Here is a 61,243-nt window from a genome sequence, read left to right as displayed (position 1 = left end):
TTCGTATTCGTTTTGCACATTATTTGCCTGTGAAACTAACTAAAAGTAAAACCTAAGCATTTCACATTTAGCGAATTAAATGATCAAATGTATGTAAAGGTTTGAACAGAACCTTTAATGCTTTGTACTGGTGTTCTGACATTTTGACCCCCTCCAGCAAATAGAGCTGTGTTTTTGCAGAGCGGAAACCACGAGGATAAACTGAGGTAAGAAAGTAAGTTATCTTATCAAATAGTTATCTAAATTAAGGCGGGGAATAAGTGGGCATATTTGATTAGAAATTAGATTTGACTGTTTGAAATTCTACATAATTCAGTCACTGATGTAAAATCAGGTGACTACTGCAATATATTTATATATTAGTTGGGTTTGCAAATGCCCAGCTAATGTGTTTCACGTGCATGCATGAACTTACCAAACATTATGTCATGAAGGGCAGTATCTTTGAAAGCCCTCTTGTGGCCTTTACCAGCCCAATTCAGCTGACTTGCCAAACCATTAAAAAGGGCATGGGTCAGCATCCGTCTCATAACCATTTCTTGTGTGTGTCCACCCATGATGGAAAGGTAAGACACCTAAGAAGACAGCATTGATGAGACTTAACAAAAAACTATGTAATAACAAAGGCAGCTTTAACAATGACATGTAAGTAATGATAAGGCAGTCAAAAAGTTTCTATTATATGCCTTACTAACTGGTATACTAATAAGAGATGTTTTTATTTTCAGCACTGTGCATACTGAGGAGAGGATGGAAGAGGTGAGTTATTGGTTCTAATTTATTAGAATTTATTAGATATTAATGCCTGGGTTTGAGAAGGTATCCTGGTAGCCAAGTTCTTGCCCCTTAACCAAAAAACCAGCAGCTTTCTCATAACTCCAAGACAACACAGGTGCATATAATCAATTGGAAACTGGGAGACCATTTTTACAATGCCTGTCAAAGGGCTGAGTTTCTGCTCCAAATGGTGTTCTTCATCAACCATAGCACAAAAATCCATGTCTGTTCTAAGCTTGGCTTTAGTTTCAGGGAATGTCATTTTGTTGTGCCATTCACCTACTTGCACACATTTGTCACAGCCAGAATAACCATTATGTCCCTTTATGTGCTTAACAAATGCTCTGGCTGGTGCATCACACACAAAAGCGGACACCAACACCTGTAGCTGCTTGCCATTATAAACAATGCCATGGTGTAACACATTAGTCAGGTCCTTCACAAATTCTTTAAGATACTCATAAACACTGACAGGCTTGCTTACTCCACAATATAAACCTACAATGAAAGGAGACTTGGAGTAATCACAGTCTATTAAACAAAGAATTGGCCAAAGTTGAGTTCTGGAACTTTTGAAAAGTGAGTGACCGTCAATGTTAAACTGTAATTTGAGTCTTTTGAGACTAGTTCGGAGGTTAAGACAGCTCAGTTTTTGTTGTATTGCATGCTCCAGCCCAAAATGGTAGTACTCGCCATTTCCCATTTTTTGTGTGGCTACTCGTGATTGGGTACCAAGTAATGTCCTTCCATCTCTGGGAAGTGTCGAATGACACACACGCAGAATGCTCAGCAGTGCATTTAGTCCAACCAAGGAAATGGAGAAAGTAGTAGCCCAGTCTTTTAACTGATGAAGGAGCATGAGATCATCTGATTCGTTGAACCTACAATCATTTAAGTCTGAACTGTCCGAACTGACATTACCAGGAGACGTATGTTCAAAAGATGGAATTTTGACATTTGGTTCTTTACAGTCACTCAAGACTAGACCTCCAGGACCAGTGCTACAAGAAGGTTGCACATCTGAAATATGAGTTGGTTCATATACATCATGCAGACTAACATTTGCTCCCTGTCTCTCTCTGACTCTCTGGTTTTCAATAAACTGCTGAGCTATATCTATCTCTGTGTTGTGCACAAGTTTCTGAATTCTACGTCTCCTTGCCCAGAAAGATGACATATTTAGACTTCAAGTATTCTAATCAGAATAGCTTGTTTACCTTCTGTTTACTATCCGTCAGTATTCAAAGTACTTGCAGAAACAAAAGAAAGTGGAGTTTGTAAATGTCAAATTAGTACATTAGCAGTTCTTTTAACACACCTAACTCCCATGTTTTGAGTTTATACCAGTCTGACACTGAGCTATCCGAAGCAATTTATATTTGTTGATATAAAGGCATTCCGTAAAAATAAAAGCTGATTATAATAAGTATTTCTATTTTCATAAACTCACATTTCATGCACCTGATAATAAATACCTAACACTATATGGTTTCCCACATATTTTGATTAAATTTACTTGCAACCTAATACATCAGACACTTGTGTGCAGAAGTGTACATTGCATTGATTATTGCATGCAAGCTCAGGCTCTCTGTACACATAGAAGTCATAAGTGGATGTATGAATGTGCTGGTCATAACCGATAGGGCGGATAAAAAGGCAGGATGCAAATTAATTTTAGAGAAGGATTGGCTAATAGCGGGATTTATAGTTGGAGTTACCCTGCCTACGTATCCCAGTTCTGAGCCAGTTTACATAGGTCAAGTGTAGCAGATCCGGGAGCAAGATCGTGAAGTTTGGCATGGGTGAGCTTTTACCGTGTTTATTTATTAACAACTAACTAGTTAGAATGCATTGATTATAAACGTGACTAGTTTCCGAGCTAGATGTGAGTATTTTTTTTACTATAGGTGCCTTTTCGAACCTGAAATTAGACTTTACTGATGTTGTGAGATTAAACTAACCTTTATTTCCCCCTTCAGGCTAAGTCTAACCCTATGCTTCATGTATGTTTGGAGTTCATGGTATGTCCCACTGTGTTTAATGAGTTATCTAGTTAGCTAATGAGCTAACCATATAATTAACCAAGAGACCTGTTGTCGTTATAGCTACTGTAACTAATTAACTAGCTACCATTAATTTCCAAGCTACCATTAATAGCTTTGTCTTGTGTGTGTTTTTATATATTTCTGTATAATGTTTATCTGTGCTAAAACTGCTAAAACTCCTCGGTTAGCGTTTCTCGTTTCTACAGCCCATTGGTTAGGCTGAAGCAGAGCCGTTGTAGTTGCCGTTTTGCGCTACACTAGCTAGCTACTGGCTCTGTTTCTATGGCGACAGCACAGCTGCTTGTATCTCAGTAGCCAGCGTTAGCTAATTAGCTAGGTAGCTATCTTGGCTGATTTATTCGAAATATTTAACAGCGAGATTTGGTAAGACATTCGTCGTGAATTAATCGTAGAAATTAAGTTGATCGCTGCCATAGCGATAATTAGCTAACGTTATCGTTTGACGTTGGCTGTAACCTTTAGCTTGTAGATTAATTAACATGTCAACTCAAATTATTATTCTTATTATATTATATTATATTATATTATATTATAATATATTTTCTTATACTTAAATTAACGTTTTCAAATTAATTTGTTTGTAGACATTTGGAAATTTGATCTCAACATATTGTTCAACCCACCTTGAAACTAGAAGTAATAAACCAAAAAGAATAACGTTTATTTTATGACGCCGATTTACTGCACGAGAAGAGGCTGCTCGTGCGTTCTTTCCTGCTCCTTCCCCAGACCCACTGACTGGGCAAACAGACATCACACTTTAACTGCTTTTACCACTCGTGGGTATTAAGTGAGGATGAGGAGCAGGACTGCAGCAAGACTGTACATGACTGGGTTAAAGTTGCTTAAGTAACAGCTCATTTGCAATCTTTGGCTGAGTTGCCCCTCTGAAGGGGAAAAATTACTTGTATCGACACTTGTATTTTCTTTTTCAGTCCTTATTGACGATGTTTGCAGTTCCTGATCTGCTGCGTGCACATCCTATAACCTCTGTGGATACTTCTTACCAGGGCCGGAGTGGGCCCCTTTTTCAGCCCGGGAGTTTCATGCCCAAATCCGGCCCACTTTTTCCATGGAGGAGGAATTTGAATAAATGAAACAGCAGCTAGCTCTTACAATGCCTTTTTATTGCGTATAAGTTCAAGTATATGTTGGTAAGTTAACAGAACACCCTTCACTTAAACATGTTTAATTAAAATTTAAATCAGATAAAATTTAAAAGTTTAAAAATGTGATAAAGCTGAAAACGTATTTACATTTGTACAGGATGAAAATAATTTCAAATTAAAATTGCATTTTTTCCCCAACAGAGAGGTGCTCTATTGTTAGATTTACGCTAAACTAGCTTCACTACATGCATGTGTACCCTACAGCATCAAAAGCCTCCTAAGCAGTGCACTGGTTTCGGCAACTTTATTAATAATGGTGTCATTGTCTATAGACATGAGAATTTCCTTCTCTGTGTACATTAACATGAATGCCTCCAAGAGTTCCTGAGACAGTGAGCTTCGTAGCCTATTTTTCACACATTTTAATGCAGAAAAGCTACGCTCGCATGCAACCTGAGTGTTTGAAAGGGTCAACAGAAACTTATATGCCAGCCCAATTACATGGTAAGCATCTGTAAGGAGGTTATACTGTGAGAGGATCAGATAAACACAGATGGCACAGTTTTTGCAAGAAGAGCAGGTCTTACTCTCAAGTTCAGACTCTGGCTCCATATATGACAGCCCACTATCCTCCTTAATTGTCTGTGTCACCTCTCTTCCTGTCCTGACAATGTAATCCTCCAAAGGGGACTTTTTCAATCTCTCCCACTGCGATGCCAGGCTATTCAGCTCTCCATGTAATGTACTAACAGTTGCTCTGTCATCAAACCTCAATAGACACTTGCTAATCTCTTGGAGTGCTGTATTAGGGAGTCCATTTGCCCTTATCTCTGGAAATTGTTTAGGGTCAAGGCAAGCAAATTCTGAGGCAAGCTTTGCATTGGCTGAAAACCTCCTATCTATGCTGCCAACAACAGTGTCCAGAATTACATTATGGACCTTAACCTCAAATGCAGTATCAGGTGAGGTCACTGGATCATTCCATCAGCTCTCCTGGCATTCTTTTCTTTTTTCGAACACGTTTTTGTGGAAGTGCAATCTCCACAACAAGCTCACTGTCTTCCTCTTCCAGTTTCTCATTGGCCCAACTCACAAACACATCAGCTGCTCCTTTAACTCCCTCAAAGTCCCTGACATATTTATTGAGACTATTCTCTGTCCCCTCAACCAAACGCTGAGCTGCCAAAATATCCATCCCATGTGTCTGTAGATACTTGGATAGAGGGGAGGTGTGTTCGAAAATGCGGAGGAAAATCTGAGCAGTGAGGATAACCTCATATTTCATAAGGGTTTCCATGTGTCCCTTTGCTTTCGCCCTAACCACTGACTTCATAGTGTCATCCCCTTCGATTGCGACTAGGGTCAACAGAAGGTCAACATAGAGGGCATCCCTAGGATCACCAAAGCACCCAAACACTTTTGTTAGGGCCTGATCCTTAGCCCACCACCTTGTCGCCCCTATAGGGGCCAGTTTTCTATGTCTTCTGTCATCACTCATCTCCTCCCACTTCTGCATGCGTTTCCATGACTCCCTCAGAAACACTGCCACATCGTTTAGTACTGAAAAAAGTGATGCACATTCAACCACACTGCATGTTGTGTCTGCCAGGACTAGATTTAAAATATGGCCATAACACCAGACATGGATCTGTGTAGGAGACTGCTCGGAGAGAAATGCAGAGAACCCCTGATACAGTCCTTGCATATTGGCAGCACCATCAGTGGAGTTGCCCACACATGTGCCAATATCAATGCTGAGCTCATCTAAAGTCTGTTTCAATGCCTCTGTGAAATACTTGCCTGTGGACTTTTCACAGTCCACCACAGCAACCAGCCGCTCATGAATGACATCTGTAACATATCTTAAGATGATAGCACACTGTTCTGTTGATGAAACATCTTGAGTAGTATCTATTTGAACTGAAAACATGCCTGCCTCTCTAACCTCATCAGCAATCGTGCTCTTTATCACATTTTTGAGAGCATTCACAACTTTGTTGACTATGTCCTTTGATGTAAGGGTCACAAGAGAACCCCTACCTTTTGCCCCGCTGTCATGATGTGTCTTGCTTTGCTCAATACAACTGCTAATGTGCTGCTGAAGGCACAGATCATACCGGCTCAAAAGAATTAACAACTCTAAAAAGTTGCCATGATTGACTGCAGTGTTTTCTAGAGAATAAGCACTCTCTTCATTCCCTCTGTAACTAAGACCACATTTTCCTATGACCTTAACCACATCTATTATGCGTTCCATTACCTGACGCTTCTTTTTCACCTGCTCATGATGTAAAGACATTTGTTTGCCTGCCAGAAGGCTTTTTAAATCTGCCCCTTTAGCCATCAGAAAGTAAGCATCAGCACTATCCCTGTGGATCTTACTTTTCTCATGCTCTCCAATGCGCTGATGAATATGTTTCCATGCTTTCATACCCTTTATGAAAGGATTATCAGTTGCAGCGCGTGCAAATGCCAAACAGACAGAACAATACAGTGATTGTGTTTTTTCACTATATGTCAACCATTTGCGGTTGGTGCCTTGCTTGTTGTAAAACACTTTAGCCACTATAGGGAGTGTTGTGGGCTGCTGTGGATGGTAACTGAAAAACATTTGTAGATCCTGTCTTTGAGGATGAACAAAATAATCAAAATCAGTCTCTTCATCTACACTAGCAGCTGCCTGAGTTTGTGGGATCTCCTGCTGCACTGCTGCTGTCTCAATGGACTCTGTCTCTTCCCTCTCAGCATCTGACTCATCTGTATTATATAGCATTAAAATAGAAGGGTATACACTGTGAAGTCATGGAGTTATAATTATTGATTAAACAATGTTACCTATTTCATTTGTTCTGCATTTTAATTCATTTGTCCTTTAATTTAATTTGTTCTCATTTGAATGCATTTTCAGCATTCTGAATATCTGGGTATCATATAGAATCTATCCATCACATCTGTTCTGTGTGCAACTTGTTAAATAAAATAGGTTTTTTAGTTAATTTTTATCCTCTCTACCTGTCGACTCTGTAGGCCTGGCCTCTCCATGCCTACTCTGTTCACCAGCAGGATCAGAGTGGCTTATCTGCTGCTTTGAGGCTACAAAAACATTTCATTAAGGGTTAACCTATTTTGGTGAATGATATAACATGGTTGAAGTTTTATTAGATTTTACATTACAGATATCTTAGTTTAAATAACTCTGTTAGACTATCCTCTACCTGTCCCTTCGGTGGTCATTGCCTCCTCGGGATCATCAGTAGCGTCAGAAGGGGTTTGCTGCTCAGACGCTAAAAAAACATTCCATTAATGAGTTCGGTTATTAATATATTACACTTCTAAATTATGTTATTTTCAGCTTGAAACTGGACATGTATGATTAATGGTGTGTATTGGGCTCTACAAAATAAACTACGCTAAGTCGACATTGCAAACGTTCCGCAATAGCTGACAATTCAAGATTAATTCTATATCTCTGATTACCGGCTGCAGCTGGAATGTGTCCTCTGAAAAACAAGTTTGTTAATTTTGCACATTTTGCAGCTTCTTCTTCCATCTTCTTTCTTTTTTTTAATCTGGCCTTTTCTGCTCCACCTGGCCTCTTTTTACCCTCCATCACCTCCGACTGATGCTTCGCGCTGTTCTGTTGCTTTATTTAATTTTACCGCTCCAGAAAAGACGACTCCTGGTCGAGACCAACTTAAACATTTGAGAGGGGAGAATTCCCTCATATGGTAGAACCCACCCAATCTACTGTGACGTAGGGGCTGTGCTGTTAGTTGGATATAGAATAAATACGTAGTTGAATGGAGAATGAATGCAAGATGAAGTTTAGATAAGAGACAGATAAGTGTAAAAAAAATGTCCTTCCTAATCGGCCCAAACTAGAGAGTGACATGAGCCGGCCCATCGGGAATTCTCCCGAATCTCCCGATTAGCCACTCCGGCTCTGCTTCTTACCACCTGTGTGGACATTACTCCACAATCTACAGGGATGTTCGACTTCTCTTTTGATGTTTTTTGGTTTAGATGGTCCCACATCTAAAATGCTGTTTGTGGAAAATGTGCTCTGTTTAGCTTTGCTTAGCTGTAAATGGAATGTTAACTATCTTCTTCTTTTTAACTTATTGTTTATTGAGGATCAAGTAATATTCATAATTTCACAGTCAGGGCTTAAATTTAACAAATGATTAAGCACCAATTTCCATTGGCAATCACATACACTTCATTCAGATTAGGAAGGAAAGAGAAAAAAACTTTGTTTATTTATTTATTTTTAAATATATATGCATATACATACACATCTCAAAGCATTATCTCCATTGGGACTCCATTGCTCCATTTGTCCTTCTGTAGTCTCAGGCTGTATGTTATAACCTGAGATTGTGTTAGAGCAGAGAGGGTAGTAGAGGGACTGTTTTAAATACTTTCCTCCTTAAATATATCTTATAAATATTTTATTTCATGACCATACCTAAACTCAATGACTCATCAGAAACTCCTGTTTGTGCTATGTAATCATTTACCCCCTGTGACACTGGGAGCGCAGCGAAGGACGAGACACGGATCCCTCTTGTGGCGACAGACGTCACTTTTATTTAGACAATAATAGCGCAGTAAGCGCACAGCTAACATTGAAACACGCGCACACAACGTGTAAACTTAGACATTATACAACAACGAGCACAAGACACTGCGCGAACGCACATTAAATAGACAGACCACATCAACCCCACGTGATGACGAGACAAGCCACAGGTGAGACGGATAATGACGCACCCGCACCCACGGAGCTACACTGACGCAGACGAGTAGACACAGACGACGTTAACACACGCCCCAAAGGAAGGGTTCGGGGACCGTAGCGTGACACCCCCTTGTAGATATTTTTTCTTTATATATAGGCAAAGTGAACTTTATCAAACACATTTAAATAAATTGTTGGTTATTTGCTGAGCAAAGTTGTCCACATTGTGAATCATGTGTGTAAAATTAACTGGTTCTTAAAATTAAAAATAAATTATTATTAAATAAAGATATTTAGCAGTAAAGCTATCATTATTTTAATTTGATGAAAATGTATTTCTAAAAGCCCAATGCCCTTTTTAAATAGTTTAAACTATTTTGACCCTAGGGAGAATGTATGAGAGTAGTATGTCATTGCTGTTCTCTATTCTATGACTCAAGCACACACTACGCGCTCAGATATGCATGTGTGTCTAGATGTTCATACTCAGAGGCTACATACAGCTCTTCCAAATGTGCAATGTCTGCTTTGATTTTATTTGGATCTTCTGAGGTACACGTGGAAAGGAAGCAATTATGCTTGCACCCATCTGGACATAAATACATAGTAGGCACATGTATTCTGGTCCACCAATGCAAAATATAGGAAATCTGCGCTATAAGGTGTTTTCACAAATGAAATGTTTTCACAAATGAGAAATGTTTCACAAGTCCAGATGCACATGAAATGCATTGCTCCTTATGTGTACTTGATCATAGGCCTGAAATGAGGGGTCTAGGTCATATTATTTAACAGTGAGCCCCATGTATTCTGAACCACCAATGCAAAATATAGGAAATCTGAGCTTTGATGTGTTTTCACAAATGTGAGAAATGTTTCACAAGTCCAGATGCACATGAAATGCATTGCTCCTTGTATATACTTGATACCTTTGTGTTTGTAGGTGCACATCAGAATCGCCTTTATTGTCATTATAATTTACATTACAATGAAATTTGATTCTACTCCAAGTTGCTTGCCAGTACAGTAAATACACACATAACATAAAACAATCTATAAATTGAGGTAGTGCCGCATATACATGTTTCGTGGATTACTTGCGTGATATTTTGAATATTGCACAAGCTATATTACAATGTATGTTACAAATATTGCACATATTACAAATATTGCACATATTGCCCGTGGGAATTATTTACATGGGTTATATTTCACATGGCTTGGGAATTTACATTTAGTGCAGTGATGGCTCTAGGATAAAAGCTGTCCCTGAGCCTACGTGTACGAGTTTTGTGCAACCTGTACCGTCTGCCTGAGGGTAACAGGTTAAACATGTGATTGCTGGGGTGGGATGAGTCCTTGGTGATGCTGACTGCCCTACTGAGGTAGCGAGAGGTGGCAATGTCCTCTAGGCTGGGCAGGGAGCAACCAGTGATCCCCTGGGCCGTGTTTATCACCCTCTGCAGCGCCTTTTTGTCTGCCACTGAGCACCCTCCGTACCATGCCGTGATGCAATACACGAGGATGCTCTCATTGATGGAGCTGTAAAAGAGCACCAACAGTTTCTCCTCCATCTTGTTCCTCTTGAGCACTCTCAGGAAGTGGAGTCGCTGCTGGGTTTTCTTCACCACTGTTGTGTTTGCAGACCAGGAGAGTCTGTCGGTGATCTGCACGCCCAGGAACCTGATGGAGCTGACCCTTTCCACGCAGACTCCGTTTATGAGAAGCGGGGCTGGGTCAGTCCTGCCCTTCCCACATGTTCAGTTGCACATGTTAAAAAGTTGAATTAACCCATGACTTTTATTTTGAAAAGTTGTCTTGGCACTGAAGCGCTTACCAACTAACATGAACACTTCGTTAATTCCTAGATGTGATCTTTTCACATCTTCTAAATTTATCTTTTCTGAAAGCCATTGTGTGGAGATAAATTCACAATATGTGAATATTGTGCAATATGTAATTGCATAATAGGTATCTATCGCATACCCTATCTGATTTCTTTAAATAACGAGCCAATTCTTTCGTGATTGTCTGGCGAATATAGAACGCTGTGCCATTGGATCCGGTATGGCCTGCCAAAACCAGCATCGTCTTTATCGCGGTGATATCCACCACCTCCCACACACACTTATTTTTTCAGTAGCGTATATCTAACCAAACGCAACGTTGATTCAACATCTTTTTTTCAACGTTAACAATCGTTTAAGAATTCAACCTTTTAGAACGTTGATTTATAGTTGGATTTAGGTTGTCAACCATAAATGACGAAAAACGATGTCATTTCAACGTCGATTCAACGTTCATTTGCTATCTGGGAGACTACAAACTAGACTTGGTGCACCACAGAGCTCCTGCCTGTCTTTCTCTGAAATTAACATATGTATGGTCCTGCTAATTGGGCAGGAGAAGGAGGGGTGATGTCCTCAGGACCTTGAGATCTCAGGAACTCTAGTGTTAATAACTGCTAATTTACATGATTTGGGCATGTGACCTATTGTAATGGATGAGTTAACTATAGTTAGAAGAAGTTCAGTTACAGCTGGTAATACCTCTTTTAATAACTTTGAGGGAACTGAGTCTAGTGTGCAGAATTTCTCTAATTCTGATTGTGGGAGTGGATGAAAAGTAGGCATGCACCGAAATGAAAATTCTTAGCCGAAACCGAAAACCGAAAATGAGGAAACCAAGGCCGAAAGCCGAAAACCGAAACACATTATGCCAATTATTAGTAACATTGGATTTATGGCTAACCTCACTAAAATCAAGGCATTGCTATTCAAAGAATAAATCAACTACAAAATTTGATTTGAAAATATTTATTTAGCACTGACATTACAGTAATGCATATTATAAAGTAAAATTAGTGGTGGGCCGTTAACGGCGATACCGCTGACAACGGCCGACCACTAATTAAAAACGGTCTGCAAGCGAGTTAAATTTATCTGAGAGGATAAAATTTAATTATAACTGACTGGCCTGAAAGATAAATATAAATTCTCTCATAAAAACGTGACGTGAGTTGCAACAACATTAAACAGCTCAGGTAAACACACTTCTGAGAAATGTCGTCTGCTCGGCAAAACATAACGGGGCTCAATATGCTCTATTAGCCTACGAAATCCCTACGACAGAGAACGGCTGATCGTCTAAGGCAACGAGTTCCATAATTTTTGGTGTAATGTCCTTTGCCTTGGCGCCATCACTGGAAAACGTTTTTGCTAGCTTTATCCAAATAAACACGTGCAGGCGATTTTTGCTTGCGTCATCACAGCACATTGTTTCGGCCGTGTTGTTTCGGTGATGAAAGTATTTCGGCCGAAAACCGAAAATGCAAATTTAAGCCATTTCGGCCGAAAATTTTCGGTGGCCGAATTTTCGGTGCATCCCTAATGAAAAGCATCACGTTTTTCTCCCAGTATGTAATTTAAATCAATATCAACCAAACCAGATGACATACCAGTTGTATTGCTAATAAAAGGTTTTATATTTTGTCTAATATTCTCTATTTTATTATCAAAGAAATCTATAAATACATTACTAGTGAGGTTTACTGGAATCTGAGGTTCTGCGCCTGCTTGATTTTTTTGTAAGTTTAGAAATAGTATTAAAAAGAAATCTAGGGTTTTTATTTTTCTCTATCAGTGAGGCTAGGTATGCTGAGCGTGCTTTAGTGAGGGCCCGTTTGTAGTCAATAATGCTATCCTTCCAGGCACAGTGGAATACTTCCAACTTAGTAGATCGCCATTTCTGCTCTAATTTACGTGCTATTTGTTTTAAGTTTCTAGATTGGTCAGTGTACTACGGGGCGAGCTTTTTGGATCTAGCCTTTTTATATTTGAGTGGAGCTACTGTATCTAGAGTTGATCTGTAGGTATTCTCTACGCAGTCGGTTAGACTATCTAACTCTCCTGGATCGGATGGCGAGTGGGCTAATGCAGTTAAGTCAGGGAGGGCTTCAATAAACTGTGTTGCTGTTGATAAATTTATCGCTTTATACACTGCCGAGGAGACGAGCACTAGTATTTTAAAACCTTGTTCAATCACTTTGAACAAGGCGATAGAAGATTTTCCTTATAAATGGAGTGATCTAACAAACTGTCCCCATCCCGTTCCACTAACTTATGCATCCAGAAAAACAATTGGTGGAAAAGATTTTTTCCACTGCTAGTTGGAGAGAAAGTGCCCCCTGATGAACCAGCCTGGCAACTCCTTGCTGATTTAAAGGACATTGTGGATCTTGTGGTTTCTCCAGTCCAGACTGAGGAGTCAATTGCATATTTGAACTTAAAGATCTCTGAGCACAGAGTGAGATTCATAGAGGCTTTCCCTGAGTCATGTTTTCTTCCAAAGCACCATTTTGTAGAACATTATCCCCAGCTAATTTGTCAGTTTGGACCTTTAGTTGCACTATGGACAATGCGCTTTGAAGCAAAGCACAGTTTCATTAAGAGAGTTGTGCGGTATACAACCTGCTTCAAAAATGTGTTGCTGTCCCTGGCAGAAAGGCACCAGTTTCTCATGGCTCACCACTTTTACATGTGCAGCTTGCCTAAATTTCCCCTGGAAGTCGCAAATGGAATGATCCTTGCACATGGGTCATTATCAGGGCTGCCTGAATTTACTGAAATCACCCAAATGATTGTTGTCAAAGATATGGTGCTTTTCATTGTTAAAAAGCTGAGCGCCTGGTACAGGGAACATTGCAGAGCCTACGAACTAAAAACATGTCCTACAAAGGAAATGCTACTTCTTGAACTAAATGAACTGGCTGATCCATACCCACTGGCTGACTATAGTATTGGAGGAATGCGATTGATTACACTCAAAAGACACATACATGTTTAAGGTAAGTTATAATAAGACAAAATCAGATCCTAATGAAAATAAACTAAAGTTCAAAAAGACTCAAGCTGATGTCAGGACTTGCTGTTATAAAATGGATGCATTTGGACTGCATGCATTTTTTTAAAGTTCATAAAAAACACTACCCCCACCCCCAGCTAAAAAATGTAATTGATCATTTTTTTCTTATTAATGGTGCTACTGATACTCTGCTGCTAAATAAGCAAAATATTGGTCTAAGTGGTCAGAAGCTGTGTTAAATCTCTCACTCTGTCCTCCCTTGTGCCTTCTTTTTTGGTTATTTTTGGCTCTGTCTTTCTTATCTCTTTCTATCTCTCTTATTCTCTCAGGACACCATGGCAGATACCACACCTGTTCGATTGCTGGTCATTTTGAATGAAGACAACAGCATAAGAATGGAGCTACACAGTGGAATTCCTGATTCAGTAGATGAGCTCATAGAGGAGGTCAGGAGAGCATGTGGATTAGGAGGATGTGTAAGGCTGCAGTACAAGGACACTGATTTTGGGAACATGTTTGTGAATCTGACCTCTACAGCTGTAATTAAGGATCTCTCAGTTATCAAGGTTGTTGAATTAGACCCTGATTCAACTGTTGTCCTGTACCCAGTTGATCCCCCTCTCAGTAGCGTCCCTTCAGCTGGACAGGACAATTATGACTCCTCAGGGTCAGCACATACAGATGATACCGTACTGCTCAGCTGCTCTTCTCCAGAGACATTAAGAACACATCAGTGGCCAAAAGTGTTCCAAATTCCATTGTTCTTATATGATACAGAATCTCAACTCCAGAGGGGGAATTCTGAGTAGGCTTGTCACGATACTAAGAATTACAACTTCGATACGATACTTAAAAAAATATTGAAATTCAATACCATTTTCGATACCAAAGTCAGATACTGTGCTAATTTCCGTTTTAAAGCCTTTTTTTATAAACAAACAATTGAATGTTGCTTTGTGTTTAAAAATGCTTGAAAGTGTAACTTCATTTCACAACAAATAGCTGTCTGACTGATCAGTTCACTTATATGACGTTAACAAATACGAGCCTCTTGTAATTCCAGGACGAAACATGAGAGAACGTGAAGACGTTAAGATTGGGCGTTTTGAAAATAAACAACCATTAAATAATGTGATAAAAAAGCGAATAATTTCGAGTATATGTATAAATATTTAACTTATCCCAGCAAACATGCGATATCAGAAAGACATTAAAATCATGTCTGTATCACGTCGGTCAGTCCAGACCCATTTTGCATGTCTGGTGGACGTTCAAAACTGGTTCAAAATCTGACAGTGTGACTAGGACCTTAACCTTAACTTAACATGGACGTCTATGACGAGTTTTCTATCTGAACGTCTGACTAGGACCTTTATTGGATGTCAGTGGACGTGCAAAAACTGCAACTGAACGGCAGCAATAGACGTTCAAAAGACGTTTAAAAAAGACGTCGCAAAAACTTTCGTTCTGGCTGAAGCCTCAGCGCAATGAACAAAGTCATGTTTGCAGGGTTCAATTCAAGCGCTTGTACCAATATTTCCCAGCATGTTAAACTTAATTAAGTTAAATATTTATACATATACTCGAAATGATTAGAAATATTGCGCTTTTAATCACATTATTTAATGGTTGTTTATTTTCAAAACGCCCAATCTTAACGTCTTCACGTTCTCTCATGTTTCATCCTGGAATTACAAGAGGCTCGTATTTGTTAACAAGAAAACTGTTCAGTCAGACAGATATTTGTTGTGAAACGAAGTAGTTACAATTTCAACATTTTCAAGTACTTTAGCCTAAATTGCAGCACTTTTCAAACCTGAAACACACTGAAACACAAAGCAGCATTAAAATTCGTCAGGTAAGTGTTCATTCCCCTGTTTTGAGGGGTGTTTCTTTTATACTACCACATACAGTTTCGGACAACACTGCAAAGCGGAAAGTATAAAGCCTCCACTGCTCGCGGAGGTGCGCGCGGAGTCGAGCGCTATGGTCACTCAACCAGGCTTTAGCGCCCTTCGTTGAAATGTTCCAAAAGCACCGCTTGCAAACGGGCTTGTTCATGTCCTTCGGTTTTCCATCTGTATCTGCTTCGAATCCAACAGCACTGCGTTTGCTTTAGCTGCCATATTAGCATTACAAACTGTCCTGTGCATTACGGCAGCTTGGGTGGGACAAACGAAAGCGCATTTTATGTCAAGAGAATCGATACTTAAGGGAAACGAGTATTGTACCGTTTCAGAATGTTCAGTATCGATACGTATCGATATATCGATTTTTTTGACAACACTACAACAGAGCATGCGGTACTGAACCAAAAGCATTAGCCAGATCTAAGAAAACCACATGTAGATCTCTTCTCTCTGCTCTTGCTGTTTGAATCTGGTGCCAAATCATGCTACTATGCTCTATACACCCTGAAAAACCTGTAATCCCTGCTTTTTGCACCGATGTATTAATTAACTTATTCTTTTTCAGAAACAATGCCAACCTACGTGCAACTACACTAAAGAATATTTTACCCTCCACATTAAGCAAGCTTATGGGACGAAACTGCTCTATGGCTACAGAATCCTTCTCTTTTGGAATAAGAACACCACCTGCCCTTCGCCAGTCCTTTGGGATAATCCCCTTCTTCCACACTATAATCATCAACCTCCATAACAACTTTAAAACATCTGGCGCACTTTTATATAATCTATATGGAACTCCGTTAGGCCCTGGTGCTGAACCTGCTTTTGCGCACCGCACTACATCCTGTACCTCACTCCACTTAAGGGGATTAACATCCATCTTCCACTGTAGGTCACCTACTGGTGGAATATCTGCTGGCAATTTCAACTCACTAGTCCTTTCCTCCCTTGAGTACACCTTCTGAAAGTGCCCCTCAAGCTCCTTCTTTCCTACCTTTAGGCTACCTGACTTCTCCTGACTAAACATTTTAACAAATCTAAACAGATCCTTAAAGAATGCCTCTCTAGCGTGCTCTTTCTTCTTCCTTCTTTTCCTCATAGCTTCTGCTCTCCGCAATTTCCCTAACTTACTTTTCAACTCGTCTTGCAGTAACTCAAAGCCCTCTCTTTCCTGCTCATTACCCCGCTTCCACCGCTTCCTCAATAACCTTGACTCCTTGACAAGTTTTCCTATTTCTACCTTGCCACACCATAATCATAGATAACTTTACCTAACCTGTTAAACTTACTTTCTGCTTTTCCCTTCAACCCTTCCAACATCCCTTTTAAATCATCATTAACACTTCTCCACAACATTTTATCACCTGCCCCTGGCCATTTAACCTTTGATCTGTACCCTAACCCTTTCTCTCTTCCCTTTTGCTTTCCACTAACCCCTGGCCCATCACCGCTATCCTCCTGTCCACCTCCTGTGCTTGAGTTGGCCGCTATAGTAACAAGGGTGTTGATATCCTGCGGACTGTGGTATATAACCTGCCGTTGGACTTCAGCTGACTGACTAACAATTCTGTGCAAGATATTGTTCAATGTGGGGCCCCTGCACTCCTTCACTCAAACATTTCATCTTCCCTTGGTGAATCCTCAGCCCTCTCACTGACGTGACCTTGCGCCACCCACACACGCAAGTCTGCAGCGCCTTTTCCCCTACCACCCTGCCTGCCTGTATGCTCAACCCACTTCTCGTAGTCATATCCGTTCCAAAATCCGTAACCGTGTTATCCACCTGTGAGTCATCTTCCACCCCAGCTCTCGCTGACTCTTGGGGTATCGCTTTTTTCTTCAAAATGTACGTTAAAGTCTCCTACCATTATTATTTTGTCACTACATACTGCTAAATTTACTGCTAAATCGGTGAAATCTAGGGGTGTGACGAGACACTCAGCTCACGAGACGAGACACGAGACTGGGTTCACGAGATTCGAGACGAGATTTTAAGAACACTAAAATTACAAATTATGTGACTGGACAACAGACTTTTATTTAAATTTTATTTAACTTTAAACATGCATTTTGAAATGTTTTATTATAACTCTTAACATGCATTATGTAAGAGACTGAAAAGTCCGTTGTAAAGCAGTTTTCGTCATTAAGCGTGACCCTATATTTAGATACGTTTTGATCGTAAATACAGTATAGAAAAAACTAACAATGTTCTCGTGCGTACAGCGTGAGAAAGAGCGATCACGTTACCGAGATGGGCTTATCGTACACAACACTCCACTACACAACACTCCACTGCTCCTCTGCACACCGCGCAAAATTAAATTAAAAGTCGGTGGTAACTCCGATCCGTTGTTATCCAGACCCGTCGTTAAGCGGGGACTCACTGTATTATGTACAAAACAAAAAGTTCTTCTCTGTCAATACAGAGTGCAAATAGTGCAAACTGAGCCTGACCAAGTATGTCACTGAATTTGCTGCAACTACACTGCCATGTTCATTTTTAAGAATATTAGCATCCCCACACTGCTCCTGATATCCTTTGCTGTCTCAACTTGCCAAAGCGCCGTTCTGTCCCTGCTACCTCTGTTCAAGTGAGATGTGTTGATTTGAGTACTGAGCTGTGGTGCGTGCAGCTGTAAATGTCTCTGCATCCTGCTCGCATTAGTCGCGGTGTACGGCATTATTTTCATACAATGTTTGCATATGTAGTGTCTTATCAGTCACTCTCTTGCCATTTATCATTTCCGCCGGGTTCAGAAAATGATGCCAAACAAACTATTTGAAAGTGGCGGGGCATCTTCAATAGTAATACCTGTATTTTCCCACGTCATTGTGACGTCATCAAATCTCGCGAGACAGATTTTTAACACGACGAGAAATCTCGCGAGATCACGAGACACGGAGATCTCGTCACACCCCTAGTGAAATCATTTAAGAAATCTGACTAAGGCCCTGGTGGTCTGTATACATTTGTCAGGGAAAATGCACTTTTATTTACGGATGGACTAATTACATTAATAGACAGCATCTCAAATGAATTTGAGATATCTAGGTATTTCTGATGAATTTCTAAACAATCTCGATAGATTATACATATTCCACCTCCTCTGCCTGACAATCTAGGTTTATGTATATAGCTATATCCCACAGGAGTGGCTTCGTTTAGAGTTAAATAATCACCAGATTGAATCCACGTTTCAGTTAGACATAGAATATCAACATAACCCCTCACCTTCCAACACAGATTGAATAGACATGATTGAATAATTTATTTGCTTATATTTTTGTAATTGTTTAGATGTTGATTGTCAAACTGTAAGTAGATAAAATAAAATTGCATTAATTATATTATAATTATATTAATGTTTTAAGAATATTTTAGGCCCAGTTGCCTCTACAATTCATATTTTAAAGCCGAGTTTGTCAGCTGCAGACATGTATAAAGTATTAGAGACCTGTCACGTAGGGCAACGCCCCCTCTCGTAGCTGTCACTCTGGGTTCCCTCATGTCCGTGTTCCCTGCCTGTTTGTCCCGCCCTGCTCGTTGGTTTTGATGATTCCTCGTTTGTTACCACGCCCCTGTGTCATTGTCATCACCTGTCCCTAGTTTAGTTCTGTGTATAAAAGTCCCTGTGTCTCCCATGTCCGTATCGGTCTTTTTGTTTAAACCCGTCACTCCTGTTGTTCGTAAGTTTGAGCTTTGCGTTTTGTATTCCGTCTACATCTGCCTGTTCCGTGTTTTCCCCCTCGTCGTTAGTTTCTTGTCTGAATATGCCTGTTGTCCTTTCTTGTTCTGGCTGCCCTCCCGGTTTGACCCATGCCTGTCCGTTTAACACTGGTTTTGGAATTTCCTTGAATAAATCTCGCTCTCCTCAGCGTTTGTGTCTGCCTCCCTGTTCTGCCCCGCGCAGAACGTTACATAAAGACCGATCATACAAGGACACAGCGAGGGAGCGAGAGACTGGTGAGTTTAATCGCTGTGATGAGATGTTGGCTGGTTCGGTCCAGTTCAACTCTCCGATATCGCAGCGTGAACGAACCAGAGACAGAAATTTCCCTGGCGCTGTGGGAACACGGAAGTCTCGACGCGCACCAACGAAAGCCCAGCCATTTTCGGTTTCGACTGGCTTTCGCGTCGAGACTCCTGTTGAGCGCTACGTGTCTGCCCGGCTTGATCACTATAGGGAGGAGAAACCTGTAGTACAAGTCGCGGGCAGACGGATTGAGTGCACAGACTGGCGTTTGCTTAACCCTCGGTTGGCTCTCGATGGCTTCTGCGAGCTCCCTACGCCTCAGAGGAGGCGGAGCCGTCGCAGAGAGAGCCACCGAGGGGCTTCTGTGTCTGTGTATTCTTCCAGGCTCACCCAGGACCCTGAGGAAGAGGACCTACCGCCGCTGATCCCGCCAGCTACTCCACACAACACCCCCAAGTATTTTTTGGGGGGGAGTACAAGCCACGTCGGCTTGGCGGTCCCGCCCCCCGATGACGTCAGTATGGCGGCTCCGCCCCCCGAGGACGTCGGCTTGGCGGCTCCGCCCCCGAGGACGTCGGCTTGGTGTACACGCCCCCCGAGGACGTCGGCTTGGTGTACACGCCCCCCGAGGGTTTCTCCTTGCCTCAGCAACCTGTTCCCGCTGCCCGTAGGCAGTTCGTGCCTGTTCCTGTCCCCGCTGCCCGTCGGCAGTCCACACCGGTTCCTGTCCCCGCGACCCAGGAGAGGTCGTCCACGTCGGTTCCAGTTCCCGCTGCCCGTCGGCAGTCCACGCTGGTTCCTGTCCCTGCGACCCAGGAGAGGTCATCCACGCCGGTTCCTGTCCCTGCGACCCAGGAGAGGTCGTCCACGCCGGCTCCCGTTCCCGCTGCCCGCCAGCGGACCCTGCCTGTTCCCGCTGCCCGCCAGCGGACCCTGCCTGTTCCCGCTGCCCGCCAGCGGACCCTGCCTGTTCCTGCTGCCCGCCAGCGGACCCTGCCTGTTCCCGCTGCCCGCCAGCGGACCCTGCCTGTTCCCGCTGCCCGCCAGCGGACGCTGCCTGTTCCCGCTGCCCGCCAGCGGACGCTGCCTGTTCCCGCTGCCCGGCCGTGCCTGTGCCGCTGCCCGCCGCCCGGCCGCGCCTGTGCCCGCCGCGCCTGTGCCCGCCGCCCGGCCGCGCCTGTAACCCCAGAGACTGTGCTGCCCTCTATTGGGCCTGGACTCTTTGTGCCCCCTGCTCTGCCATGTGCCCCCGTCTCTTTGCCCATGTTCCCCTTGCTCCCATGTTCTGTCCCTAGTTTTGCGTTGGTCCCAGTTCCTGTGTGTGTACCTGTTCGTGTCCTCGTGCCCGTCCCTGTGTCTGTGTCTGGTCGTTTCCTCCAGGTCCTTGTCCCCGTGTCTGTTCCCCAAGTCCTGACCCACTTTGTTCCTGTGCCGGTCTCAGTAGTCCACGCCGTGTTTGCCTCTGTCCTTGTCTCTGCCCTGTCCCCTGGCCCCACTCCTGTGTCTGTTCCCAGTCCTGTCCCGTCCAGCCCTGCTCCCGTGCCTCGCCCGGTCCCTGCCTGTGTTGCCATTCCCAGGCCCAGCTCATGGCCAGTCTCCATGTCCCCTGTCTTTGTCCCTGCCATGCCCCAGGTCCCATGTCCTGTTCTGCCCGGTCCTGTCCCTCTGGTCTGTCCTGTGTCTGCTGTTCCTGTCCCTCGCCGTGTGCCATAGTTCCCTGTCCTGTCCTGGTCGGTGTCCCTGTCCTGTCTGCCCTTGCGTGCCCCGGAGTGGCACGCTTTGAGGGGGGGTTCTGTCACGTAGGGCAATGCCCCCTCTCGTAGCTGTCACTCTGGGTTCCCTCATGTCCGTGTTCCCTGCCTGTTTGTCCCGCCCTGCTCGTTGGTTTTGATGATTCCTCGTTTGTTACCACGCCCCTGTGTCATTGTCATCACCTGTCCCTAGTTTAGTTCTGTGTATAAAAGTCCCTGTGTCTCCCATGTCCGTATCGGTCTTTTTGTTTAAACCCGTCACTCCTGTTGTTCATAAGTTTGAGCTTTGCGTTTTGTATTCCGTCTACGTCTGCCTGTTCCGTGTTTTCCCCCTCGTCGTTAGTTTCTTGTCTGAATATGCCTGTTGTCCTTTCTTGTTCTGGCTGCCCTCCCGGTTTGACCCATGCCTGTCCGTCAACACTGGTTTTGGAATTTCCTTGAATAAATCTCGCTCTCCTCAGCGTTTGTGTCCGCCTCCCTGTTCTGCCCCACGCAGAACGTTACAAGACCCATACTTGAGTAAAAGTACAAGTAGTCTATCAAAAAATTTACTTAAGTAGAAGTTGAAGTGTTCTTTAAAAACTTTACTTAAGTAGAAGTACAGAAGTATTCAGCATTTTTTGTACTTAAGTATTGCAAGTAGTTTATTCTAAAATTTATTACTCAAGTACTGAAAGTAAAAAGTACAAGTATTATGTTTTGAATTAATTAAAGAAAGCAGTCAAAGTTTGATTATCAAATTATGTTTGTTATATGTTATATAACATATCAAATAACATATATAATATATATATAATGTATATATAACATTTATATATATATATATATAACATATTGATTATATATAACATCTTTATATATAACAAATCAAATAACAAATATATAACATATATTGTTTATATATAACAAATCAAATAAATACAAATCAAAGCTGTCAAAGAATACAAGTATATATTTTATAAATAAAAGCAATTACAGCACCTATAAAAACTGGGCTTGACTCTTTGTAAACAAAACAGATGAACTATGTCCCTTCCCCCCTTTACAGCTGCTTGTGCATTCTTCCCCTCAATGGCTTATTCTCTTCTTGAACTGGTATGCATAAAGCAGTCATATTAAGGAATCCAGAAATCTTTTGTTTATCTTCAAAAGTAGTTGGTTTTCAAAATTGAATGCATTCAGTCTTGCTCTTCTAGGGCTAAAGACTAATCCTGCAATGCTAAATAGCCTCTCGCAGGCTGCTGATGCTGGAAGGGGTGTGTTTAACCTGACAGACAACTTGCACACAGCTGGAAAAGACTTGAGCAAGTCCATGTTATCTGCTGAACAGGACAAGTACGCATCGAGCTGTTTGGCGCCGTCTTGTGCCTTCGAACCCTGTAAGCCAGAAAAGAAGTCATCATCAGATGAGCTGGACCTGCTGACCTCAGAGGACTGCAATGAGGGGTCTTCAATGTGTCGTTTGATATAGTCCAATCCTGAAATAGAGTGTGTTACTAACAATAATATTTTTAACCCATCATTACAGTAACCACAAATTTCACATGATGGCATTGTCGGCAAGAATTACTGATTATAATGGAAATGACAACTTTATACTTCAAATAATTCTCTTAAACAAAAGGCCACTTTTGCAGCATTTACAGCCTGGCCAAACTGGCTTGGCTGCCATACTACTCAGACGCTAAATAAATGCTTTAAGCTGTCTGTCAAGCATGGTGTGCAAGAAAGCAGTGATTTAAATATAAATACATAATTCCCTTGAAAATTATTTGCAATAAAAATTCCTTTTCTCTGACATCATAATGCCCTGTTTATAGGTATGTGTGTTATATTTTCTATGCAGGACAAGCTTATGCAAGTTTCCATAAAAAATTTAAGTAATCAGAAATTTTGAGTGGTACTGTATGATTCATGAGAGCAAATAGGTAAAATGCACACATTATGCACCCATACACTATTGTTTCTTACCTATTTTGATTGTTTCCTCTTCCTGTGTCCAATTTGTCTGGAATTTTGGGAGCAGAATAGCAGCAGCCACCAGCTCTGGGTCTTCCATCATAGGGCGAAAACGAACCTCAATGCCCACCTGCAAGGCATCCACAAGTGGCTTGCAGTACTTCAGTGGTAGCTTGATCTTGTTCAGCTTAATTTTCAGGAGCTTGACAGTAGGGAGCAGCCACCCCATCTGGACATTGGTTTCAGCTTGCAAGATATTAGTCGCTTGGGCAACTGGAGTCATGACAGCAGCATACTCCGACAGGAATGCAAGTTCAGCTGGATTGAACCTGTGATGAAGACACGAACATATAAACAATAAAAACATTTTGCATTGAATGGACTGGTTCATCATTCAATGTTAATAATCAATTCAATCATGGACATAGTTTTGATTTCATAAGTGGGGGGGACACAACCTGGGGTGGCGAACTGTTGAGCGGGGGGGGGGGGGGGGGGGGGGTGCTGCATGATCCTAGTGCTAGATTTGTCGCTATTTGGATATTGGTTTTTTTAACCGTTAAAAAGTGGGGGGGGGGGGGACATGACTTCGTCGCTACTTAAATATTTGGTTTTAACTGTAAAAACTGGGGGGGACCAAAACCGGCTTTTGAAAAAGTGGGGGGGACATGTCCCCCCCGTCCCCCCCCAAAACTACGTCCGTGAATTCAATGTTGTACAAGTAGTAGGGCTGCAACTAACGACTATTTTAGTAGTCGACTAATCTGTCGATTATTTTTTCGATTAGTCGATTAGTCACGATTATTTGTCATACCATCAGATAGCATCTTTGTTGTTATTTATTTCCAATATCGAATCAAAATAAGGCACCATTAAACATGAATATGAAACTAAAGCTTGATAGCTTAATCAAATTTATTTGAAACATTAACATGCACTATTAATGTCACAATAAAAAAAAAATAAATAAATTTAAATTAGGTAATACAAAATAAAAGTGCACCATGTCTTTTAAATTAAGATAATGTGCAAATGTGTAACTCAAAATAGGTTTTCACCACTCTACTATATAAGTTTGTGACATTTAAGTACAAAAAGGCAATACAATATACCTGTACAATACAATAAGCAACAAGTGACAAAGTATGAAAAAAAGAAAGAAAGAAAAAATATTCTGGAATATTCAATATAAATGTTCAAATAATGCCTCTACTAAAGAAAAAAAAAAGTTTCAGTTCACAGTTCAGTGATGAGGTCTTCTTTATACCCCCCTCTAATCAGGTGTGCGTCAGCAGAAAAAGCACACAAATTTGTGCAGGCCTTCAGCCTTCCAGAACTGGAATTCCCCACCCTTGTTTATAAAAGGTTCGTTGGCTTAAACACGAAGCAATGTAAAAACTTACCCGTCCGAACTAGCGCTTGAACTCAGAGCTCCAGGGTGCTTGCGTTTTAGATGCTCATGCATCACCGTGGTGCTGCCGTGAAATGATAACTCTGCTTTGCAGTGTCTGCATTCAACTTGTTTTTTTTCTTTATTTTGGCTGAAATGTCTCCAAACTTTGGAAAGTTTAGATCTCGCTTTCGCTGCCTCTCCGTCTTCATGCTGCGCCATCATTCAAGCTGCTCTTCTTTGTTAGCACTGACCGCACTCGTTGTAGGCAGCGTAAGTGATACTGCCCCCTATAGTTCCTTCAGTGCATTGCAAAAATACCGACGCGTCGACAATGAAATTCCTCATCGACAATTTTTTGTAGTCGACGTTGTCGATTATGTCGACTAATCGTTTCAGCCCTAACAAGTAGACAATATGGACCAGAACTGAGTTTGACAGAAAGACCATATGAAATATTTTTACTTACATTGAAACCTTAAAATCTGTGCACACAATTTTCAGTGCTGCCTCTAATTTTAAGTGAATACTGCAGCATGTCATGAACATAATTAGGTTAGTTAGCTAGCTAAGATATCTAACCTAACTAGCACTTACTAATAGCTCAAGCTGGTGTGTCTTCTGTGCGTTATATTTGTAATTTACCTTTATGTGTTTCTTTAGGTTTGAAGGGGAATTTTTAAAAGCCAATATTTTGCACTCTTTAGGGAGGCAGAGTAGGCACTTCATACTGTAAGAATTTTCTTTTACTCCATCAAAAGAAAACATCGTATCTAGATAGGGCCAGGGGTGGTCTCCGTCCTCACCGCCACGATCACTCGCCGTGGAAGGTGCTGGAAGTGGTGAAGGAGGTGTTGCTGGCTCTTTCATCTTGGCTTACGAAGCTAAAGTGTTGAGGCAGGTATCAGAGAAAAAGGCGGGACCTGATCGGAGAATGCAGTTTTCACGAGACAGACTGATCGTTTAACCCGGTGACGGCACCATCTACCGCTCTGGCAGTGATGATAATATGGGTTTGATTCCTAGCTAACATGTTTATAATTGTAACGAGTAACTATACAGCACGTAAAAAATGTATCGGAGTAAAAGTATTAAACTAATGGAAAATATGTAGTGAAGTAAAAGTAGAAGTAGGAGAAAAAAATAATACTCCAGTAAAGTACAGATACAGCATTTTAGTACTTAAGTAGAGTAGCGAAGTAGTTCTACTTCGTTACTATATGTAACGTATTGAACAGGCAGAGAGGGATCCAAATGCGGAAGAACACCGCTTTTATTGAAATGAAACGTTGGTACAAGCACAGGCAGGTGTATCACGAGCACTAGTAACAACTGCGTTGTCTTGGCGTGGTCAGGACGGTCCAGGGTCATACCGGGGAAGCCGAAGTCAGGAGGTACAGAGGGACTAGGCAGGAGACGAGGTCGGGGACGTAAGCGAGGGTCGGAACACAGGAAAGCAGGCAGGTAATAGAAAGGCTTGGTATGCGGCATGAGTCGGCAATACTTCGCGACTAGGAAGTGGAATGTGGGCGTTTAAGTAGAGATACAGGGGGTGTGGTGATGAGTGTCAGGTGAGGCTGGTTAGGTGGAGATCAGGTGGCATTCCTTACAGTACCCCCCCTCAAAGGAGCGGCACCCGACGCTCTACGACGAGCCGGGGGTCTACCGCGGCGTCTGGGAGCGGGAAAGTTGGGGTGCGTTGCGTGGAAATCCGCGATCATGGCAGGGCAGAGGACATCCCTCGCCGGAATCCAGGCCCGCTCCTCGGGACCATATCCTTCCCAGTCCACGAGGTACTGGAGTCCGTTCCTTCGGCGCCGAGACTCCAGAAGCTCCCGGACGATGTATGCCGGTCGACCGTCGATTTCCAGGGGGTCCGGAGGGCTAGTGGACACAGGGGGAGTGGTGAACGGACTATAGTGAACTGGCTTAAGGAGAGAGACATGGAAGACAGGATTGACACGATAATGAGCAGGCATAAGGAGCTTATACGAGACAGCGTTGACTCTGCTGAGTATCTTGAATGGCCCGATGTACCGTGGACTAAGCTTTTTACTACGTTGTTTCAAATGCAGGTTTTGTGTCGATAGCCATACCCTCTGTCCCGGATGATAGATTAGGGCTGGAAGACGACGGCGATCCGCGTTGAGCCGGCGTGTGTGCAGGGCGCGGCGTAAATGGACGTGTGCCATCTCCCAGGTGCGGGCACTGCGCTTGAGCCACTCATCCAGGGCCGGGACGTCAGCGGGTGTCTTGTCCCACGGGAAGAATGCAGGTTGATAACCATAGACACATTGGAAGGGTGTGAGTTTGGTTGCGGAGTGTATGATGGAGTTGCGGGCATATTCTGCCCACGGGAGGTATTTGTGCCAGTCATGTTGGGAGGTACAATACTGACGGAGAAACCTCCCTAATTCTTGGTTGTATCGTTCTACCTCTCTGTTAGATTGGGGGTGGTAACCCGAAGTCAGACTAACAGTTATGCCTAGAAGCTTGCAGAACTGCCTCCAGACCCGAGATGTGAATTGTGCTCCTCGGTCTGAGACAATATCTTCAGGTAAGCCGTATATGCGGAAGACATAATTAAACAGATCCAGCGCGGATTCCATAGCTGTAGGTAGTTTGGGGCGAGGAATCAAGCGGCACATTTTAGAGAATCGGTCTACGATAACCATGACAACTGTGTTACCTCCAGAAGTGGGTAGATCTGTGACAAAATCCACAGCGAGGTGAGTCCAAGGCCGGAGAGGAACAGGTAGAGGAAGGAGTTTTCCTGCTGGGAGAGTACGGGGAGTGCGGGATTGGGCGCAGACCGAGCATGCTAACACGTAATCCCTGATGTCATCTTCCCAGGACGGCCACCAATAACGTTGTGAGATGAGGTGTCGTGTACGTGTAATACCTGGGTGACCCGTGCCTGCCGTGTCGTGAGCGAGTTGGAGGACACGCCCCCTAAGGGGTACGGGGACGTACTGTTTACCCTCGGGGCATTCCACGGGACCTGGATCGGTACGCAGGGCTTCATCCAACTCTTCCTGAATCTCCCACCTGATGACAGCAAGGAAACAGGAATCCTGCAGAATATACTCGGGTTCCTTAACAACAGTGTCCTTTTCATACAGTCGGGAAAGGGCATCCGCTTTGACGTTCTTTGATCCGGGTCGGTAAGTTACAGTGAAGCGAAACCGAGAGAAGAATAACGCCCATCTGGCTTGCCGCGGGTTCAGTCGCTTGGCAGATTTCAGATATTCTAAATTCTTGTGGTCTGTATAGACTAAGAAGGGGTGTGTCGCTCCCTCCAACCAATGACGCCACTGTTCGAGGGCGAGTTTGATGGCTAGGAGCTCTTGGTCACCGACGTCGTAATTCATCTCGGCGGCTGACAGTTTCTTTGAGTAATAGGCACAGGGATATAACTTCGGCGGGTTTCCCTGACGCTGCGAGAGAACAGCGCCCACTCCCACCTCTGAGGCGTCGACCTCCACGATGAACTGGAGCAGGGGGTCAGGGAGATGCAGTACAGGAGCCGACGTGAAAGCCCGTTTAAGGAGCGAAAACGCTCGGTCTTCCTCGGCAGTCCAGATAAACTCCCGTGACTTTCCCCCTTTAAGGAGATTGGTAAGAGGAGCTGCCAACTCACCAAAGCCGCGGATGAAACGGCGACAGAAGTTGGCGAAACCCAGGAATTGCAGCAGTTCTTTAGTAGAACGGGGGGTTGGCCAGTCCGTGACTGCCTTGACTTTATCTGTATCCATGGAGACCTGACCAGGAGAGAGCGTACATCCGAGGAAAGTCACTGTGGAACGATGAAACTCACATTTCTCAGCCTTTACATACAGGTGGTGTTCCCGCAGGCGCTGCAACACCGCTGAGACGTGTCGGACATGTTCAGAGACAGACGGGGAATAAATTAGGATGTCGTCAATATAAACAAACACGAAATCATCAATCATATCACGGAAGATGTCATCCATAAATGCCTGGAACACGGAGGGACTATTCGTCAGTCCATATGGCATTACGAGGTACTCATAGTGCCCCCTGGCGGTGATAAAGGCGGTTTTCCACTCATCGCCCTCTCGGATTCGAATCAAGTTGTACGCACTCCGTAGATCCAACTTCGTAAAGAGGTTCGCCCCCATCAGACGTTCTTGTGAGGCGGTGATAAAGGGAAGAGGGTAAGCGTACTTCGATGTGACTGCGTTGAGGGCACGGTAATCAATACAAGGACGTAATCCTCCCCCTTTCTTTTCGATGAAGAAGAAGCCAGCTGCGACAGGAGAAGTGGATGGTCGGATAAATCCCTTCTGTAGGGCTTCGGTGACGTAGGACTCCATCGCCTGATCCTCGGGACGTGAGAGAGGGTAAGGTTTCGTCCTACGAGGTAAGGGGGCTCCTGGGAGGAGGTCGATTGCGCAATCACATGGCCGATGGGGAGGCAGACGACAGGCACTGTCCTTGTCGAACACGTCAGCGAATCCACGATACTGCATGGGGATGACCTCGGACAGGGGTGTATCAGGACTTTCTACTGAGGAGGACCGGAGTGGTAAGTGAATACAATCTTCGAGACAACGGGTTTTCCACCGTACTAGCTCTCGTGTCTTCCAGGAGATTTCCGGGTCATGAGCCGATAGCCAGGGAAAGCCTAGTATGAGAGGATCCCGGGGCGTGGATATTAAGAAAAACTCCCGCATCTCGCTGTGGAACAGGCCCACTCGTAGCTCTACGGGGCAGGTACGAAGCGAAATTACACCCTCACCCAACGGCTGTCCGTTTAGCGAGTTGATTTTCAGGGGGGGATCCATAGGTACGGTGGGAAGGTGGAGGTGATAGGCTAGGTCCCGGTCTATGAAATCGCCAGCCGCTCCTGAATCCACTAAAGCCGACAGGTTCGTGTCTATGCCCCCCCAAGATACTAGTACTGGTAGGTTAACCTGGTTTTTCCTCTGGGTAACCAGTAAGGGTTGGTAAGTGAGTGGGGACCTGCCTAGCCGCATGGACTCATCAGATTCATGGGGGTTCTGTTCACATACGTGGGGAGATGGTGCACAGGACATGGGAATGGGAGTGTCCTCTATTTCGGAGCGGTAGGGCCCCAACAATTTGTCTACTCGTATCGCTGCCTGAACGAACTCAGCTAAAGAGAATGCTTCTCCCCGACAGGCTAGTTCGACCTGCACGTCGGTCCTCAGACCCCGACGAAACACGGTCCTCAAGGCTGAGTCGCTCCAACCGCTCCCTGCTGCCAGTGTGCGGAACTCCCTAGCATAATCTGCTGTGCTCCGTTGTCCTTGCTGGATGTCGTAGAGTCGGTCTCCGATGTCGCGACCGTCAGCAGGGTGATCGAAGACTGCTCGGAGCAGCGCTGTGAACTGGTTCTCTGACTGGAGGGCTGGGTCTTTGGTGTCCCACAAAGCGGTGCCCCAAGCACCTGCTGTACCAGTGAGGAACGAGAGAATGAAGTGGACCTTTGGCAACTCTGCTTGGAATCGAGCGTGGTGGTACGTGAAGTATATTGAACACTGCATGAGGAAGTTACGGCATCGGTCGGGAGACCCGTCGTAACGTTCGGGTACGGCTACGGGGACGCTCACGGGTGTGGAGGTTGTCGTTGTGACGAGACGAACGGCTTCCTGGAGTGCTGCCACTTGGAGTCCTTGATCTCGAACTATCCCCACGAGTTGTTGGACCGTCTCGGTGAGTGTCTTTAGTGTATCTTCTGCTGGATCCATGGTTTGGCGAAGTATTTCTGTAACGTATTGAACAGGCAGAGAGGGATCCAAATGCGGAAGAACACCGCTTTTATTGAAATGAAACGTTGGTACAAGCACAGGCAGGTGTATCACGAGCACTAGTAACAACTGCGTTGTCTTGGCGTGGTCAGGACGGTCCAGGGTCATACCGGGGAAGCCGAAGTCAGGAGGTACAGAGGGACTAGGCAGGAGACGAGGTCGGGGACGTAAGCGAGGGTCGGAACACAGGAAAGCAGGCAGGTAATAGAAAGGCTTGGTATGCGGCATGAGTCGGCAATACTTCGCGACTAGGAAGTGGAATGTGGGCGTTTAAGTAGAGATACAGGGGGTGTGGTGATGAGTGTCAGGTGAGGCTGGTTAGGTGGAGATCAGGTGGCATTCCTTACACTATACATCTCTGCAGTATATATATATAAACTCTTTGCTTATAGTATATATATATATATATATATATATATATATATATATATATATATATATATATATATATACACTATAAGCAAAGAGAACACATTGGCAATTTCAATGACAGTGGCCAGCAATTTCCGCCCAGAACCATCATAGAAGTCAAATTGCGTTTATACGAACGTTCTTCATTCATGTTATTAATTTATTGCTAAGCGGGATGAGAAGCAGGACCTAGTGCTATCATACAAAAAATCAAGTGAATGACAACACATAGGCTAGAACGTGACATGAACAGAAAGATTCTTCAAATCAGTGCTTTTAAGCAATAAAGTTATTTTTGACCAATAAAATGCTTGCCTTGCACAACATAAAATTAGAGAGAGAGAGGAAGCATTTTCATTTATTTACTTCAACCAAGCTAAAATAAACACCAACTTTACATCCTGCTGGTAGTGAGTGTATTTCTAACTAAAATTTCTGCTAAATTCTAAGAAATCCTTTAGTTTTTTTTTATGACTGCTAAAATGCGTTTCCCAATACTTAAGATACATTTTCAAAACTCTAAACACAGCAACACATTTACTGAATGCTAACATGTAACTGAATGCTAACATTAGCAGCAAGCTAGCATTATCAGCAATATACTGCATATGACTCCCTTTGATGCTAGGCAGCCCAAAGGCTGCATTTCTGAGCGAATGGTACTAGTACACTTCAACACTAGATATCTCAAGTTGTACATATAGGAAAATGATCATTCAGGGCTCAAACTGAAGAAGACAGTTAGGCCAACATATTGATTCATCTCTAGGCTTAAATTTCCATAATGTGGTTTTATTTAAGAGCTTATATTACAGAAGAACATGGCCAAAAAAAACGGTAGGGGGCCGCCTCACCGTGACATATATTCCATATAAAGTAATCCTTTTATTTTCTGTGATGTTCAAAAGTATCCACGATCAGAATAAAAACGAACAAAATGATCCATGACTGCGTCAGTTTCGCCGAACAGTGTGTTCTGGTGGAGCTTAGGTTAGCAAAGGTTAGCTTATGTTGCTATGCTAGCGGACTCACATAGGAAATGAACCGCGACTTTCTGAGGGCTCAATTTACGTAGACGTCTAAAACTCGGTAGCCATGTAGATGGGATAGGAAGTTTTGAATGTATCGCTATTGTTGGGAGATTCAATAATGATTAATATGTTTTATAAGGCCATACTAGGGGGCGCTTCTGCAGAATAGTTAATACATTGCTAACACATCTATAAAACAGTTCGTTCCTGCCACACAATCTAATTGATTAAGAAGTGCTCTAACCGATCGGATATTTTGCCATAATGCCACAGCCAGGCCCGTTGTGATGGGGCAGGCAAACCAGGCAATTGCTTGGGGCCCCAAGCTGGCCTGGGGCCCCCAGACAACAACAGGTTAAGAATTAAATGCAGCGACAAACTGTGTGAGCCCCCCTTTACATTCTCAAAGTCATGAGCAATGACACTGTTCTCAGAATCCCCCTCAAGGGGCCCCTCCCACCAGCTGCTGAAGGCAGGTAGACACTGTCCTGGCAGACAGCCAAGTTTTAGACGCCGGCAAATATGAAACTTAACCATGAAGCGAATTTATCCATCAGGAAGCCAAAAGAGAAAACAAAAGAAGGAAGAGGAACACAAAAAAACCTAGTGGTGGGCCGTTAACGGCGTTCGTTAATTTGATACTCTTATCGGGCGATATAAAAATTATCGCCGTTAATATATCTACTAAATGGGTAAGCAAACTATGATGACTTTCAACTTGACAGTTTAGCTCGGCTGTATTCCTAACCAAATTGCACAGTAGGGGCGAGAACGAGTTTTCAAACCTGTGAATTAAAAATCGTACGTGTGTTTACATGGATGCAGCCACGAAGTCGCCAGGTTTGCTTCATGGAAAATTCATTTTTAGGAACGTAAAATATTACCGGAGCGGAGCTCGGAGCGGTCGTTTTCTGCATGGTCCTAGCGCTAGATTCGTCGCTATTTAAATATTTATTTTTAACCGTTAAAACTTCAGAGGACCAAACCGGCTTTTGAAAAAGTCCCCCCCAAATTATGTCCGTGAGATTAAATGTACTAAATGTTGGCTTACATTTCAAATATCATGTTTAGCTGAATAAACATGTTATCAACCCCTTTTAATGTACAGTATGTAGGCTTACAAATTCATGTTTAACTGAATAAACCGTTGAACACGAGTAGCCTACATTTTATTGAGTATGTTTTTTTCTTCAAGTATCAAAGTAGAACAGCTTCCTCAAGCAGTCATTGATGCATTTTGGAAACAGGAGATGAGCCCCTGGTCTAATGCACCCTCTGTATTAAGAAACCCTATCTCAAAAGCTGACTTTTAGTTATTACTTGGGTAGCACACATATGAGCCATTTTAATATAGATTAATCTAGATTAATTTCAAGATTTCAGTGAGATTAATCTAGATTTAAAAAATTTATCTATGCCCACCCCTAAAAAAAACACAAGACAGTGGTAAGTGATGATTTACACTGGATAAATTAGGCCTACCTGTACAAATGGTGTAATTTAGCAGCAGGTAGGCTAAAAACAATATATACGTCCCGGGTAATCCCATACTTAAATCTGCTATGTTCAGCTACAAGTAGTAAATTTGTAAAGTAGTTAGTTTGAGGTGTATATGCTGTGGTTCTTGAAGGTGGACTGCGGCCAGATATGTTTTTTTTTTTGGCCGGAGGGGGGTTTGGGCATGAGATTTCTGGTGTGGAGGTTGGGGGGGCCCCGGTTGGTGTCTTTGCTTGGGGCCCCCAAATACCTTGAAACGGCACTGGCCACAGCTGTGATGAAGAATACAATAGTCGTCTTTATCTTGTGTCTGCATTATCACCATTGTTATAACAATCCATGTAATCTTTTATTACTATAATATGCCATCCTAGGTCACATTTTATGCATGCATACACATTTTGAGAGATAGTTAAATCAGTAACAGCAGATTTATACAGACAACTTACCTCACGCTCTTTTTGTTCGCGCTCTTCTTGGTGGGACGTTTCAGCTAAATTTAATGTTGACCAATCAAACTTGTTATTTTGTGTAGTTAAAACTCAAAAACACAATTAATTTTAACATTTACGGCTAAGAAAGTGAAAGCAACTTTGATTTCCAAGTACTGGTACTATAATGTAAGATTTTAAGTAAAGATTACTAATGATTACTGGATTGTTTTAGTAAAGATAACATTGGGGTTTACAGTGATCTTACATTTAACACTACATTTACCACAACATTTACCAGATCATACATGTACCACTACATTTACCAGATCGTACATTTACCACTACATTTACCAGATCGTACATTTCCCAGTGGATTTAATTGGGTGATTAATGGTTTCAATCGTTTTCATATTTTGCGGTAAAACAAAGTTACTGCAAAACTCTTGTGAAGAATAGGTAGATAGATGGGCCTATTAAGTTCGCGTCAACCCCGTGTAGTTAACGGTGACATAAAATAGGACATACAGTTTTTTCTCTATTGCTTAAACACAATTCACGATACTGCCCCTCATTTTTCACAAACTCTAAACCCAAAACACTTTTCTAAAGCTACATACACACAACCTCACAGTCTCTTTTCAATACCAACCCATCACACCAAAACAGTTGCTCATATGATCAAAACCAACCCATCACACCAAAACAGTTGCTCATATGATCAAAACCAACCCATCACACCAAAACAGTTGCTCATATGCTCAAAACCAACCCCATCACACCAAAACAGTTGCTCATATGCTCAAAAGCAAACTTTGACACCACAATACCGCGCAAGGCCTGCAAAAATGTACACACTACTGAGCATCATTAACCACATTATCAAAAATATTGAAAACACAATTTGTACTTTTTACAGTTTCACAACTGCCAGGATGCATTTGAGCAACCCTTATTTATTCTCAAGTATTGGGCATTTACTATAGATTTGTGCATTTCATAGGAATAATGAATAATGCAGAAAATGCAGTAATATCACAACTCAATGCAGAAATGAGTACTGTAAACTCCATGGAGGATCCATTACACAAAATAGATAGTACAGTAACAATCGAAAACATTGTAAATTGACACAGTATGTTGTATATTGACACTGAAATCATTGGACGGTATCACGTTGTCGGGCTGGGTCGGGCCACAGGACCTCATCAACGTCACAGGCAATATTGTCCATAGCCAAACAATGTGGGAAGAACACCCTGGCATGCCGCACCCAGCCTTGGAATGCCTCCACAGCCACATCATCACAGGCCAGGTCCATAGCACTGAGAAGGTTCTCTCTGGTGTAAGGTTAGCGCTCATAGACCTTCCACCGCCATGATGAGAAGAACTCTACTATTGGGTTTAGGAATGGAGAGTAGGGTGGCAGACACACATTACAGTTTTTCTCGATTGTTTACACACATTGTCTGAAAGCATGTCTCATACTCTCAGAACTCTACACACAAATCAGAAAAACACACACACAATGGGCAAAACCCCTCAGTTCTCTTTCAAAATGAAACTTTACATTCAGAACAATATTATATCTTCTCAAAATTGTATTTTGTTCTCAGATGACACACACAAACCATCATATGAATAGACATTTATAAGAACCAGTTGAACACTGATGTGCTCAATGTAAAACACTATGATGAATGGAAAACACTTCTTCTCCATTCATCATAATGACTTAGGCATTTTTTTGTTCAGTGTTACACTTACTACAGACAGGAAATACATAAGTGTGTTGTAAAAGATTTTAGAATAGTGTTTTTATACTCAGAACACACATACACAATAACAAATATATTTTATTTTTTCACACAAAAGCAATGTACACAGTGTACATCCCACCCAACACAAAGTTGCACATACAGTGGTCTACATACACAACAACAGAAGAATTTACTATATAGTTACAATTACAGTAAAAAAAAAACGATGTTGCATACAATGGCACGCTGGCCAATGATATTCCTTCCCCTCCTTCGTCTTTTTGTGAGGTTGAATCCAACCTCATCAGTGAAGATGAATTGGTGCTCCACTGCATCCACCTCTAGCTCAAAGATTCTCTGAAACACACATGACAGTATCAGAAATAGACATGGAGGAGTCACTATTGTGAAGCACAATCATTATGATTACAATACTGAAATATGTATCATTTATACAGTGTTGAGTGTTTACATCAGTTGTGAGATTGTATAGGACTTACTTGCACATAGTTATATCTCAGATCTTTGACTCTTTCTGAATTCAAAAGGCACCCTGTAGACCTGCTTCATCCTCAGATTATTTCTGCACAAGACACGGTCGAGCGTTGAAAATCTATTTTTCTTTGTATTTTCCGTAATGTTGTTGCATTATTTTCTAGGACCATGTTCAGGATTTCAGTTTCCTGTTCAGGGGACAAAAGACGTTTCCGTCCACCTTGTGTTGGTAACCTTTCAGTTCTGCAATACAAATAGTAAAATACTGTAAATACTGTGTAGGAATACAAAGTAGGAATACATTTCCCAAATACTTGAAACATACTTTATATTTACAGTCCTACAGAACAGTCCACAGGAAATACTGTACTCATTGAGTACTGTATTGATATGCAGCACTGCAGTTTCCTACTGAGAGTTGATTTCTTACCTGTTCTCATTACGGAAAGTCTGGATGATGGATGCTAGTGTACCTACTCAAATTTGGCTGTACTCTTTGCCAATCCTCCCTCATTGTTAGACCATGGTTGACCACATGGTCAACCAAAGTGGCTCGAATCTCATCAAAGATTGCGGTCCTTGGCCTTCCTCGTCCTCCCCGTCCTCCTCCTCTTACTCTCACTACTCTGGCTCTCCGTTTCCAATGTTGGCATGCATTGCTCCAAAACAGAAGAGCCTTTTTATGCTAAAGCTCTGATTGCTGGTTGTAAACATGTGTGACAGGTGTTTGCTGATGTGATGAGTCAGTGTGCATAGTAGGACAATTACATTTAGAATTTTGAATAACAGTGTGTTCCTTGTGAAAACAAGAGATTTTCTTCATGAAAATTATGCCAAATGCAGAAAATTGTGTGTAGTATTTTGAAAAAAGTGTGTTTTAGAACTGCAATTTGAGTGTAAAGCAGGAATTGTGCTTGTAGTTTAGTAGAATTGGTTCAGGGGGTTGGTGCAATAGTTAGATGTTGTGGTCATTGTGTCTCAATTACCAGTATTAGTGTGTAAACAATCGAGAAAAACTGTAATAAATTCCTGGTTGATGTTAAACCACTCTCTGACCTGGATGCTGCGATGGAAACTAACATTGTCCCAGAGGATGACATATATGGGAATATCAGCCGGCCCAGGATTCTGCTGGTCGTGGTGATCAGCTGGCCCAGCATTCGGGTGGTCATTGTCATGCAAAACATCTGTGCTCTCCTAGGAAGGTGAGGAGATGCTCAGTGTTGTAGGCACCAAGTTCAGCATGCCGGTGGAGAAGCCCTCTAAAACTCATGGCAGCGCAGAGAGTGATGTTTCCTCCACGTTGGCCGAGCACATCAACGATAACTTTCAGTCCAATGATGTTATAGCCTCTCCTCCTCCTTTTGTTGAGGTTGAAGCCAGCCTCATCCACAAATATAAATTCATGGGGTCTGGCCATGGACTCCAACTCGAAGATCCTCTGTGGAAACAAAAAACGTTTTCAGGTGTTCAGACAGACAGTCAATATAGCACATTACAGTACGATAGTATAGTATGTAGGGGTTTCACCTACTAATCCTTTAAAGTAGATATAATTTGTTTTACCTTAATTATTAATCAGTCTCATTAATTTAGAATCAGTCTCATATTCTAATTATACCAGAACCATAACATTTAGTTATCGACTAAGGGTAATTAATGGTTTGGTATCTGAAGTAACTATGAATTCTTTGGAGGTTTTGGCAACAACCACTTTTGAATGACATCAACACAGACAATTTGGTGAAAATAAATGATACATTTATTTTAAAACCAATTATTCTAAAACAAACAGCATGAACAAGGATCAGTATATTTACAGTGAAGACTCAGCATCTATTGTGTGTGTGTGTGTGTGTGTGTGTGTGTGTGTGTGTGTGTGTGTGTGTGTGTGTAAAAAGGGGAGGAGTGTAATGTGTGCACGCGCTTGTGCGCGTGTGAGGAGGCGGGGATTGTAGTTTCAGTTCTCCTATGGAGAACAAATCAACTAAAATGGCGCCGACTTTAAACAGTAGAGCAGCGCGACTATGTTAATGAGCTCAGCTGGTTTATTCCAACGTGGTCAGAACAAAGAGTAATGGCGCTGGCTTAATAACTAAAAATTAATGTGGTGTGTCTGAGAATGGGGAAGACTACAAGTTGTCCATTAATCAGATAAATAAAAGATGGTGGCATGCACAGCAAAGATAACTTTGTATATACAATTCTTGATGAAGACTATGAAAATAAAGTTAAACACATTCGGAATGTATTAACAGAAAACTTAGTTAACTCCACATTTCAAGTAACTTTGCCCTTTGATAAACTATGCCCAGCGGTAAGAGTCTCACGTGTTGAGGGTTTTGGGTGGTTTCCTCGTCCTCCCTGAATTCTCCTGGAATTAGGAGGGAATTTCCACCGCCGGCTCCTTGTTGATTAAAAGCGACGTCGTCCAGGTGTGCTGGGGAATCGTCCAGGAATGAGAGTCTCGTTCACGGTTTAACAACAGGGAATTGATCGCCTTTGTTTCAGTCCGTGTGGCCGCGTTAGCAAGCTTGATTGAAGTAGTTCGGTGAATCTGTTTCCGCGGTACCGTTGATCAGTTGCTGGTTAGATTGCACCGTAACTCGGGCTCGTTAATTAAGTAATACGACTTTCAGCTGTTTGCTGTTAGTCGTTGCAAAGTTCGCGTGTTCTCAAAGAAAACCAGAGAGAGAGATATTACGGAGCCTCTCTTTAATAGGTCTAACCTCGTGTCGGTCAAACCAGAGAGAGAGAGATGAATGGCTGTTCAGGGTATTTAAACACCTGAACTGTAGACACACCCTTACTTCCGTCAAAGCAAGCTTGTTCAATGTGTTGCCAGTGGTACTGCCACCTGCTGGTTTAGCATGGTACCTACAAGTATTGCATGTAAAGTACTGTAGGCCACCGTGTACATGGATTGTACTGTACTTGCACATACTGGTGACGTAGGTGTTTTATTCTGTCAGAGTTGCGCTCAAAGGGTACCCTATAGGCCTGCTAAATGCGTACTCTCTGGCACTTGAGGACTCTGTCTATGGTTGTCAGGCTGACATTATCAATGTTCTGAAAGTTCACATTGTCACAAATGATCCTCTCCTGTATCTCCCGTAGTCTTATCATATTGTTCTCACGGACCATATCCACAATGAGGACCTCTTGGGCTGGTGTGAATCTGGAAGGCCTCCCACCTGCAAATGGCAATCTTTCAACTCTAGAGAAACAAACAGTCATTTGGTCAGAAATGGTCCTTGCAGTACACACTTTTACTGTAACCATGATTGCACTTGTCTGTATGCAGGTGCACTCCACTATAGTACTGTATACTGTAAACATCTAGTGTACAGTAGTGACTAAAAACCTAGTACATACAGTACCTGTTGTGTTCTCTGAAGGCCCGAATAATGGTGGCCACTGAGAATCTGCTGAGGTTAGGTTGGACTCATTGTCCCGCTTCGGTCATTGTCATGCCGTGGACAATGACATGGTCAATGACTGTTGCTCTCATTTCATCTGTAATGAAAATGTGTTGTCTAGCTTGCCCACTTCTCCTCTCCCTCCTTGGCCTGCTCCTCTTTGGACTGCTTCTCGCCCTCTCTGGCCCGCTCCTCGGCCCGCTCCTCTCCCTCCTCTGACATGAACTCCTCTTCTTCTGCCTTGATCATCCATTTTTGTTTGGAACCTTCAGCAAACTGACTTATATAGGTGTGGTCACATCATTTGCAACATGTGTTTTCAATTATGAGTCGTTGTGTTTCCTGAATGACACCAGGTATGTTGATTGTGTGTCAGAAGTTTTGCTGACTGTGGGTGGCATTTTGCATCACATGGGCTTCACAGTGCATATTGGAGCAGAGATATATGCAAAATGTGTTTTAGCAAGGCAAAATGTGTTTAGAGCTTTGACAAAAAGGGGATGGGTTTTGTGAACAGTGTCTATAGGTGAATTGTGTTTGTGGCAAATGGGGGGTAGTTTTACTAAATGTGTTTAGGTAACTGGTCATTTTGTTTAGAGTACTGGGTTTTGTGTTTTGGCAATAGAGAAAAACTGTAATGTAATCACCGTATCCCTGTGCCATCACCTGTCATGCCCCCCCCCTCTCCCGGTCTTCTCACCTTTTTAACCCCTGACCCATTTTCATGCCTGTATTGCTGAGAAGATTAGATGGAAATTATATCATATGCAAACCCATATGAGCTTGAGAAATGCTCTGATGTATAAAATGGGGTTAAAAAATAAATTAAAAGATGTAAAAAAGAATTAAAAAAAAAACACAAAAACAAAGCAACCACCAAAATTGCCCCATCAGAAGATTCCTTAAAAAAACAAAACTGGAAAATGAATAACTTGTCTTTCATGACTGGAAGGTTAAACTCTGACATTTGCCAAAATGAATGCACTTTACGTGCAAGCGTAAGGAAGAAATACATCCAAAACCAGAGAAACTGGTGAATTAGCAATGGCTTATTTTATCATTATCAGTATTTAGCATCAGTATTTTAAGCATGCCCTCCTAAACGGTGGGGCCAATATGTAGAACCATTGGATAGAGAGAATATTCTTTGCCATTTTGTTAGTTTTACTGGAGATGACCCAGTTGTATGTTTTATTGAGGTAATTATATGCTGTATTTAAAAAAAATGTTATGCTGTGTCACGGTGACAGCTCCGGACCCCTCCTTGTGGGCGTGTCATTATGTTGTCTGCGTGCAGTTATGTCCATGTTTGTAGATCCGTGGGTGTGGGTCGTTCGTGAGCGTGTTCATAGTCTCACCTGTGCCTTGTCTCGTGATCACTGGGGAATGTATTCAGTCTTTGTCCCCAGCTCGTGCCTGTGTGTGTGTGCTGCTTTGTTAAGAGTGCTATGCGCTACTCGCGCTGGACTCCACAGTTTGTGTTAATAAATGTGTGTTGTTCACCACAACGTGCCTCGTCATGCCTTCCTCCTGCCAACGTTACAGTACGTTTTCTTCTTCTTTCTTGCTAGGCTTTTAATGAAGGACGTGCAGTCTACTATGGGCATTTTCGAGGGACAGCCAGACAGCCTTTTTTTTCTTATGATCAGGCAGCCCTAGAAAAGGGAAAGTATTATACTGGTGGGAAGGCATTACATCCCAGCCTTTATCAGTTAATGTGTGGTCAGGCTCCAGATCTTGAAGGATTTGATATTGCCAACTTGCCAGACAAGTGTGTGCAGGACAAGCTTCAGCAGGTATTCTGACACTATGCAATTTTTTTTTTTGCTTTGTTGAAGTTTTTTTAAAGAGGGGATTTTTAACATGTTTGCAGAGATTAACTGAGGGGAGAAAAATAACTATTACTTTAAATATTACTAATTGTTATTCTCATCTGGCACGTTACGGTCCCCGACCCCTCCCTTTTGGGTGTGTGTTTACGTTGTCTACATCTTGTCGTCTGCGTCTGTGGTTCTCCGTGGGTGGTGCGGTTACGTCTTGTGTTATTCCGTCTCACCTGTGGCTCGTCTCGTCATCCAGACCCTCCAGAAAGTCGCGATGTTGCGATTTGCAACTTCAACGCAACTTCAAGCAAACCCCACGAATTCAGGGTGGTGTTGCAACTTCAGCCAATCATCGCAACATTCCCGCAAATTTGACCAATCACTGATGTCGTCTTGATGTGACATCGACAAACTCCCGCCTTACTTCCGTATATACATTAAAGAGGAGCAGACTGAAAGCAGCATGAGCGACGAAAATAACGGTAAAAGATCGGGAAAAGCAGTATCCCGGTACACTACATGAAAGCGGGGGTAAACTGTTTGTATTTCCAACAAGTTTAACATTTCTAGCACCAGCCCATCCACTCCAAGTGATTTTTCATAGTCTTTTAAGAGACGGAAAGTCCATTTCTGCCACCGAGCTATTGCACTTCGAGGGATCATTTCAAGAAAGTGAGAGGGATCATTGTGCATTCTCTGTCCCAACACCTTTGTTTCAGGGGGCGGGGCATACAAAATCTTGAGAGGGATCATTCCTGCCCAAACTATTTCATACCACATAGAGCACATATATCAAAGTTAAGGCCCGCGGGCCAGATCCGACCCGCGAATTGATTATCTATGGCCCCCTGGATGATATTTAATTACTATTAGAACCTGCCCGCAGGCCACATCCGCCCGATGGTGTTTTGCACGCACAAACACTACATTCCCCACAATGCAACGGTAGCCCGCCAAGTCACTGCAGCGCACGCAAGCGGCAAGGGTCTGAGATAAAGTTTATAATTTTAAACTTTAAACTGAGTTAAAGTTTAAAGTCAGAGATAAAGTTTATTTATCTCTGATCCATATCTGAGTTACTAGTTCGCTCTGGCGCCAACCACTGGCGATCGATCTCGATACAATACTTAATTTGTGTCCATTTTACAGGCCGCCCGGTAACAACTTACATTCGCTAACCCCCCCCCCCCCCCCCCCCCCCCCCCCCCCCCCGTCAACAATTAATGTTCTCCAGTTGGCAACCCCGAATAAATAGGTAAATAGATAATTAAAATGGACTACTAAATAGAGGAAACCATACAACATTTACTCCCTATTGCAATGTACTCACAAAAAAGCGAAAACACACCGCAACTTCCATTGCAATTGTTTTGAAAAACACCTGCAACATCAAACATTTTTGCCCGCAACAATCACAAAAAAGGCCCGCGAAATCCTGGTGGGACTGGTCATCACTTGGGGTTTATGTGGTTTGTCTATTTAATGTGTGTTCGTGCAGTGTCCTGTGCTCGTCGTTGTTTGAGTCTTACACGTTCATTGTTATCGTGTTTCATGTGCGCCATCTGTGCTTTATTTGTAATAAACGTAACGTTCGAAAGTGCAAAGGGTTCCGTGCCTCGTCCTTCACCGCGCCCCGAGCGTCATAGAAATGTAAAGATATAGACAGGAGTTTGTTTCTCTTGTTTGTCTTGTGTTGTCTTCTTAGATTGAAAAATGTAAAACTGAGGAGGACTGGAAAGATCTGCAGGAGAGTCTGGGTGATTGGATTGCAGACTGTGGTGTGCCAGGGGTATATGAAGCCAAGTTCTTAATATTCCACAGATCATCTCACAAATTGTAAAACATTTAATCTTTCACAGGTATTATTCCTAGAGCTGTCCTGGATTCAATGTGTTGTGTCTTCTATGTATTTCTATATAATCTGTGCTTTAATAGTAAGTAAGATTTGTTGACTAACTGTCACGTATGGCCTCGCCCCCTCTCCTAGCTGTCACTCCAGGTTCCCTTGTGTCTGTGTTCCTTGCCTATTTATCCCGCCCTGCTCGTTTGTCTCCGTGATTCCTCGTTTGTTACCACGCCCCCATATCATTGCCCTCACCTGTTCCCTGTTTGAAGTTCTGTATATATATAGTCCCTGAGTGTCCCTTGTCCCTCGTCGGTTGTTTTGGATGTTTCATTGTTTGAGTATTGTATTGCCCGTAGTGTGTTTCCTGGGTTTTGATTCTTTGCTTGTTACTTGTGTTTCCGTTTCGTTATGCCTGTGTATGCCTGTTTTTCGGGCTGCCCTCCCGTGCTGAACCCGGACTGGTAATCTGACGATGAATATGGTATTCCCTTGAATAAATCTCGCTCTTCTCAGCAATTGTGTCCGTCCTCTCGCTCCGCTGCGCCAGCAGCGTTACATAACAACCGACCTGCCAAGGACACAGCGAGAGAGCGAGACTCTGGTGAGTTCGATCACTGTAATGAGATGTTGGCTGGTTTAGTTCGGTTCGACTCTCCAGTATTACAGCTAGAACGAACCAGAGACAGGAATACCCCTGGCGCTGTGGGAACAAGGAGGTCTCGACGCAGACCTAAGAAAGCGCAGCCACTTTCAGTATCGGCTGGCTTTTGCGACGAGACTCCCCGGCTTGGCGAACACCACAGGGAGGAGCAACCGGTGGTGCAAGCAGCGGGCAGACGAAACGAGCGCACAGATGAGCATTGGCTTAACCCTCGGTTGGCTCTCGATAGCTGCTGCGAGCTCCTGACGCCTCAGAGGAGGTGGAGCCATGGCAGAGAGAGCCACCGAGGGGCTTGTGTGTCTGTGTGTTCTTCCAGGCTCGACCCGGACCCCGTGGAAGAGGACCTCCCTCCGCCGATCCCGGAAGCCACTCCCCGAAGGCCCCCCAAGAATTTTTTGGGGGGACGCAGTAGCCACTCCCCCCAGGAGTGGCCGGCTCGGACCCGGGATGACGTCAGTGTGGCGGACACGCCCCCCGATGACGTCAGTGTGGCAGACATGCCCCCCGATGACGTCAGTGTGGCGGAGACGCCCCCCGATGACGTCAGTGTGGCGGACACGCCACCCGATGACGTCTGTACAGCGGCCCCGCCTCCCGATGATGTCACGTATGGCCTCGCCCCCTCCCTTAGCTGTCACTCCAGGTTCCCTTGTGTCTGTGTTCCTTGCCTATTTATCCCGCCCTGCTCGTTTGTCTCCGTGATTCCTCGTTTGTTACCACGCCCCCATATCATTGCCCTCACCTGTTCCCTGTTTGAAGTTCTGTGTATATATAGTCCCTGAGTGTCCCTTGTCCCTCGTCGGTTGTTTTGGATGTTTGGATGTTTCATTGTTTGATTATTGTATTGCCCTTAGTGTGTTTCCTGGGTTTTGATTCTTTGCTTGTTACTTGTGTTTCCGTTTCGTTATGCCTGTGTACGCCTGTTTTTCGGACTGCCCTCCCGTGTTGAACCCGGACTGGTTATCTGACGATGAGTATGGTATTCCCTTGAATAAATCTTGCTCTTCTCAGCAATTGTGTCCGTCCTCTCGCTCTGCGAGCAGCATTACACTAACATTCTACCATTCTAACTGCACCATTACTGCACCACTTAAATGTACCATTGTAATTGCATGGGGGTGCCCAAGGATGCAGCTAAGCATTAGTTGTTACATGAAATGTCTTTGTTTTCAGTATATATAGCCTTTTGTCAAATAAAATCATCCTAATTTCTGTTAATAAATATTTTAAAATGATGTTTGCACATTAACAATAGGCATCTTCCTTACTACACATTAATAAATCACACCCTGCAGTTGCACAATCCAAACGAGCGGAGCTGAACACGCTACACAATACGCAGCATCTGCCGAGATTATAATGGCTACTAAAAAACTTCAAAAGTATTTTGAAAAAGATAAAGATGAATCAAACAAAGTAAAGTTCAAGTTATGTCATCAACGTCTTTCATTTCGCACGACAACAACCAACATGGCATACCATTTAAAACGCGTAAGGCGAAAAAAAACAGTTCAGCCGTTTGTTGTTTCGGTCGTGTCGTCTCGTCGCGGTGTGTCTCTGCAAGTAGGCCTATAAACATTTTTTGTTGTTTGCTTTTAAACCCCGTTACTTGAACCTTTCCTTATATTTTTTTGCTGTTGTGTAGCAATTTAAAAAATATTTTCAGGCAGGCATATTTTATTTAAAGTATTTTTGACATTTTGCACAGTGCCTGTCTGACAGTTCGATATGCGCAATGCGCACTGACGGTTAATGTTCTCTAACGTTTCATAAAAAAATAAATAAGTAAATAAATAATAGCTGAATAAAGCCAACCTACCGTGTTTATTCATTTATCTGAGTGTTTTAGGTTTTTACTTTGAAGAGGAAAAAAGTCCTGAATGAGAACGGGATCCCATTTAAGGTGCTCTAAATAAAAAAATAATATACCCGATTCGACTATTAGTCGACTAAAGGGAAAAGCTGACGAATCAGATTCGACTATGAAAATCCTTAGTTGAATACACCCCTAGTTAAGATGTCAGAAAGCATTAGGCTGAAAGCATCTCTCTACAGCAGGTTATGTATTTGCCTTTTAGGTCTGTAATTCCTGTGAGAACATCCTGAAGAGTCTGTTGTTCTTGATTAAGACCGATGTGTGGTCGACTCAATACTACTGCCTGGTCAAAGACTTCCTCTTCAGCTTCTAACTGCTCCAACTGCACACCATGTTGTGCCAACAGCATTTCCAAGCTGTCCTCACTGTAAGGATTCTCACCAAAGACATTGTTGATTGCAGTGCTGTCTGCTTGCTGGCTGCCAATCATGCCCTCCAGCCACATTTGGTTAGGGGTGTGAGAATGTTCACTGCGCATGCTGTGGTTGTTCCATGCCTTCCTGAAAGTTTCCAATCTCTCTGTAATTTCTGGAAGATACACTGTTTGGAGTGAGTATTTATGTATTTCATTGTCTGGTTTCAAAAGGCCTTCATCTTCATAAGAGTAAAACAAGTTGTAATAGTAATGGATGACTTGTGTGAACACATCCCTCCAGAGGCGTTCAATTCGCTGATTGTGAACTGATAGCCCAGTAATGTGGCTCCCTCGTCCTTCCCCATTCAAAAGGTTCATTAACAGTGCTACCATTGTATTTTCACCCCCGTGGTCTGATCTGACCCTTGATGGAAGTCCATACCGGCAACTTGCCCTCTCAAAGTGAGCTAGAACTGTCAGGGTGTAACGTGGCTTGCGCCACGGAGCGAGGAGACGGACACAATCGCTGAGAAGAGCGAGATTTATTGAAGGGAATACCATAATCGTCGTCGCTTAGCCAGGCAGGGTCAATCACAGGAGGGCAGTCCGTAAAACAGGCAAAGACAGGCATCACAAGACAGGGAGCACGGGAAACAGGAGAAACACGAAAACGGTCAGGCACAGAGAACAGCGATGGGACAGACACAATCACAAATAAATTCAAAATACAGGACGAAGGACCAGGGAGACTCAGGGGCTTATATGCACAGACTTTAAACAAGGGGCAGGTGATGACAATGACACAGGGGTGTGGTAACAAACGAGGAATCAAAACCAACGAGCAGGGCGGGACAAACAGGCAGGGAACACGGACATGAGGGAACCCAGAGTGACAGCTACGAGAGGGGGCGTTGTCCTACGTGACAGAACCCCCCTCAAAGCGTGCCACTCCGGGGCACGCAAGGGCAGACAGGACAGGGACAGCGGACACAGGACAGACCGGAGGAACAGACAAGGGGAAAGCAGGGCACGGAGACCGGGGCACGGCAGGGACAGGGGAACCAGAGACGGGCCAGGAGCCGGGCTGGGGCATGGCGATACAGGCAGGGACAGGGTGAGGCACGGGAGCAGGACCGGGAACAGACACAGGAGACGGGCCAGGGGACAGGGCAGAGGCATACACGGAGGCAAACACGGCTTGGACGACCGAGACAGGCACAGGCACAAGGTGGGTGACGACTTGGGGAACAGACATGGGGACAGGGACGGAGACGACACCACCGGGAACAGACACAGGAACATGGACACGAACAGACACAACCACGGGGACAGGAACCAAAACAAAGCCAGGGACGGAACACGGGAGCAAGGGGGACACAGGCATAGAGGCAGGAACACGGGGCGGAGCAGACAACACACTGAGTCCAAGCCCACACGTGGGCAGCACAGTCTCTGGGGCGACAGGCGCGGCCGGGCGGCGGGCACAGGCGCCGGCAGACGGGCAGCGGGAACAGGCAGGGTCCGCTGGCGGGCAGCGGGAACAGGCAGGGTCCGCTGGCGGGCAGCGGGAACAGGAGCCGGCGTGGACAACCTCTCCTGGGTCGCGGGGACAGGAACCGGCGTGGACGACCTCTCCTGGGTCGCGGGGACAGGAACCGGCGTGGACGACCTCTCCCGGGTCGCGGGGACAGGAACCACCGGGCTGACGTCCTCAGGGGGCGGAACCGCCATACAGACGTCATCAGGGGGCGTGGCCGCCATGCTGACGTCGTCGGGGGGCGTGGCCGCCATACTGACGTCATCGGGGGGCGGGGCCGCCATACTGACGTCATCGGGGGGCGTGACCGCCATACTGACGTCATCGGGGGGCGTGACTGCCATACTGACGTCATCGGAGGGCGTGGCCCAGGACCGCCATACTGACGTCATCGGGGGGCGGGACCGCCACACTGACGTCATCGGGGGGCGTGACCGCCATACTGACGTCATCGGAGGGCGTGACCGCCAAGCCGACGTGGCCAGTACTCCCCCCCAAAAAACACTTGGGGGTGTCATGTGGAGTAGCCGGCGGGATCAGAGGCGGTGGGTCCTCTTCCTCAGGGTCCTGGGTGAGCCTGGCAGAACACACAGACACACAAGCTCCTCGGTTGCTCTCTCTGCTGCGGCTCTGCCTCCCTTGAGGCGCCGGGAGCTCGCGGTGGTCAGAGAGAGTCAACCGAAGGTTAAAGCTGCTTTGTGACAACAACTGTTATAAAAAGCTTCTGATTGATATATTTTTTATACATTTCCAATTCCTACATTTTTGGTCTAACTGCAGGGAATTCTGGGACATCTTGGTGATTAGTTACCAATTTTGTCAATTGTGAGTTACACCCAAATTGGAATTTGTCCTCTGCACTTAACTAATCTGTGCAGTTGGAACACACACACACACGCTAGTGAACACTAGGAGCCTGTGGATGCAAGTATCCAGAGCAGTGTGAGCAGCAGTCCTAGCCCCGGCACCCAGGGAGAAGTTGGGGTTAAGTGACTTGATCAACACCACTCCAGTCATGGCCTAGCTAGGAATCAAACCTACAATCACAGGATCAGTTTTCTTACCACTAGATTATGGCTGCCCCATCTACTGGATGTTATCTGTGTAGTCAAACAATGAGTCAACAACCTTGTAGGCACTGCTTGCTAAAGACAAATATGGCTGGGTGTTGTCTGCTTAGTGATGAAAGCAAATGTTGTATGCATTGATTAAATGAGCTAGGAGCAGTATAATGGTTAAATAATTAGGGTTTAATCATGCATCAGACATGATCAGTGTTGCGAATAACGCTGTTAAAAATAATGGCGTTAGGTAACGGCGTCATTTTGTCAGTAACGGGATAATATAATTAATTACTTTTCCTGTCGTTACAACGCCGTTGACGTTACTGGTCATTAAAAGCGGTGCGTTACTATATATTGATATACTAACAGTAATGCAAGCGGACCCCTGCCCAGGCTAGTGAGGGTAACAGGTCTCGATAGGTCACAGTTCTCAGTGTAACACCTGTTTAACTTAATAAATCAGTAAGCGATTGGCTAAGGCAGCGTTATGGTAGCCAATCACAGCCAGTGTTGTTACATGCGTGCTGAAGCACGCCAATGACACACACAAACGGAGAAGAGGCAGAAATGGCGAGTCAGGAGCAAGCCGAAGAAAAATTTGCATTTTCAAGGTGGCGATATTTTATTTAAGAAAACACTTGAAGTTCCTGAATGTCTACCAGACTGGGTATTTGATTTATTTAATTAAGAATAGAGGTTTTATTGTTAAGTTTACTTATGTTGTGAACAAACCATAACAAACCAGGTTGAGAGAATTTAATTTAATTTGATAGATGTAAATGCACTTTATATAGTGTAACTGTTTACTTTTGCTTAATTTTTTCTTCAAAGATTTGGGATTTTAAAGGATTTTATCCTGCACTGGTCTGTTGATGTGCAATAAATATCAAAAGTTAAACACCTTTATGATCTACTCATTTCAACTGACTTTTTTTCAAAAAATCCTTATTCATTGGCATATAACTTTTTACTGTAATGCAAATAGTCACTTTCCATGGTAACAAGTTACTTTTATTATAGAGTAATTCAGTTACTAACTCAGTTACTTTTTTGAACAAGTAGTGAGTAACTATAATTACTTTTTTAAAGTAACGTTCCCAACACTGGACATGATACTGTATAAAAGTCATGACTGAAGTAGAAGTACTGCAGCGTAGTGATGTAATCATGATGAGGATCTGTGGTTTCTGAACCAGACTAACACTGAGTAGCACAGGCTTACCCATTTCTGCAACCAGACAACTGCCTGGATACAATTATCTCATAGAGACATCTAGCCTTTGTTTGCCAGTCAGTTGTCAGGGCTTCTTCCTGTTGTTGCTCTGTCCTTTATTTCTGTTTTACTCTCTTACCCTTTTAATGCTTCTTCCTGTTCTGCAAATCTTTTAAGCTTTCTTCCTGGTATACTTCTCCTTTCACTTGTGCTTCAAGCTCATCTTCTGAGAGATCTCTCACTTCAGACAAGAGGAAAAGTACATTTGTTTATGTCAGAGTCAAATTTAATCATATAGCAACAGAAAGATTATTAGTCATGTCCAAATACAAAGGTGTTTAAGAAATTAAGAAACTATAATGAACAAGGATGGACCCCTGCCATCTGGTAACATGGGTATGAAAGCTGCCTGGAACATCAGCACTCTGCCACTCTCAGCTAACAAACTTCAGTGATAAAAAAGAGATGAAGAGGTCAAGTGACACCATCATAACATCTCTGCTTATCATAGCTCTCAAAGCCCCCCCCAACCAAGGTCAACACCTTTACCTAAGATGGGAAGTATTTAATAAAATACTTGACTACACAAATACACTACCTACACTGGCACTTAATTAGGTACAACTGTCCAACCGCTCATTAACGCAAATGTCGAATCAGCCAATCACATGGCAGCAACTCAATGCATTTAGTCATGTAGACATGGCCAAGACGATCTGCTGCAGTTCAAGCCGAGCATCAGAATGGAGAAGAAAGGTGATTTAAGTGACTTTGAACATGGTCAGAAAAAGAGAAAATATCCAGTGAGTCACAGATTGTGGGCGCAAATGCCTTGTTGATGCCAGAGCTCAGAGGAAATGGCCAGACTGGTTTAAGCTGATAGAATGATAACAGTAATTCAAATAACCGTTACAACCGAGGCATGCAGAAGAGCATCTCTGAACGCACAACATGTCAAACCTTGAGGCGGATGGGCTACAGCAGCAGATGAGGCTACTGTCAGCTAAGAACAGGAAACTGAGGTTCACCAAAATTGGACAATAGAAGATTGTAAAAACGTTGAGTCTGATGAGTCTCGATTTCTGCTGTGAAATTCAGACGGTAGAGTCAGAATTTGACATCAACAACATAAAAGCATGGATCCATCCTGCCTTGTATCAACGGTTCAGGTTGCTGGTGGTGGTGCAATGGTGTGGGGGTTATTTTCCTGGCACATTTTGGGCCCTTTAGTACCAATTGGGCATCGTTTCAAACCCACAGCCTACCTGAATATTGTTGCTGGCCATGTCCATCCCTTTATGACCACAGTGTACCCATCTTCTGATAGCTACTTCCAGCAGGATAATGTTTCTTGAACGCAACAATAAGTTCACTGTACTCAAATGGCCTCCACAGTCACCAGATCTCAATCCAATAGAGCCCCTTTGGTATGTGGTGGAACAGGAAATTTGCATCATGGATGCGTAACGGACAAATCTGCAGCAACTGCATGATTCTATCATGTCAATATGGACCAGACTCTCTGAGGAATGTTTCCAGTACCTTGTTGAATCTGTGCCATGAAAGATTAAGGCAGTTCTGAAGGCAAAATACAGGTTAAGTATGTAAACATCAATTTAAATATTCATATATATTGCTCATGTACCAGTGATTAGCATGTGGCTGCTGCAGGCCTTCTATAGCAGCATAACTAAAGGTCATCACTGAGATGTTGCTTTCCATCCAAGTTATTATCCCAACTAGAGTGAACACATGACATGGCTGGATGACAGCATTAACATCTCAGATTACCAGAAGACTTAATGACTGGGGGCTCCCAAGCTCTACACCTTCAAATGTAGTATATTAACTGAAGGTTTGATTAAATAGGCGAATCTTAAGTACAGATTTAAACATTGGAACTGTGTCAGAATCTCGGATTGGAGCTGGAAGACTGTTCCATAATTGAGGGATCTCACGGTACAGCACTAGACCCCTCCATTCGGTCATGTGTAGGTGTAGTCCATGTCTAAACTGTAGTCCATGTACTTTCCGTGGGTGTGGTTTTTTTTTTTTTTTTTTTTTGTGTGTGTGTGTTCACATGTCTGGTTAGTCTAATGTACTACACGTGGTATATATTGTGCGTTAGTCTTGTCCCGCTCTGGACTTTGTGAGTCTTGTTCCATGTTCTGCTGCCACGCTATAAGCACAGCTAGCATTGTTCTGTAGTAAAACTTTGTATATGTTTACGCATACTTGTCTCTGCATCTTGCCTACCTCGCACCATGACAAGGGGCTTTAAAGGAGAAGGTGTGATGGGTTATAGCATGCAATGAGTTCTCTCACATGTGGAGCAAGACCTTATAGGTCAACAGAATAATTTTAAAATCAGTTTGATGTTTAATTGGAGCCAGTGCAATGCTGAGAGAATAGGATTAATGTGATTGAATTTTATAGCCGTAGTTAGGACTCTGGTTGCAGCATTATTTACAAGGTGGACTTTCTTTAGGGACTGTTTAGAGCATCCAATTAAAAGATCATTACAGTAGTCCAACTTTGATGAGACAAAAGCATGGACCAGTGCATCTGATAACAAAAGTAAATGTCTTAGCTTGGCAAGATTACGTAAATGGAAAAAAGGTAGCTTTAATGACATTGCATATGTGTGTGTGTCAAATGAAAGGTCAGAATTGATAGTGACACGTAAGCTTTGTGCTTAAAGATATTTATTTAGCTTTGTGCCTAAAGATACCTAAAGATATTTAGGTGTTACTGAAAAACCATCTAGGGTAAGAGGACTATTGCACCAATTGCGTCTTGCAAGAAGCAACACCTCAGTCTTATCAGAATTTAGAAGAAGAAAATTAGATGCCATCCAGTGTTTTATTTTCTGGTTGTACAAGGGTTGGACAATGAAACTGAAACACATAGTTTTAGACCACAATAATTTATTAGTATGGTGTAGGGCCTCCTTTTCATCAGCGTCAATTCATCTTGGGAATGACATACACAAGTCCTGCCCAGTGGTCAGAGGGATTTTAAGCATTCTTCTTGCCAGGTCACTACGTGATGCTGGTAGAGGAAAACGTTTCCTGACTCGCTCCTTCAAAACACCCCAAAGTGGCTTGCTGTGTGTATTTTTGCATTGTCATCCTGATACACAGCACCACCTTCAGGATACAATGTTTGAACCATTGGATGCACATGGTCCTCCAGAATGGTTCGGTAGTCCTTGGTCCATCTAGCACAAGTATTGGGCAAAGGGAATGCAATGATATGGTAGCCCAAACCATCACTGATTGACCCCGATGCTTCACTCTTCACAGAGCATAGCAGACTGTGCATGCCCACAGCCGCAGCTGACAGAATATTAATTCCAGGATAAGCTCAGGGGCAGAAGATGGAAAATACTATTTAATATATAACCTAGGTGGCTCCCATTGTCGGCTGTCCCCCATTATCGACCATTCCCACGTATTGCGTGTTTTCTGTATCTCTTATCGCCAATACCGTTGGGATTATTATTTTTTTAAATGTAAGCTCCCGTCTTATGACGTTTAAACTTTATTTTGGTAAATAATCACATCTAAAAACTACTTAAACATCATCAACATTGGTGTAACTTTGCTGAAACCATAAAGAAGGCATCAGTCATTTTCTTTCTGCGACGTTGTTATTTGTTATTTGTCTCTGTGTAAAACTTTAATGCGGTGGCGATATTGGGGGACGAACATTGGAGATAGTCTTGGACATTCATTTATACACATATCACTGCTGTAAAACAATAATTGTGGCAAGAAAAATACTTAAATTTATTTAGAGTTCACTTAAAATGTTGATGGTTGTTTTGATGTTTGTTTACAAGTGACCACTACGCTAATTGGGGCTACTACACTACCTGTAATGACGATTAAGTGTCTTGCGTACACTAAGCAAACCTATCTGGATGTGTTTTATGTATTAACTCTAATGACGGCTGTAATAGTTGTCCTTTGGTGTCCAAGATTTTAAATTTTGTTTTTTTTACTTCATCCCTATCATCGCTGCCAAGACTGAAATTTCCATTTATTTCCAGGATTGCTGGAGAACATTCAGCAACGAAGATTCCAAACTGAATAAATCCTACAAATTCTTTGTGGAAGGTTCCTTCACAGCTATCAGGTTAAGCTGCCGCTAGCTAAAGTTAGCTTTGTTGACATCTGTGCTAGTCTAACTAGCTAGCCTAACTAGCATTTAATATATAGCATTCCATTAGTCGTCATACAGAATGGTAAAATTATGTCTAGATTAAGCATTTGTGTTTTAAAAAACAGTGAAGCATGAAATATGTGTATGTTTGGTGGCTCTGTAAAGATGAACATAATTGCATAAAAAATGAAAGTATGTTGGAAAAAAGAAAATTAAAGGCTAATAACTTGATGTGTCAATTTAGTGTTTTTCAGGAAGACTGTGGGAAAGCAGGAGTAAGGAGGCCTCAGTGGCCTTGAGGAGAACAGAAGGGGCCTATTCAGTGCAGGATGTGTAGCAAGCAGTTTTTAGATAACCAGACACACAGGCTGGGAGAAGAGGAGCAGGTGAATTTCCATGGAGAGCAGCCAGGATTGGGGAGTTATCGAAACTTAACAAATCGAAACTTATGGACAGAGAGTATGAAAGAAAGGACATTGCCCAGCACGAGAGGCTTTTCGCTTGGACACTGCTGAGATCCACTTGGGTTAGGTAGATTCCTAGGCAACTAGCACCAGTGCACTGAAGAGTTTGTACCACGTATACTTCTATTATATTGCATTCAATTATATTCTATATAAATCATTTTAAAAGAACTTTTGTTGTCAAGACTTTGCTTGGACCACTCAGTCAAAAACCAGTCGGTTCATCGGGGCGGTGTTGGGGCCCGTCTGGGTCGGAGAAGAAAATTCCCAACAAATTGGTAGCAGAGGATGGTTTTGGCTGGAGTCGAATTCTGCAATTAGGACAAGAGAGGAGGTCAATCCGTCCGTGAGGTGACTGAACTAAACCGCGCGGTCTGAAAAAAGGTAAGGAGCCATTCTCTCCTATTGGCTGATGTTACTACGTCATAGGCTAAATTAAAGTTCAGTCACTAAATGGTCGAGGCGAAATACTCTCTGTAAATTTAGTATTGAAATTGTATACGTGTTACAAATTCGATATATAGACAGGAGGATTGCCCTACGACTCATAAAGTCGTAGGAGGACGCCCTGTAAACTGCAGTAAATTTGGCAGGTAGCCCGATTATTCTTGGAACAATCGGAGGTCGCGCCCGTTTGTTGTTTTAATTAAGGCAGGTAGCCTGGAATTCTGTGAATTCCGGAGGACGCGCCAGTTTGTTGTTTTAATTAAGGTAGGTAGCCTGGAATTCTGTGAATTTCAGAGGACGCGCCAGTTTATTATTTTAATTAAGGCAGGTAGCCTGGAATCCTGTGGATTCCGGAGGACGCGCCATTTTGATTATTGGGGGCCCCGTGTGTTTTGGTAAAATTCCGTGTGTGATTGGTGAGATTACGGCCGTGTGTGTGTGTTTGCAAATTTGCTGGGTTGGGTTGGTTTTCATGTATCGTGTGGTTTTATGTTGAATAAAGACCTGTATAAGTTGTTTGAGCATACGTGCTATAATAAAACTTGAGAGCCTTTCATTGGGGGACTTATAAACCCACGCCCATAAATCCATGAGCCTCTGTGAGGACATTTGAACCCCTGAGTAAGTTGCATGAGCCCCCAAGAAAGACGTTCGTCATTGTGTACACAAGCACAAGAGAAACATTTCATAAGAGGTTAAAGTGTAAAACAAAAATTATTATATATTTTTTCATGCATGAAATTATAATTTGGTTTATGACGCTCCGTAAACATACGATTTAAGTGCTGGAAGTGAAACTCGCGCGAGCTGTTTCAACACGACGATAAAGTGATAAAGTTTACTGAATTAATTTGGGGGTATTAAAGTGCTAGTGAGTACAACGAAAAAGTTTTAAAATTTACTGAGTCGAAGCAAAAGTAATTTGGAAGTAGTTTAAAAATCGGAGTTATATCATGGATAATATTAAGGGTTTGGAGGATTATTTGGTTGATACTATGGAGAAACGTGCTGCGCCGAGAATGAGGTCTGACACGGTGATGTATGTGAAAAAATGTTTTGAAAAGATGCGATCCGAAGGGTTGTGGCCAGACCCGGACGACCGTGGTGTGTATCAGGTTGATTGGGAGCACATCGAGAAGCATTGGGTCACACAGGTTAATAAAGAGAAAAAAAGATTAGAGGCTAGCGGAGCCCTAACTAAGCAAAAGCGTAAAATCCAGCTGGAAGAAGCTGAAACTTATTTGTCGTATGTGAGAACATTTCGGAAAATTTGTCAGAAGATTAATGATAAAGAACGAGTTGAAACCAAAAAGACAGAACTCCCTGTGCCCCCTCCCTATGCAGAAAAAGCGTGTGAACCCAGTGCTCCTCAATGTCCGCGTGCAGCGCTGATGGCGCCTGTGTCTGTGAGTGAAATGAGTGACGTTGGTGTGGACGGGGCTTCTGCACGTCCAAAATCAGTGAGAGAGCGTGAATGTGATGAGGGGAGACAAGTGGTAATGGAGGTTGTCAGTGATGTGGCTATGGACAAAATAGAGAGTAGACTAGCGAGGCTCGAAGACTGTGTGCGTGAGAAAACTGGAGAAACAGAGATAAGTGATGCATTGCAAAGAATTGAACAGTGAATGGCTGAGAGTTTGAGTCTGAGTGCCCCCACACGGTTCGAACAGACGTTGAACAGAGCAGAGAAAGTGGTCTGTGATGTGGAGAAAGCCATCAGGCAAGAAGAAGCTAAGTTGGAAAAAGAGCATGCGAGACAGCTAGAGGAATGCGCTGCGGATGATAGGAGGAGAGATAGAGGTGCACCTGACAGAAGAGATACATTGATTGTGACTGGTGAAAATTTAGAATGGGAAGTGGAGAATGACGAGGGTGTGGCGAACAGACAAGTGAAAACTCCCTCTTCAGAGGAGAGCGAGGTGGGAGATGAATGTATAAACCTGACTGAATCCGAGCAATGGGTGAGAGTGCCCGCCTACTATGACAGGCACGGTGTGGTCACGCGATCAAAAGCCAAGAACACGTCGACCCCTGGTGGCCATTATCCGCTAATGGCAGTACCAGGGAGCAGTTACGCACACACATACGCACCGTGGACACACAGAGATTTGCACACTATGATAGATAAATTACCCAATCCTAAAAAGGGCGTTCAGTATTTCTTGTCTAAATTTGAACAGTACACGGCTGGGGACATGTTGTGTTTGGGAGATATAAGGACATTGTTTAAAGCTATGGGAGTTTTGAGTATGTTGTCTACAGCCGAGAAGGCGGCTGGAACAGAGCATCTGGCTGATGAGGCCCCGTTCGGTAGAATAAGAAGTGCTTTGTGGGGACAGCTGAGATTGCAAAATCAGGACACGTTTGACACGGCAGCCTTATCAGGGGTTAAACCTAAAGAAGATGAAGACCCGATGTCGTACTTAGATAGGTGCAAAGAAATCTGGCAAGCTAAAACTGGCGTTAGGCATGATAAATCAATCCCAGTGCGGGCTATGTACAGAGCAGCGGTCGTGGCGAGTTTATCTGAGGGAGTGCAAACGAAACTAAAAGATGTGGTCGCGCTGGATCAAAAGGAAGAAGGTGAATGGGAAGCTGTAATTACACACCATATGAAGCGTGAGGCAGAGAAGGGCGAAAACACTGATAAGTTAATGAAGGATGCATTACTCAAATTGTTGAGGGAGAAGGACAATTCAAAGCCTAAAAAGCAATTAGTGTCAAAGGAAGACACTCCAGTACAGGTAGCGGCCGTACAGCCACCCGCGCAACCAGTGATGCAACCCATACAACCCATGATGCAACTTTATGTTATGCCACAACAGGTCAACAGCTGGGCGGTGCCACAACAGCCCGGTTACTACGCCCAGGCAGGCCCATACCGAGGCAGAGGCAGAGCCAAAGGTAGGTTCAGGGGAGGCAGAGTAGGGAACTTCCAAACCACACAAAGCAATGGCTGTTTTAGTTGTGGCCAGATGGACCACTGGGCAAGAGATTGTCCGATGACGCAGCAGCAGCAGCCAATGCAGTACCAGCAGCCAATGCAGTATCAGCAGCAACAGCCAATACAGCAGCAACAACCAGTACAGTATCAACAGCCAATACAGTACCAGCAACCCCAAAATGTAAATTACCAGCAGAAACCCGCACTCACACAAGGACAACAGGTTGTGCCTCCTGGCATGCAATACATGCCAGCGCCACCTGGTGGCCAATGAAGCTGCCCGATGTCCAGTTCCCCCACATGCAGTGAACCAGTTGTATGTCTATTGGTGGAGGGGGAGCCAGTGGAGTTCTTAGTCGACACGGGAGCCACCACGTCAGTCTTAACAGACAGGAAGTGGAAAGGCTACTTGTCGAAGATGTCACTATCCACTACTGGATTTCTGGGAAAAACTACACTGCAGCCACTGACTGTGCCCTTGAAGGTGTCAGTGGGCTCAGGCCCACAGGTCGAGCACACATTTTTGTTTTCAGAACAGTGCCCAATTAATTTGTTAGGTAGAGATTTGTTGTGTCAATTTTCAGCCATTATTGAATGCACACCGAGTGAAGGTAAATTAGCTGTCTCTGTCACCAACCACGATGAGCGCCTCAGAATACTTAATCAACAAGCAGCAGACGGCCCAGCTCACATTTACTGGGCCACATTACAACATCCTGAGGAACAAGCAACTGCAAAAAATTTGCTTTACACGTTTTAATTTATGGAAACCATGGTTCCTGTCACTTCAGAGTATGACCCCACCAATAGACAGCACACACTGCACTTTTAATTACATCAGAGGGGAGGATGGGGTTTATGGACAGCTGTGGAATAACATTGAAGGTCAATTACAAAATATAAATTGTGAATCAATGATTTTTGGACCTGAAGGTGTGGCTGCACTAGTTGTGTTAACAGAAGAACAGATGACGTACTGGAGAAACCCGGACCAGCAGGATTCACTACCACATGTCTCGCTGTTGGTCTCGGCTGGACACGAACCTCGTGAGCTGGGCCCCATGCTGGCCACTGCCATGAAGGAACAGTTTCGCCCAACCTGTCTGCCAGGGGTAGAGGGTACGTCGGATGGTAAGTACTGGAGAGTCGCATGTGACACCAGTGACTTGGCGTACTTCTGTAACCAGCCCCTGACAGCCACACACGGCAGAGCACTGTTGGATCACCCCCAGGCCAAAGAACACCTAGAGACGGTCCCAGCCAACTTGTGGACCACGACAAAGGTAGATGTAGGATGTGCATCACACCACATGGCTCCTATTAGGTTAAAGCCAGGAGAAACAGTCGTTCATCAGCCACAGTACCGAATCAAGCCAGAAGCCATGGCAGGTATTACAGACACCATTGCAGATTTGATCAAAGTTGGAGTTCTGAAACCCACGACGTCACCGTGGAACACGCCCATACTACCTGTTAAAAAACCTGGAAAAGATGAGTATCGTATGGTGCATGATTTGAGGCGCATTAATGATGTCACTGTAACTGACAACATACCAGTACCTGACCCCTATCGATCTTTGCAGAACCTAACGACTGAACACTGCAGCTTTTCATGCATAGATTTAGCTAATGCTTTCTTTTCTATACCAATTGATGAGAATGTGAAAGACATTTTTGCGTTTACCTTTAAAGGTCAACAGTACACATACAACAGGCTACCTCAAGGCTACAAAGACTCACCAGGCATCTTCAATCAATGTCTGTTGAAAGATCTGTCTAGATTAACTGACAATGATTTAATTGACTCTAACACCGTACTAATACAGTTCGTGGACGATTTGTTAATAGCTAGTACTTCACCTGATAAGTGCCTTAGAGACACCATAACCATTCTAACCTTGTTAGCTGAATTAGGTTACAAAGTGAACAAGTCAAAACTCCAGGTGGCCAGGCCGATGGTCACCTTTCTGGGGAAAAACATCTCACACAAAGGTCACACCCTGACTCCAAATCAGAGACAGTCAATACTGTCATTTCCAAAGCCCACTACAGTGTCCCAAATGATGTCATTTTTAGGCCTGACAGGCTACTGCCGCAACTACATACCTAACTACAGTGATTTAGCTCACAGCCTCAGAAAACTCGCAGTGTCAAAAGGTCTGAGTAACGGGAAGGTGGAGCTTGACTGGACGGTTGAGGCAGAGAGGGATTTTATAACTCTGAAACAAGCACTTGCTAGCGCTACTGAATTAGCAGCACCAGACTACACACAACCTTTTCATTTAAATGTTTCTGTAAGAGACAATCATGTTCATGCTTGTCTCTTTCAGAAGGGGGAGAGTGAAGGAAGGAACATTTTATTTTTTCACAGTTCCAAATTAGATCAACCAGTGATAGGAACAGGACCATGCACAACATACATGGCAGGACTCACCACAGCGATAGAGAAGACAGCACACTTGGTAATGTGTCACCCACTAATAGTCAGCACCAATCACGGAGTAATGGCGTTCATAAACTCACAAGCCTTTTCTTTGTCAAGAGCACGACAGAACAAGATAAAAGCCATACTCACACAGCCACACATCACGTACAACACTGCGTCAAAACTTGTGAATCTGACTGATAACATTGAAGTAGCAGAAGATGCGACACCACATGACTGCGCTGACGCCACAGAAAGATACATTCAGCTCAGACCAGAACTGCACAAGGTCAGAATTACTAAACCAGGAGCATGGGAACTCTGTTCAGATGGGAGTTGTTGGAGACAAGGTAACGAACTGAAGGCCTCTTACGCTGTGGTACAAGCATGTGGGGAAGAGTGGGAGGAGGTGGAATCAGGAGTGGTTCCACAACCAGCTTCAGCTCAGCTGGCAGAAATGGTCGCACTCACTAGAGCACTGGAACACGCGTCAGGTCAGATTGTGAACATTTACACAGATTCAGCATACGTGCACGGGGTCATCCACCATGAACTAGTCAGGTGGATGGATAATGGGTACACTAACGCCACAGGACAGCCAATCAAACATTTGAGAGCAGTACATGAGTTGAGTGAAGCTATCATGTTACCCAAAGAAGTGGCTGTGATAAAGGTAAGAGGACATCAGGGTAATGACAGTTTTGTTTCTAGAGGTAATGAAGCTGCTGACAGAGCAGCCAAAGCTGCTGGAGGGTACAACCCACAGAGCTTGTTGTTGCTGGAAACTCATAACATGCCTGAGTTGACGGAGAGCCACCTGGCACAGATCCAAGAACAAGCCACGGTCTATGAGAAGCAATTGTGGATAGACCGGGGAGCCACAGTCACTAAAGGACTCTAGAGGAGTCCAGAAGGGAGAGTAGTTTTGCCCTTAGAGAAGATGAAATTGATACTATGCGAAGCACATGGGCCTACTCACTCTGGAGTGTCGGCCATGGTGACCAAATTAGAATGTTTATGGTGGCATCCATACCTC

The 61,243-nt window shown here is 43.5% G+C and overlaps 1 protein-coding gene and 1 long non-coding RNA gene across 3 annotated transcripts; both read right to left on the bottom strand.

Moving 5' to 3' along the window:
* Positions 1-22,150: 22,150 nt before the first annotated feature.
* LOC143475914 (uncharacterized) lies at positions 22,151-24,760 on the bottom strand. Of its 2 annotated transcripts, none has more exons than XM_076973774.1 (3): positions 24,560-24,760; positions 23,169-23,485; positions 22,151-22,675 (listed from the first exon to the last, which is right to left on the bottom strand). In XM_076973774.1, exons 1-3 carry the CDS (start codon positions 24,619-24,621, stop codon positions 22,308-22,310), a joined length of 747 nt encoding a protein of 248 aa, XP_076829889.1. In that variant the 5' UTR covers positions 24,622-24,760; the 3' UTR covers positions 22,151-22,307. The 2 variants fall into 2 exon arrangements, with proteins under 2 accessions (XP_076829889.1, XP_076829890.1); XM_076973775.1 differs by having other exon boundaries at positions 22,151-22,574.
* A 10,822-nt stretch (positions 24,761-35,582) lies between these two features.
* Positions 35,583-39,916, bottom strand: LOC143476899 (uncharacterized). The gene is made up of 5 exons (XR_013121415.1): positions 39,347-39,916; positions 38,297-39,183; positions 37,023-37,407; positions 35,972-36,209; positions 35,583-35,828 (listed from the first exon to the last, which is right to left on the bottom strand). It is a non-coding gene; the product is annotated as an uncharacterized LOC143476899 (long non-coding RNA).
* Positions 39,917-61,243: the final 21,327 nt, after the last annotated feature.

This window comes from Brachyhypopomus gauderio, chromosome 15 (genome assembly GCF_052324685.1).
Source record: "Brachyhypopomus gauderio isolate BG-103 chromosome 15, BGAUD_0.2, whole genome shotgun sequence".
Lineage (NCBI taxonomy): Eukaryota > Metazoa > Chordata > Actinopteri > Gymnotiformes > Hypopomidae > Brachyhypopomus > Brachyhypopomus gauderio.
The sequence above is the reverse complement of the archived record's forward strand: the minus strand, read 5'-3'. Positions and strand labels throughout refer to the sequence as shown.

Coding starts and splice junctions, on each gene's coding strand:
- LOC143475914 (XM_076973774.1), bottom strand. CDS start 24,621: ATGCATGAGCATCTAAAACGCAAGCACCCTGGAGCTCTGAGTTCAAGC. Junction 23,486..24,559: donor TCAAGCGCTAGTTCGGACGG/GTAAGTTTTTAC, acceptor TCTTCATCACAG/GTTCAATCCAGCTGAACTTG. Junction 22,676..23,168: donor AGAGGAAACAATCAAAATAG/GTAAGAAACAAT, acceptor ACTCTATTTCAG/GATTGGACTATATCAAACGA.